Source organism: Brassica napus, chromosome C8, assembly GCF_020379485.1.
Source record: "Brassica napus cultivar Da-Ae chromosome C8, Da-Ae, whole genome shotgun sequence".
In the NCBI taxonomy this organism is placed as follows: domain Eukaryota; kingdom Viridiplantae; phylum Streptophyta; class Magnoliopsida; order Brassicales; family Brassicaceae; genus Brassica; species Brassica napus.
The window spans coordinates 14,153,104-14,225,192 of record NC_063451.1 but is presented as its reverse complement, the minus strand read 5'-3'; the positions used below and the strand labels follow the sequence as shown (position 1 = coordinate 14,225,192).

Here is a 72,089-nt window from a genome sequence, read left to right as displayed (position 1 = left end):
CCAGTAGCGGTTTTCCCTGAGCCAGTGTACGCTCTTGAGGTGTGATGCATCCATATAGACGAGCTTCTTATCAACTGCAGCATCGTCTAGTAGCACTCCGTGTGCATGAAGATCGGTGTAAGCAAACTCCCGACCGTCTCCTTCTTCGCTCCCTTAGCCTGGAACAACTTCATCTTGAGCTTGACGAGGTGCTCAGCGAAAAGGGCTCCGAGGTTGGGCCACAAGTCATCCTCGGGCTCCTCAATGTCGTCCATGTGAAGCAAGCTCCTCACCGCGTAGTAGACCAATGAGAGCTCCTGCACCCGAACCTTACTAGGTTCCATCTTGCACAACAGAGTGTGGGCAAGGACCTTCATGAAGTAGCGCAGAGTTGGGTGATAGATGGCCATCTGAAGAGCCAAGCATGAGTCGAAAATTCCAAAAGCTATGTGCTCCCAAAACTGGGATCTCCCTGCGAAACCGGGTGCTGTGGCACGCTGGAGCTCCGCGTTCTGGAACCTGTAGATGGTGCTGAGGGCCGTGAGAGGGACTCTGTAACGGATACCGTGAATGAAGAAGGTCAAGGCGCCCTCGTTTGCTCTCTTCGCCCTCTCGTTGCTGTAGTAGACCTGCACCGTGGCCATGAACTGACGAACTAGCTGAGGGTATAGGACGTGTGGGTTGGTGGCCATGTTTCCCATCCCCAGCTCTAAGAACATGTCCTCTAGGTCCTCTCTAATTCCCAGCTGTCTGATCACGTCTGGGTCAACCAAAACGTGTTGGCTCAATGGAGACTTTCAGCCACGCATTGTAGAACAGGCTGTCGTAGTCGTCCCAAGCATCTTTGATCTCTCGGTTTATGCATTCTGAGCTTTTGACCGCACTTTGAGGGTCATCAAAACGTGCGAAGAGAGGGATGGGAGCTTCCTAGTTCTCCCTTGGCCAAGGGTCACGATCGCGAACTGGCGGAGGAGGAACTGAGCTGTTGGCGTCTCTATCGAATCTCCTCTTCGTCCTCCTTTCTTTCGACTACAACCAACATCCACAAAAGAAAACAAGAAATTAGCGAATTGTGATGGTTCAGTGCTCGATATCGATCGACAGTTATGTGTCGTATCAATCGACATATCAGTGCTAAAATCGATCGATGAAAGTGTGTGTCATCGATCAATTTTTTTCATCGCGAAAACCTGCAAAACCCCAATCAATGCAAATTCGGATTGCATTGCATAATAATCATTGATAATCGATCCAGAATCCCTATTCTATCGTTCCATCAACACAAATCAATCTATATAAGCCCTGAAATCCCGGTTCTAGTTCATCTTCTAACTGAACCTTAACATGCATGAAAAGTTTAGAAAATTTCGACTTCATACCATGATAATTCGTTGATTAAGTGAATAAAACAGATGGGGAGTTGAAAATCGAGTGGATTGAGCTCAAGAATCGTCTGATTTGGCCGAGAAACGAGAGAGAAAACGAGGGATGGATTTTTCGAAGGGTTTTCGGGTTTGGTTAAATGTCGACTTAATGTTGACTCTTAAGGAGGTTCGCGTTTTCTCACTCTTCGTCGTTCGACAACAGCAAGAGTTTTTTTTTAATACTAGACTAAATCCTAGAAATTCAAAAACTAAAAATGGGTTGCCTCCCATTTAGCGCTTATTTTAAGTCTTGAGCTTGACTCAATATCCGATCCGTCTAATGATCATGAAGAAGGCCTAAGTTTAAAGGCCTGCTAATTGGCTATTTAGCCCAAAAATGTTTCACTCGTTGACCATTCACTGTAAATTCCTCTCCTTTATCGTTTATAAGTGTAATCGCTCCATAAGGTTTGACATCCATTACAGTGAAAGACTTGACCAACGAGATCAGAGTTTTCCGGGAAACAGCGTAAGCCGAGAGTTATATAACAACACTTGATCATTTGGTTCGAAGTGCCTGGAGATGATATTTTTATCGTGATATGCTTTCGTCTTCTCTTCATATATCTTTGAGCTCTCATAGGCTAAGTGTCTTATTTCATCCAGCTCGTTAAGCTGCATGAGTCTCCTTTCGGCTGCTGGTTTGATGTCGAAATTTAATAATTTTATAGCCCATTTGTTGGGGTCAAAACCGGTCACGACGGAATCAATGCTTGAAAGTTCTCAAAAAACCAACTCTCGATCGATCCATGAAAATTAGACATTCCCGGAAAATGGTTAAATCAAGTAAAGACAGTTTTTCGCGGATACGAACCGAGGAACGTTGAGAAGAGGATCAGTCTAGATGAGATCTCAATCGTAAGCAAGGACCGACCACCTCGCCCTAGGGCGACGACCGTCTCAACACGGGTCACCTTGCCCATGGGTGAGGACGACCCACACCGAGATCACCTCGCCATTAGGCGAGGACGACCCGCACCGAGGTCACCTCGCCCATGGGCGAGTACGACCCGCACCGAGGTCACCTCGCCCATGGGCGAGGGCGACTCGAACCGAGGTCACCTCGCCCATGGGGGAGGACGACCCGCACCGAGGTCACCTCGCCCATGGGCGAGGACGACCCGCGCCAAGGTCACCTCGCCCATGGGCGAGGACGACCAGCACCGAGGTCACCTCGCCCATGGGCGAGGACCGACCTCCTGTCCCGAAACCGTGCATCCTCGTCTAAGTTCCCGTAACACAATCCTCGGGCCCTTAGATGCAATACCCGTGTCTAGTCTCGCTTAGGATTATCAAAGAAAGACTTCGAGAAAAGTTATAAAAAACTTGGTCATCGAAACGGATTCCTGCCTGCCGTATAAAGCGGCTATGGTTAGCTTGAAAACCAGTTGCCTTAACTATACGGGGAATTGGAATACTTTCGGAAAAACCAACGGCTGTTTCTTAGGAAAAATCGTAAAAACATCTAAGTCCCAAAACGGCCCAAAAGGGGCCTGAACCGCGGCTAAACGGCCCACTTACGATTTTAGAACAGGATTGAGCCTAAGGCTGATATGACGGTTTATTTTTTATTCGCAGGAAAAGATAAATGTCAAGTTTCCGAAGATAATCATGAAGGGTGATGAAAAATGGAAAAGCCCATCTCGCGACGAATCCGGCCCAGGAAAAGGTGCAAACCGACCTAGAGAGAGTATATAAGGAGGGCTTAAGGCGAGGAGCAAAAGAGAGCTTTCTCAGAGCAAACTTAATACTTAGAGCAATTTAGGCATTTTTCCGTTTTTACTATTGAGCTGCGATTTGACTAGGTTAGAACTTAGGTGGCTAGACTAGCGAACGTACCGACAGCTCTCGTGGCCTAGGATCTTACCTGTTGTTCACGCTCAAACGCGAATTCGGAAATAAGACCTCTTTGTTCTCTTTTCGCTCTTTTACGATTTATTACTTTCGACTCTTTCATATTGATTGTGTTGTGTGTGGCCCAGCAAATAACCGGGACCTTCAGGGAAGGCTAGGTTAGCTTGGCTTTCCTCCGATTAACAAATCTCGACGGTGTGAATTCCGGTTCCCACAGTTTGGCGCTAGAAGGAGGGGGGGGGGGTACGGATCTATCTCTCACGCAACCGCGCATGCTTAGTCAGGTGTGACGATCGACGCTGACAAAGACAAGCAAATGCATGACGGGACTTCCATCAATGCCAACAATGAAAGAACTCCAGCTGGAAACGTATCCACGGTCACTACGAACGCCGTCATACTGGACCAGATGAAAGAAATGTTCGCCTCCGCTCAGAAAAAGTCGGACGAACAAGGAAAGCTCGTGGCCTCTCTCGCAAAACAGGTGGAAACCTTAACGGCGAAGGCCAAGAGTAAAAACCCGCGCGGGGCCACAAGAGCCCGCAGCGGCAGAAGACTCGATTTCGAGACTCCGAGCGATTGGGCCACACGGGCAGACAAGGATTCTTCAGATCAGAACCCTGACGAAACAGTCCCGCCAGGTGCACAACTGGCCGCGGAGAACCTTCCACCTCCCACCGGGAGCAACGAAGGAGGCGATATCGAGCGGATCAATCTGGACATAGGCGACCAGTCCAATCACTCAGACGGAGGTGCCGACGTCCATCCGAGAAGAACACGAAGCCAGTCTGCTCGGTAGGACGCGTCGTTCGAAAGGCCCATGACGGAGGAAGAAGAAAACCTCTATTGGGTAGAGCAGGAAGAACAGGCCGAGAATCAGGCTCGGATCCACCGCAGCCAACGCCGACAGGCGCGCAAGGCTGCTAGAAATCCTGATGAGATCCAGGATCTCCGTGAGTACATCGCAAAAACTGCGGCAGAAGTCAAGGTGGTAAAGTCGCAGATTCACCACGCGACAAGCGCTGCACCCGAGATCAGCAGACTTCTCGAGGAAGCGCGGAAAACTCCTTTCACTGCCCGGATCACGGAAACTACCATCTCAGATCCTGGGAAGATCAAAATTCCCGTCTACGTTGGCACCACCGACCCGAAGGCGCATCTACAGTATTTCCAGATCGCGATGGGAAGGTGCAAACTCAAGGAACGCGAACGAGATGCTGGCTACAGCCTCCTCTTCGTCGAAAACCTCAAAGGGGCCGCGCTCGAATGGTTTTCTCGTCTGAAACGAAACTCCATCGGAAGTTTCCGTCAGCTCGCCTCGGAGTTTCTCAAACAGTATTCCATGTTCATAGACAGGGAAACCTCAGACGTCGACCTTTGGAGTCAATCTCAAAGAGAAGACGAACCACTCCGCGAATTCATGAACAGGTTCAAGCTGGTAATGGCAAGAGTCACTGGAATCAGCAACAAAGTGCCAGTCGGAGCTATGCGGAAAACTCTCTGGTACAGGTCAAAACTCCGGCAATGGATATCCCTTGAATAACCGAGAACAATCCAGGACTCTCTTCACAAGGCAACAGACTTCATCATGATGGAAGAAGAGATGAAAGTCCTCTCCCAGAAGTACAACCCGCAGAAGACGTCCGCGAGAAGGAAAAACCCTCGTAAAGACAGGTATGTACAACACGAGGGAGAAGATCTCCAGGGTGAGCATAATTACGCTATCAACTCCGAACAGGGAAAGACTTCCGGAAATACCTGGACCGGGAACCACTATGAACTGCAAGGTTCTTGGCGCAAGGCTTGCTGCGAAGCTCCTCGCCGGCGAAATTTCGAAGGTCACAGGCATAAAAGACCTCCTCCTGGATTCCGATCGCCCTCCCAAAACTGATAAAGAGTCCCCTGAAAACGACACCCGCAAAAATCAGTCGGGCGAGAAACGCGGAAGGAGGCAGAATGACCGAGGAAATAACAGCAACCGTTGAAGGGTGAGCATGATCATCGGGGGATCGCAATTCTATCGCGATTCGATCTCGTCGATCAAAGCTTATGGACGGAAGGCTGAGATGAGTTCAAGCTCGCTGGCTCGGTACCGAACCGATGACGCCCCTAACGATACGATCGTCTTCGAAGACCGGGAAACCATCGGAATCGACAAACCTCACTGCGACCCATTGGTTATCGATCTGGTAATCTGAGACCTGGAAGTGGGAAGGATCCTTATCGACACGGGAAGCACATTCAACGTCATCTTCCGCGATACCCTCCTGAGGATGAACATTGAACTCGGAGAAGTCGTCCCAGAACCAAACCCTCTTACCAATTTCTCAGGTGCAACGTCTATGACCCTCGGATCAATCAAACTCCCAAGGATGGCTAAAGAGGTGAAGAAAATCGTCGACTTCGCGGTAGTCGATAACCCGGCCATCTACAATGTCATCATGGGAACTCCTTGGATCAATGCTATGAAAGCGGTACTATTGACTTATCACCTTGGCATCAAGTTCCCAACTCCAAACGGAACAGTGGTAATCTAGGGATGTTAGAAACAGTCTACGCTCTGCTTCTTGGCCGAGCATAAACTACGACAAACTCGGAATACCCCCGCGGTCAACCTGAAGCGGGCTAAGAAAGCTCAAAACGCTCCCGAGGGCTCAATAAAATGAGATCTAGAATCACTGTTGGGGTCGAAAACGGTTACGACGAAGTTAACGTCCAAATCCCCGCAAAATATAAGTATGTCTTTTCGCAACAAATCATGCTCGGTCAAGAGAACGTCACAACGTATGTTCCCGAGATAAAGCTTCTTTTGAATTCAATTTAGATCAAACATAAGCCATCGGAAACATACCCAGACCGGTTACGGATAGGTCCGAGTATGACGATCGGAACACGGACGAACCAAGCTCGGTCATTACACTACTACCGCACATGCATGCTGTCCGGTCGCTACGTAGCGACCGAGCGTCCATCCCGTTCGGTCGCTATGTAGCGACCGAGCTCGAGCCGAAGTTTGGTCGCTACGCTAGTGACCGAGCTCAAGCCGAAGCTCGGTCGCTAGCGTAGCGACCAAGCTCTTCCGAAACATCGATACGACAATTAGTCCATGCATTCTCGTCCACCCTTCGATGCTATCTCCCGAAGACCGAAGCGAACCCATTTCATGTTTCCCGCCATTCTAAGTTATCGATCAAACTTTACGGTAAAAACCGCGGAAAGTTCGTTCTTTATCGAAAGAAGCCGTAATAAACGCTTCGAGTCAGAAGACGGCCCAAAGGGACCTAAGACATGACTCGAGGCCCAACTTACGATTTCTTAACCAGCATCCCGTAAGCCGCATGACGGTTTACGGTTGGTTCGAAAGGAAAGATAAATGTCAAGTTTTCGCGAATAAATACGAAAATTTTGAAGATAATTACGAGGATCAGAAAAAATGGAATATCTCCATTTTTATGCTATGATGGCTTAAGGGTAGAAGAGGAAAAGCGCAAACCGACCTAGGAGCCAGTATATAAGGAGTCTTAGGCGAGAAGCTGAAGGGGGACTTTTCTCAGAGCAAACTTAGCACTTAGAGCAATTAGGCATATTTCCGTTTTTGTTATTCGAGCTGCGACTCAACTAGGTTATTTCCGTCTTAGGGTTTTAGAACTAGGAATCTCGCCGACAGCTCTCGTAGCTCAGGCTCTTACCTTGTTGTAACGCCCAAACGCGAATTCGGAATAAGATCTACTTTGCTCTCTCTTTTCGATTTCTTATATTTTATCGTTGTTATTCTTGTGTTCTGATTGCTTGGCGTGTGGTATTAGCAGATATCCGGGACCTCTGGGAAATTAGGGTTTTCCTAGTTTCCTTATTTTAACGGAAATCGACAGTGCGAATTTCGGTTCCAACAGTTTGGCACTAGAAGGAGTGGGGGTACGGATCAATCTAACTCTCAACCACATCACGCTCAACCAGACATGTCAACTGACGACGCGGATAACGTGCAGACTCCTCTTAACGGAAGCAGTGGCACTGACCTCCACACTCCCGCAGCGGACGTATCTGCGGCCAACGTACCAGCCAACGCCGCGGCACTCGAGGAGTTTAAAAAGATGTTCGCCACCTACGAAAAAATGTCGGAAGAAAAGGATAAGCTCATGAACACCTTGACCAAACAAGTTGAAACTTTAACGGCAAGGACTCGAGCAATCCGCCCCCGCGGAACCACTAAAGTCCGCGGTAAAAGACTCGACTTCGCAACCCCACTCGACAGGCCTGGAGCTGCGCAGGAACGACCTTCGGGTCAAAACCCTAGCGAGAAATCTCCCATCGAAAAGGGAAATCCTGAAAGTCCTCCGCCTCCCGCGAAGGCTTCGGAGGACAACGGAGTCGAGCACGTCGACCTGGATCCTAGCGATGTCTCCAACGATACTGATGAGGACGCCGACAGACATCCAAGGAGGACCAGAAGCCGATTTGCTCGGGAAAGCTCTCCGTTCGACAAACCAATGACAGAAGAGGATGAAATCCTCTATTGGAACGAACAAGAAGAGCTGGCTGAAAAGCAAACCGAGCTCACTTGCAGTAAACGCCGACCGGCTCGGAAATCTGCTGGCGAGATGTCGGATAACCGCGATCTTCTCGACTATATCACCAAGACTGCGGCAGAAGTAAGAGCCGTGAAATCCCAAATCCATCACCCTACCAGAGCTTCACCCGAGATCGACAGGCTGCTGAAGGGGCTCGGAAGACCCCCTTCACCACTTGCATCTCAGATATGAGGATATCCGATCCGGGAAAAATCAAAGTACCGAGGTATGATGGTACGACCCATCCGAAGGCACACCTTCAGGCTTTCCACATCAGGATGGGAAGAGCGAGGCTGAAGGACGGCGAAAAAGACGCCGGCTACTGCCGCCTGTTCGTTGAGAATCTAGAAGGGGCAGCCCTAGAATAGTTCGCACGCCTTAATCGAAACTCTATCGGAAGTTTCCGACAGCTCGCATCAGAATTTCTCAAGCAATACTCTATGTTCGTAGATAGAGAAACTTCCGATGTCGATCTCTGGAGTCTGTCCCAGAGGGAAGACGAACCCCTCCGCGAGTTCATCAGCCGATTCAAGTTAGTAATGTCCAGGGTCGGCGGGATAAGCAACAAGGTGGCCATTGATACGCTCAGAAACGCGCTCTGGTACAAGTCAAAATTCAGAAAATGGATAGCCCTCGACAAACCGTGGACGATCCAGGACGCCCTCCACAAGGCAACGGACTACATCATGATCGAGGAAGAAACGAAAGTCTTATCGCAAAAACATAAGTCGGCGAGACCATCCTCGAAAGATGTAGATCCAAAAACAAAGAAGAAGAACCCTCGTAACGACAAGTATGTCCATCACGAGGGGGAAGATCTCCAAGGAGCGCACAATTACGCGATCAGCTCGGACCAGGGCCAAACCATGGGTAATACATGGACTCGCAATCAAGGATATGATGAAAACACCTTCTGCGAGTTCCACCAGTCCCAAGGACACTCCACGACTAACTACAAAGTCTTGGGAGCAAGGCTGACCGCGAAGCTACTAGCTGGAGAGCTCTCGGAAGTGACCATCGTGAAAGATCTCATCCTCGAGACCGATCGCCCCCCGAAGCCGTAAATAAATCCTCCCGCGGAGAGATCTCCTCAAAGAAACCAATCTGGGGTTAAACGCGGCAGAAGGCCGGACGACAAGGGGAACGATAACAATCATCGCAGCGTCAACATGATCATTGGAGGATCACAATTCTGCAACGATACGGTTTCGGCCATCAAAGCTTACCAGCGGAAGGCGGAGTCGAGCGCAAACTGGCCTACATGGTCTCCTACCCGAGATGATCAGAATTGCTCAATCACCTTCACGAAGGAGGAAGCCGGTGGGATCGATCAACCTCACTGCGATCCGCTCGTCATAGATCTCGTCATATGTGATCAGGAAGTCGGAAGAGTACTCATTGACACGGGAAGCACGGTCAATGTAATCTTCTGCGACACTCTCAATCGGATGAGCAACGAACTCGGAGAAGTAACTCCAATGACAAAACCGCTCACAGGTTTTTCAGGCGAAGTATCGATGACCCTCGGCTCAATCCAGCTGCCAGTCATGGCCAAGGAGATCACGAAAATTGTCGAATTTGCGGTGGTCGATCATCCTGCCATCTACAACGTGATCATGGGAACTCCACGGCTCAACGCCATGCAAGGCGTTCCATCAACGTACCACCTGGGTGTCAAATTCCCGACCCCGAACGGAGTCGCAGCTATCTGGGGATGTCAAAAACAGTCGCGACTATGCTTCCTCGCGGAGCACAAGTTAAGGCAGATGACGACCTCTACAACGGCAAATCGCAAGCGAACGAAGATAGATAAATCTTTGGCCAAAAATGTTTCAAGAAAAGACGATTTAACATCGTCTGCTGACGCAAACGTTTCGGGTGTCGAAACTCAACACTAGTCTGAAGCCGACACTACGACTCAACCGGAACATCCGGAAGAGAACACTGACCCAGCCACGGTCATCACGATCAAGGCGGTCAGCACGGTGACAAATCGCCGAGTAAAAACGCTCGCGACATAAAATAGAACTACGAGATGGCTTGATCTTCGAAAGAGGTACGTTGGCAGCTCGTCGAAAGACGAGTTCAGCTATCCCCCTCTCTAAAAATGGGGGGGGGGGGGGGGGGAGTGGGTGCGTATACTCGTATACTCCCACATAGGAAAAGATGTGTTATTGTAATCGAGTTTTTTAGAGATTTCGAATTTTTTTACTACAATATGCGTCGCTCCTTTTTAAGACACTTGCGCTTCAATTAACGCAAAAGTTTCAGAACACGCTTAGAAAATCTACAAACGTTAAAACTCTGGTCCGCAGCCTCATACGGCCCAAAATCGCAAAACAATCCCTCTTCAGCACCGAAAATATATGTATAGTCTTCGAAATAACTGCGAGACGTCGCCAAGTTAAAAGTCGAGACGATGCGAACAAATTGTCCGAACACGACCACAGAAACCTTACACTCCGTTCGTCGATTGGCCCCGACGAACACATCAGCCGTCTTAAACAAACGCAACTTGATCACTCTTTTGATCTTCGAACGTCCAACACAAAGACGAAAGCGCACTACAAGAAAAAATCCAAAATTTTGGTCTAGCACTTCCAGTTGGCTTAAAAATTGTCTCTGGAAAGATGCTCGATTCGTACCATATAAGTCATATAAGCCGAGAACCTATCGCGGACTTTAAATCGGTAAGAATCAGTTAGAAATCGCAACAGGAAAATCGATAGCCGGCTAGTCACCGCACAAACCTTAAAACCGAGAGTAAACCTAGGTCTTGCCCTAAACCCATCGCATTGGTCTCAGACATCTCAAAGACATGATATCTAAACGATACGAGATCCTAAAACATGTCTCTCCGTTCATATCTCAACGTTCCCGAAAGTTCGTAAGAATAAATAATTTTTACGAAAACTCACGTCTCGAACAAACCAACAGATTGAACGCCTCAACAAAGTTAAATATGAGAAGACTATTCATGTTTACTTCAAACCCACTCAAAACAAAGTAATTCAAACAAACATCCGTTATATATATAAACCGCATAGCGGTGGGGGTTCAAAGCCACCGACGGCCAGTCCTGATAAAAATAAGAGCGGCCAAAACAGGCCCATACAAAGTTCGAAGGCCACACTCGGCCGAACATATAAGAACGAAGGCCACACTTGGCCGCAAAATACTAGATTAGGGATAAACTTCTTCCCGTCAAACACTCACCTCTCACAGATCAAAGTTAAAATTCTCGGACAAGGAAGCTCCGAATTCATCCGCGGGATAGTTCACTTCCTCATCGGCACCAGCAAACTCGGTCGTGGTCTCTACGGTATCAGGAGAAACCGGGATGGGATCCCAGAATCCCTGAATCCTCCCGTCGATCGGAGAAATGAGCGTCTCAGCGTGAGCATGATCCTTGATGCCGCCCTTCATTAACTCCATCTCCCTCTCGAAAACGTAGTCATCCGCCCGCGTCTTCCAAAGGCTCCCAACTGAACCGAGACACTCACGGAAGTCGCCCAGCGAGTTGAAAGCATCCTTGAGGTTCTCGTACTCGACCTGGAATTGAAAGGCGCGAGTTTTCATCACCTCGACAATCTCCCTCTTGCCCTTCCGTTCCGCCCTACGAACAGTCCTCGCATGATCACGAGCGAGTTGAGCATCTCGTGCCAACATCTCGTCTCGCATGCGAGCAAAATCCTTTTCCGCCTTCTCCGCTTTAAAGCGATAGATCATGGCTTCTCTATGGCTCGCCTCAATGGCCGATCCAAGCAAGTACAAGCCCTGCAAAACCGATTAACACGTTATAAGCAAAAAAATATATACTTGAAACGATCATCAGAATCCTTGAAGCCTATACCCCGTTGATGATACGAGAACCTTCCGCGGCGACTTTCGGCCTCCCCGACTCGTTCGTGGACGGAGGAGCATCGAAGCCCGAGGGAAGACCAGCGAAGAAATCATCAAAGTCCAGAATAGGGACCTCGCTCGTACCGCTTCCATCGCCGAAAGCAAGGTCCGGATCCCATTCTGGAAGCATGCAATCGTCCACCGAAAACTCCAGGTCACCGAGGTCAATATCTTCCCCCTTCGAAGAATTCACCCTTGTCGCAACCGCGGGAGCAGCGTCGGGACCTTGGTCATCAGGCTCGGAATCACTCCCTGTTTCCCCGCCCAAAGGAGGACTAGGATGCACAAACCTCAACGCCTTTCGAACTCTCTTTGGCGTAAAGGAAGTCCAGAAGAAAGGACCGTTCCTGAGCAGATCCCTCACCGCGATAATGTTCTCAGGAAACGGAGCAAGGGAATTGATGAAGGGACGATCGTTTGGCAACCTCCGGAACAATGGGATACAACTCTTCTCGACAGACGTAGCGTCCACACGAACGAAGAAGAAAAACTTCTTCCACGAGTTGAAGTTAGAAGTAAACCCCTTAACCACTGACATGAAGTTCCGAGGGAGCAGCCTGTACTTGTCTGTATCCTTGATGATCTGCAACCTAAGAAGCGATTCGAAATGATCGACGGTAAGAGAGAGACCATGCTCATAGCTCAGGATCAGGACTCCAATGAGGTGCAGGATGCCAAGGGGATTCAGTTGGCTTATCGCCACCCCGAAACGATCCAACACACGGACGATAATTTTGGGAATCGGGAACCAAAAATGACAGCGCACTACGAATGCTTCGTAACAAGTAAAGTAACCCTCCGGGGGACTACTAACGCGCTCTCCTTGACGAGGAACCCTGAACTCCACCGCATCCGAAATATGGTAGAACGACCGCATGACCTCGAGGAATTCGCTAGTACTCCTACTTGGTGCACCTTCCTCGACCGGGCGACGGTTCATGACCGGGAACGATTTCTCTTTGGGAGGCGTGATCAAACCATAACACGCCACCACCATGCCTCGTTCTCGGCCGGGTCTACCGAATGAGGAACGAATTCTATCTTTGGCACACAGAGCTCTTCAGAAACGTTCGCTGGCAAGGACCCTTTCTTCGAACTCCTCTTCTTACTTGACATCTCGTGTTTTTCTTTTTTTTTATTGAGAAGGAAATGATAGAGAGAAAGAAAAAGAAGAAAGAATTTTTCAAGAAACCTCTCTATGAAAATGAGTAAGTGTAAAGATTGTGAAGAAATTACCTCTCTTCTGATAGGCATGAGAAATTACTATTTACTTGCGGATTTTCGGACACGAACTTCGCCCAAATACACCAATCTCGTCCGAACTCGCCATATCGCACGTTGGGATCTCACTAGAAATCCACGATCCTAACAAGCTGGGGGCTAGCTGTTGGGGTCGAAAATGGTTACGACGAAGTTAACGTCCAAATCCCCGCAAAATACATGTTCGCAACAAATCATGCTCAGTCAAGAGAACGTCACAACGTATGTTCCCGAGAAAAAGCTTCGTTTGAATTCTATTTAGATCAAACATAAGCCATCGGAAACATACCCAGACCGGTTACAGATAGGTCCGAGTATGACGCTAATACTGCACATGCACGCTGTCCGATCGCTACATAGCGACCGAGCGTCCGTCCCGCTTGGTCGCTACGTAGCGACCGAGCTTGAGCCGAAACTCGTTCGCTATGTAGCGACCAAGCGTAGCGACCGAGCCTAAGCCGAAACTCGGTCGCTACCTAGCGACCGAGCGTCCGTTCCGCTCGATCGCTACGTAGTGACCGAGCTTTTCCGAAACATCGATACGACAATTACTCCATGCTTTCTCGTCCACCCTTTGATGCTATCTCCCGAAGACCGTAGCGAACCCATTTCATGTTTCCCGCCATTCTAAGTCATCGATCAAACTTTACGGTAAAAACCGCGGAAAGTTCGTTCTTTATCGAAAGAAGCCGTAATAAACGCTTCGAGTCAGAAGACGGCCCAAAGGGACCTAAGACATGACTCGAGGCCCAACTTACGATTTCTTAACCAGCAGCCCGTAAGCCGCATGACGGTATACGCTTGGTTCGTAAGGAAAGATAAATGTCATGTTTCCGCGGATAAATACGAAATTTTGAAGATAATTACGAGGATCGGAAAAAAATGGAATATCTCCATTTTTATGCTATGACGGCTTAAGGGCAGATGAGGAAAAGCGCAAACCGACCTAGGAGCCAGTATATAAGGAGTCCTAGGCGAGAAGCATGGAGGGGGACTTTTCTCAGAGCAAACTTAGCACTTAGAGCAATTAGGCATATTTCCGTTTTTGTTATTCGAGCTGTGACTCAACTAGGTTATTGCCGCCTTAGGGTTTTAGAACTAGGAATCTCGCCGACAGCTCTCGTAGCCCAGGCTCTTACCTTGTTGAAACGCTCAAACGCTAATTCAGAATAAGATCTACTTTGCTCTCTTTTTGATTTCTTATACTTTATCGTTGTTATTCTTGTGTTCTGATTGCTTGGCGTGTGGTATTAGCAGATATCCGGGACCTCTGGGAAATTAGGGTTTTCCTAGTTTCCTAATTTAAATGGAAATCGACAGTGCGAATTTCGGTTCCCACAATCACCCGACCAGGCAATGACTCCAGACAGCGACATAGTCCCCGAGTCCATCGCCTTGCCAGCGGACAGCCCGACCCCTGAAACGGTCATCGATCCAACTGTAGCCCCAACGGCTAAAGTAACCGGAACGATTTGCAGCAACAAGCAGAACTACGAGATGGCTTAATCCTCGAAAGAGGTACGTAGGTAGCTTGTCATATCGACAAGTTCAGCTATCCCCCTCGTTAAAGGGGGGGGGGGTGGTGTGGAGTGGGTACGTATACTCGTATACTCCCACAAAGTCCGAAATATCCATGAATGTAGTCGATATTTTCGAAACTTTTTCAATAAATTCTATCTTCTTCCGATCTTACGATTCACTTGCAATAAGTCACAGTAATCTAAGGTTGGCCTAAGAAACGCCCAAGATAAGGGCATACCGTCCAAGCAGTCCTTGGACAAAAACTAATTCCTATGTAATTCACACATACTCATGGTCAAGCAAGACCGGAAAAACGCATCCTCTATAAAAACAAAGATCGTAGCCATCTCACAGCAAAAGACATATCTTCGAGAAGGCGAGACGTCGCAAATATTTCTCGAAAGATATTATCCAAATACACAGTCCGTCCGTGACTCTAAAATACAAAATGCCCGTCGATTGGCCCCGATGGACAAGTCCAAAACGTTCTCTAAAAAAGAACATAGTCAAACCTTTCATAAAAACTAAAGGTTCTCTTACATCCGACAAGGATACCATAGTGCGCTATACAAGAAAATCCGAAATTTTGGTCAGCACACCAGACGTTCTCTGGAGAGTGCTTGATTCTTCCCACACAAGTCATATAAGCCGGAGCCCAGTCGCAGACTTTAATCTGAAAGAATCAGGTAGAAATCGCCAACGGGCAAAACGAAAGCCGATTAGTCGTCGCATAGCCTTAGAGCCGAAAGTAAACCTAGGTCTTGCCCTAAACCCAGTCCTACTGGTCCATTAACATCTCAAGGCATGATATCGAAACTGATACAAGATCTTAAAACATGTCTCATCGTCCACATCTAAAACGCTCACGAAACTTCGTAAAACTCCTAAACGTTTTCGAATACCTTCGAATGAGCAAATGAACTAAACGACAATTAAGAGTTAAAATACGAAGTGGCTACTCGTGTCTTTCCCTCGACACTTGGCAGAATTATAAACTAAACCCCATAGAATGCTAAAAGAACATTCGATATATATAAAAAGGCCGCAGAGCGGCTGGGATTCGAAGCCACCAACGGCCAGTCCCGCATCATAGTCGAATGACCTTGCAAGGCCATAGCACACTCAAATAACGATGGCCACACTCAGCCTAAAACACTACATGAAATCTTGAGATAAAGGCAAAGGGAAAACAATCCCGACGACCTTCAGAGATCAAGGTCAAGATACCCGGAAATCGAAGCTCCAAATGAGTCCGCAGGCTGATCCACTTCTCCTTGCTCGTCCGCAGCATCTGCTCCCGCTTCCGTCGTGTCCTCTGAAACCTCGATGGGTTTCCAAAGCTCTCGGATCCTCCCCTCGATTGGAGGAACCATCGACTAAGCCTGGGCGCACCCATCCATGAGGCCCGACATCTCAGCAACCTCGGAGAGAAAAGAGAAATCAGCATTCTGTGACTTCCAAAGGGACCAACCGAACCGCGGCATTCGCGGAAGTCACCCACGTAGTCTTGAGCGTCCTTGAAACTCCTGAACTCAGCATCAAACAATGTAGCTCTCCTCGCTAGCTGATATACCATGGATTTGATCCATTTTCATCCATGGTATATAAGTGTTTTACTATCTATATATTATATATTCTATCTTATTAGGTATGTTTTCAGGTTCAGCAGTATCTTGGAGTAAAGTGATGATTATGGAGCATTTAGGAGCTTAAAATAGATTTCATCCGAGCTGACCATTAGAGGTCGATACGAAGAAGAAGCAATCATTCGATGCACATCCAGTGCCGTCGATCGATACAGAAGAGAAGCCTCGACGATTGAAAATTATGATTGATCGATGTACATCCTGTACCATCGATCGATGTCGAGACGCGAGATGCGCGACTTGGTTCCAGCCGACTTTAAACCCAAGGCTTCACCAAATTACAAGATTACCCCTGACGAGTTTTTAACCTAATAGTTATATACTTGCCTAAGTGTTAGGAGGCAAAGAGAGCTTGAGCGACCATTGTATTCTTACTTTCAGCAAGAGAGAGAGAGAGTTTTAGGAGAGAAAATCATAAAGAGATTTGTGATTGGAACTCCATTGATTCATCTATTCTATTCTATGCAGTTTTTATCTTATTTTGTGTCATGAATTGCTTAGCTATGTCTAAGTAGTTTACTTGTTAGATTCAGGGTTCAAATAGGTTAGAGGGATTAGTGAGCATTATCAACCCGCGCCTAGGGCTTAGCTAGAAGCTAAAGATCGATATTGTCTTCTGACAATCGATCGATATTGCAAAAGGTGTATCGATCGATATCCATATAGGATCATCGATCGACACTTTCTTGTGATCAAAAGACGACAGTTGAGATCCAAGATCTAGTTAGTTAACCAGTGAAACATTGCCATCGCTGATCACTGTGATTAAGGAGTTGAGCTCTAATATATCATGCATGCAACCGTTAGGCATCTATAGGATTATAATCTCTAACACCTGAATAGAAACCCTGCATCTATATCTTCCTATAAGGTTACACCCCCAATCATCTTGTTAGTCGAGGAATAGACTTGCTCAATTAGGATTGCTATTTTCTTTTAAACCATAAAACAACAAACACCTAGAATTAATAATCTGGCTAGATTTAATAGGTTCCCTAGCTCCTTGTGGATTCGATCCTTAAGTACTGCAACTGAACCTCTTATTTGAGAGAGTAATTCACTCCTTAGGGTAATTTGAGTGGTATCAAATTTGGCGCCGTTGCCGGGGAGCTTTGATCGCCATTAGATTTAGTGTTATTGATTCTTATTCTTTTCTCTACCCCCATTCTGACAAAAAAAAAAATTCTTGTCTTTTCAGGTGCATGCCCAACAGTACCAGAAGCAACAAGGACAAACACCTGCTAATCTCAGAAGATCCTACTCATTTGGAACGCACGATCTGCAAAGACCAACGTTCCACATCGCTCGATGCAGAAGCTTTCACGTCGACTGATTCTCGCACCCAACCATCGACCGACATCTGAGCTTCAGCGTTGACCGATCTACATCGTTCGACATCGATCGATACTACACCGCGTACATCGATCGATCATCAGTCGCGAAACATGGTTGCGATTGTTATTCTCAGACAGGACGAGAATGGAAACCTGTATGACCAGGATGGTCATCTGCGTAATGCAACAGGTCAGAAACTAGACGCTCAGGGGAATGTAATCCCTGATACTGATACTACAGGAGCTGCTCAACCTATAGAAGAGGCTGCTCGACCAAGGGCACTGGCTAACTACAATCGTCCAGATGAGTACTACGCCAACAGATCAGCTATTCGACTTCCTGAGATTCCGAAGCAGAATTTCGAGCTGAAGACTCAGTACTACACACTCGTGTCGCAGATACCATACTCTGGGTTACCGCACGAGCATCCTATGGACCATCTAGAGAGGTTCAAGGATCTTATCGCTGCTATTCGTATGGATGGAGTCCCCGAGGACTACCTATTGTGCAAGCTCTTCAAGTATTCTCTGACTGGAGAAGCGATGCACTGGCTTAAGCAGCTACCCACAAGATTTCTAACATCCTGGGCCGACATCAAGAATGCTTTCTTGCGAAACTTCTTCGATGAGGCACACGCTGAAGACTTGAGGAGCAAAATCGCTACATTTGCGCAGGAGACTGGAGAGTCTTTCAAAGATGCGTGGATCAGATTCAAGTTGTTCCAGCGAGACTGTCCACACCACGGATTCAACGAAGTTCAACTGCTAGGCACTTTCTTCAGAGGTATCGCCTTGAGGTATTAGTTGGCTCTTGATACAGCTAGCAAGGGAAACTTCAACACCAGGAATCCGGTGGAGGCTGTGACACTGATAGAAAATCTAGCAAACATCAGCAACACCAAGAACACTGATTTTGAGAGAAAGAAGTCTGTTGCATCCCTAGGGAAGGAGCAGATGGACGAAGTTGGAGCAAAGTTAGATGTGGTTCATGAGCTTATTAGGAAGCAGTTCTGCTAAGCTGAAGGAGAAGAAGCTGTAGACATGGAAGGAGAAGAAGATGTGAACTACATTGGAGGTACTGGATTTCAGAGGTCTGGAAACCAGGGTGGAAACATAAACTTCTTTGGCAATGGTCAGAGGAGTAACCAAAGTTCACAGTTCCAGAAACCTTTCAGCAACAACAACAGAGGCTATGGAAACTCATTCTACCAGAATCCACCACCACAGACTCATGAAAGGAAGATTGAAGCGATGCTTGACAGAGTTCTGGAAGGACAACAACAATTCACTGTGGATTTCAATGAGAAGATAGATTCCGCCTACAACAGTCTGAACACAAAAATTGAAACCTTAGGGACTCAGGTGAGGAAGCTTGAAATGCAAGTAGTTCAGACTGGAGACACTGTAAAGAGGCAAGAAGCCTTGGCTAGAGAGACAACAGTTGAGAAAACAAAACACCACGTAAATGACATCATAGATGATGATTTCTAGCAAGTGGTGAAGCATGAGAAGCTTGGAGAAGGAGACTTCGAAGTTGAAAGCTCCATGAGTTTTGGTGGATCACATTGGTATCGACCGATGTCAATGGATACACATCGCTCGATAGACCATGACGAAGATAGATCGACAGATTACTCTAAACATCGATCGACGTCATCTGCTGAATCGACTGCGGAGTGTAGTGTAGTTCGAATCATGACTCATGAGGAATTCGCATAAAAACATCCTCACCCACCCACCCCTTTCTACGTCAAAATCGATCGACCGCATGAGCCAGCAGTTGACCGACAGAGAGAGACCGATATCGATCGACCCCCCCCTCACCTCCCATCGATCGACGGGCACCTCTCACCTACCGAATGCGGTTACCATCTATTGATAATTACCAAATCAACGCACTCAGACCACCACCTAAACCTTTAGCAAACCCACCAGAACCTACAACCAACCCTTCAGACACTACACCAGAGCCTATGCAAGTTGATGAGGCAACTGAAGGAAGAAGGTTAAGGAAAAGGAAGGAGAAGATTCCTAAGAACCTTAAGAGGGAAGCTAATGAGAAGGAGTTGGATGGTTTCACTAAGAGAGTCCTCAGAATCCCAGTGGAGAAACCTTTTGATGAAGTTTATTTCACACACCGGTTCTGGATGTTCTTCAGAGAGACTAAGGAGACTGAGGAGGACATTAGGAGAATGTTTCATCATGTCAGGGAAAGGATGAAACTAAGGATCACATTGAAGAAGAAGAGTGATCCTGGGAAGTTTGCAATACCATGTGTGGTGAAGGGTATTGAATTTTCCCAAGCACTTTGTGACACAGGAGCATCAGTCAGCATACTACCTAAGGTTATGGCAGACCATCTGGGTCTGAAAATAGAGGCCTCATCAGAATCGTTCACCTTCGTGGACCTTTCATAAAGAAGCTCAGGAGGCATCATAAGAGACCTTGAGGTACAGATTGGTAATGCCCTTGTCCCAGTAGATTTTCATGTCTTGGACATCAAGCTTAACTAGAACTCTTCACTTCTGCTTGGAAGAGTTTTCCTGGTTACAGTAGGAGCTGTATATGATATGAACACCAACATATTGTGTCTGACACTGATAGATCTAGACGTCCACTATGACCTAGTTCGAGTTGTGAGACAACAGGTCAACCTCGTGGAGCTTGGAAATGATCTTGGCTACATTGCAGCATGCCATTGTGGAGCAGAGTACGAAACAGACGACCGATTCCACTGCGTCATCGATCGATTCCAATGAGTCACCGACGACCGATGAACACTATCCCACGTCGCTCGACGGGAAGCATCCGGTTGACCACTTCACGCTACCAGATCAGTGTTATCCAAACTTTGCCTTTCAACAACCCAACAAAAGAGGACGTGATGACTATTCCATAGGTAGTTGGGCATACAGTGGATTCCATGAAAGTTTTGCAGTAGAGACTGTAATTCCTTCATCCAGTGAGGATCCTACTGAGGAGTATGATGAGGATTACTGGAAGGAAAGAGCTATAGAGATTGCTATGCAGGATGATAGATATTCAAGCTATTCCTTCAACAACACGTCTCCACCATCGATCGACAGAGTCTACTCAGCATCGGTCGATACCCACCTTCATCCAGCAAAACGATCTTATGCATCGATCTTATGCATCGATCGATACCAAACCTGGTACATTGATCGATATTAACCCGCGCCTAGGGCTTAGATAGAAGCTATCGATCGATATTGTCTTCTAACAATCGATCGATATTGCGCAAGGTGTATCGATCAATATCCATATAGGATCATCGATCGACACTTTCTTGTGATCAAAAGACGATAGTTGAGATCCAAGATCTAGTTAGTTAACCAGTGAAACATTGCCATCGCTGATCACTGTGATTAAGGAGTTGAGCTCTAATATATCATGCATGCAACTGTTAGGCATATATAGGATTATAGTCTCTAACACTTGAATAGAAACCCTGCATCTAATATCTTCCAATAAAGTTACACCCCCAATCATCTTGTTAGTCGAGCAATAGACTTGCTCAATTAGGATTGCTATTTACTTTTAAACCATAAAACAACAAACACCCAGAATTAATAACCTGACTAGATTTAATAAGTTCCCTAGCTCCTTGTGGATTCGATCCCTAAGTATTGCAACTGAACCTCTTATTTGAGAGAGTAATTCACTCCTTAGGGTAATTTGAGTGGTATCACTAACTCAGCAGCAATCGCTCTCCTCCCTTTCCTCTCCGCACGAATGAGAGCTCGGGAATGGGACTCAGCCTGTTTGCGCTCTCTTTCCGCAAACTCATTCTGAAAATGGATGAACTTCCTCTCGATCTCTTCGGCCTTGAAGTGCAAAAGACGCGCCTCTCTGAAACTTCCGTGAAGCGTTGAATTAAAGACCCGCATTCCCTACACGAATCAAGGGTCAAACATGGAAGCGACAAACGAAGACTCGCAAAAAAAATAATTTTTCAGAGAATAAAGCTCTTTGATCAACCGAGAACCTTCCGCGACCACTTCTCTCCTCGACGCATCATCCAGTGACGCTGGAGTAGTAAAACCGGGAGGAAGGTTGGCAAAGAAGTCGTTCGGAAGGGGAGCCTCGCTGGTTCCACTCCCATCACCCGGGGTGAAACCCGGGTTCCATCCGGGTAGCGGAAGATCTTCTGAGACAAAGTTTCTGTCTTCGAGAGCGATTCCCTTGTCCTTTCGGGGCCTAACTCTCTCCCTCTGATCGGGAACAGCGTCGGGGTGTGGCTCGTCCATATCTGACGGACGTAAAGGTCGGAAGATGCCTCGCGATCGGTAGAGCGCCACTGCATTCCGGATCCTGTCTAGGGTGAAGGAATCCGAAAAGAACGGACCGTTACGGAGAAGATCGCGCTTAGCAAACAGGTCCCTGGGGGTCGCAAGGAGGATACTATTCGCTGCAAAAAAAAAATGTGTTAGATACCTCCGAGTATCTATAAGAACCAAATTTCCAACCATCGTACCACGATGAAAGTTCCATTTGCCACGGAACAAGGGAAGACAGTTCTCCTCGACGGATGCGCCATCAATTCAAACATAGAAAAAACGCTCGAACCATCCCCTGGCATTTGAAGTATGCCCATGGATTATCGACATATGTCTCTTAGGAGCCATACGGTATGAGTAGTCAATCGAAGTCTTTCGTGTCGACCATAGCCCTTCAAAGTCATCGGGGCTGAGGTCCATTCCGAGCTCGTAGCTCAGGATCAACACACCAAGAAAATTCTGCAACACTGCAACGTTTAGCTGACTGATCGACAGCTCAAAACGGTCGAGTGCGCGGACGATGGTCTCAGGAATCGGGAACCACATGCGACAACGTGTCAGGAAAGCTTCGTAGCATGTGAAGAATCCCTCCGGGGGATCCTCTGTACTCTCCCCATGCACCGGGACTCGAAACACAACCCCGCTCGGGACTATGTAAAACTCCCGAAGGTTCTTAAGCTAGGCGGGAGAGGTCCTGCTCGGAAGGGTAAGATCAAGCTGCGTCGCAGATCTTGTGGGATAGAAGACTTCGGGCGGAGGAATTATCGAACCGCATAAAGCGTCCCAGTTTGCTTCCTTCTCTTTCTGCTCGACCTCGAATTCCTCTTTGGGAACAATCTCCTCATTGGTACAAGGATTGCCAGAAGATGATTGAGGGGAAGTCTTTTTCTTAGAGGATCTCTTTCTTGAAGTCATTTTTTTGAAAGACAAAAACTTTGACACAAAGGTAAAGAGAGAGAGGATAAGAGAAATTTCTACCTTGGAGAAATTTTCTTGTGAAGAGAAGTTAATAAAGACTTTGAAAAAACTTACTCCACCTATATATAGGAAAAAATGTTAATATTCATTCTCGGACTTTCGGCAAACGATTACGTCTAATTCCATCAAAACAAGTCATACCGCAAGCTAGGACCTCACACCTAGGCCCACGGATCCTAGCTAGCTGAGGGGCTAACTGTTGGGGTCAAAACCGGTCACGATGGAATGAATGCCTGAAAGTTCCCAGAAAACCAACTCTCGATCGATCCTTGAAAATTAGACATTCCCGGAAAACGGTTAAATCAAGTAAAAGACAGTTTTTACCGGATGCGAACCGAGGAACGTTGAGAAGAGGATCAGTCTGGATGAGGTCTCAATCGTTGTGTCTATCGATATTTTGAAAGGAGTATCGATCGATATTCTTTAAGAATTATCAGTCTTCGGAAATGTCTATACTTCTAAAGCACCTCACTTCTTCCTCCCTTTCTCTCTCTAACCCACGTTTTAGAGTGTCCTTGGTGTGTCTGAATGAGTGAAAATGAACCAGGGTAGCTGGGTATATATAGAAGTTGCTGGCCAATAAAAATGAGCCACCCGATCGCCTGTGTGTCGTCCCGCATGCTTCCGGTCGAATGCGTGGCGACACACGGGCGTCCACATGCCCTGTTGCATGCCTCCTTTACACGCTAGAAGACACCACCACGTCCACATGGCTCTCAACATGTATGGTGTTCACGTGTCGCGACACACAGGCCACTGGATGTCAGCTTGCATGCGCTGTTCGCAGATACTGCGACACCTTGTTCTTCTACTTGTCAAGTTGCATGAAACACTCCTTCCTGTGGAGACACGTCGTGCTTCGTAGACAGACAGCTTGCTAAGTGATTGACACCACGTTCTGATCCCTTGCGTTGAGACATCTCGTGCTTCTCGGTCGATTTGCGTGATTTCGACCCTTCCGACATATTTTTGGCCCGTGATCAATCCCGAATATTTTTCCGTTCCCAATCTGATGAGCTGAATATTTTTAATAAACTCCAGACTAACTTTAACCTTGAGGATAAATATTTCCCGAGCCTTCGGCTTCCCCGAGAAATTCCATAATACCGAAATAAGGGTTTTTGTCCAACTTTGGGTTTTCCCGTCGATACTATTCCGAGCTCTGTATTTTTTTTTTTTTTAAAGACGGGTATTACACGAAGCATCCTTAAAAATACACGAAATAAATCTCTGGAGGCCAACTCTTCACAAAGCATAGTGAAGAAAAACGCTTCTTCCCAGGGACTGATCTACGCGACCCCTTGGTCCTAATCTACGCGACCCCTTGGTCCTAATTCCTCTATCATAAATCAAGCTCCTTAAAATTCAAAAGTGAACACAAATTTTGGCTGCGGACATCCGTAGACAAGCCAAAATGTTTCTCCAACGCAGGGTTAAGACTAATCCTTTGCAATATCGAGAAACATCTTCAACCCCGCAAACCTTTCAAGAACGAAATGCGGCATACAAAAAAAACAATCTTCAGCATCACGAGACGTCGCAGACGCCTGAAGAACTATTTTTCGACAAAATTACCTTCCTCAATAAAGACACCTTCTTGGAAGACCAAACAGTCATACGCACTAACATCTCCTCAAGCATGTATTCTTCGCAAAGACTCGAAAAAGGTAATATCTACCATTACGTTTATTGCTGATCACAACAAACTCATAACGTCCTAAACAGACTTAGCCATCTCATAGAGATAGCTCTCAAACATCCGACACGAGGATAATAGCGCTATAAAAGAAATCCAAAATTTTGGTCAGCACTTCCTCGACTTAAAAATTGTCGTTGGAGAGGTGCTCGATTCTTACCAAACAAGTCATATAAGCCGAGAACCTATCGTGAATTTTAAATCGGTACGCATCAGTTTGAAATCGCATATGGGATACGTAATCCAAAGTAGTCATCGCACACCCTAACATAGACGGTAAACCTAGGTCTTACCCTAAACCCATCACATTGGTCTCTAACATCTCAAGGCATGGTATTTAACGATACGAGATCCCAAAAGTTGTCTCTTCGTATATTCCAACGTTTACGAATCTTCGCAAAATTAAAAAATTTGAATTTCTCCGCCTAAAATGAACAACGAAAACGGTGATCTATCAAAGAGTTAGAATATGAGATGACAACTCATAATCTTCCTTTTACATTCATACGAATACAAACATGCTCTTAAAATGAAAAACTCAATTCATTACAAAGAAGCCGCCAAGCGGCATGGATTCAAAGCCACACGCGGCTAATCCCAAAAAATAAATGCGGCCACACTAGGCCAAAGCAAACGGCCCGCAAGGCTAGTCACGAGGCCAACAAAGGTTCAATATAAAATGCATTGGCAGCAACATCCGATAATCTCTACATGACACACAACTAGACCGCAAAGGTCTTATTGGAAAACATGTTATAAGAACCTTAACTCCAAGACGAACTACGAAAGGCTTGATCCCTTCGACAAGGGTATGTAGGAAGCCTTTACAAGGCGCAGCCCCAATCTTATCGCCTTCCACTCTTAGTAGAGTGAGCAGACCATTTAATACCATTAATTCCGCCTAACTTTCCTAACTTGTCTAACCGCACGCAAGAATCGAACTCGATACTTACGTGTTGGGCGGCTAACTGTTGGGGTCAAAATCAGTAACGACAAAATCAATGTTGGAAAGTTCCCGAGAACACTTTCTAAAAAGAAAATAAAAATACGGACAGAAGATTCCCGAGCACCGAAGCAACCAAACCAGTCTTGTCTGAACCGCCATCGGGCAAGTTGGACGACACCCAACTCACCCAATGGCGACTTGGATCAGTCTTGTCCAATTCTCCATCAGGCGATTTGGATCAGTCCAACACCATGCATTCTCATCTCCGGAACTCCCTCCTTCGGATCTCGGTCAAATAGTCTCTTGTTTTGTCTCGATCGGAGTTATCGTTGAAACTTTACGATAAAAACGACGAAGACTTATTTTTTTGTATAAAGTTTGGATCGATCGTACAAAACGATAACGGTTAACTTAACACCATTGTTGTCTTGGCTATACGATTGATTTACGTTATTTCGTTAAACCGACGTCGTACTAAAGGCAATTCTTCCGAAAGAAATCGTAAAAACGTTTTAGTCGAAAACGACCCAGAGGGTCTAAAACGCGGCAAAAGCCCGCTTACATTTTTTTACGAGAATCGGTCCAAAGTCACTATGGTGGTTTATCGAATATTCGCGAAAAGAGATAAATGTCAAGTTTCAAAGGATAATCATGAAGATCGGGTAAATGGAATATTTCGGCGAGAAGATATACTCGACCCAAGGGCAGAAAAATAAAAGCCCAAATCGACCTAGGAGGAGTATATAAGGGACGCGAAGGCGAGAGGCGCAAGGACGGTTTTTTTTTAGACTCTTAGACCTCTCTGCACTTCGAAAGTTCAGGCATTATTCTCGACATGTTGTGTTTCTATGACTTGCACTCAATCACTAGACGAACTCGCACAGGCAGTTCAATCTCTTGTTCCACTCTTTCAACTGAACTACGTTCGGCTTGATCTTCGAAAGGGGTATGTAGGCAGCCTTTCATAAGGTTCAGTCCGAAAATCAACAAAACCGTTTTTCATGTCTTTTTCGTTTGTTGATATCAAGCTGCGACTCAACTAGGTTTTTAAGGCTTTAGGTGGCTAGAACTAGGTAACTCGCCGACATCTCTTGCAGCCAAAGCTTTTCTAATCTTTTATAATGATCGCAACGCTCTTAGGCGGATTCGAAATAAGATCTACTTTTTCTCTATAATTTTTTTGTTGTCTTTTCATTTTTTCTATATTTATTTGTCACTTGTCGTTGGCTCTTGCAGAGAATCCGGGACCTCAGGGAAAGTTAGGGTTTCTTGACTTTCCTCCAATCACGGAAATAGACGGTGTGAATTTCGGTTCCCACATATATAATGTTTCCTTACTAAAGTATGATTTCATAAATCTCAGACTTTTTTAACAATTGATAATTATGCTATTTCAAATTAGTATGAAAACATTTTCAGACGTTCTACAACCGACATTTTTACCTGTTTTATGAGGAGCAACCCAAACATCTTGGAGTAGAAGTATTAATAAACTTTTGGTAAACCACTGGACCAAGGGGATTCCACAAACGTCAGACTTTACCACAGCTATATTTAATTAAGAAAAAGGGAAACATCATGTATGGATATTTCAAATAATTACCATATATTTTTAATTAAACTTTAAATGAAATGGCACTATGGTAAATATTTATCAAACTAAGGAGACCTAAAAAAAAATTATTTTAATAGCATTGATCTAGTGAAATGGAGATATATAAAAAGTATGTTGCACAATTAGACTGGTCAGTAATTTACAAAGACTGCATGGATGTAATAGCGATGTTAAGAGATCCAGAGACATTGGCTGAATTTCTCAACTGAACTGGAAGAGATACAAAGACTGAAGAAAAGATTCCATGCTTCCAGGATTTGTCATATTCCAAGCTTAGGAGACAAAATAGAACTGCATATTTTTAGTTAAGATAAGTAGATTTTGTCACAGTAACCTTTGTTTTGTTGGTTGTTCTATTTTGGTCTTGTTACCCAGACAACTTCAAAGTTAAAAAATAGAATGGCTATTTGACATAAAAAAATAAAGCCGATCCTAAACTGATGTAAAAAATGATCTTATACCGAACCTTAAACAGATTAACAAAAACTAAAAACCAAAAATTAACAAAGGAAAATACTAATTATTGGAGAGCTATCAGCATCGACACGCCAAATGATCTTCACCCAGAAGAGCCAAAGTAGTTCAACGAACATTCTGGGACTTAAACCTAGGTGGCTAGGTCTTTGGTGTGTGACATATTAACTTTAACGAAAACACCAAAAGTAGTTTAATGCCCAAAATATTCTTTGGGAGCTTTTCCAACTGGGCATGCACAGAGCGAGCAAATATTCAAAGTTGAAGCTGATGAAAGTGAATGTAATCAAGATCCCACCCAAATACAACCTGTTAGATGCTTCTTTATTTAACGGTTTCAATAATGTACCTGAGCAGAAGACGTTTTACGCATCAGATGGAGAAGGCTAGCGACGACTGCTTTCTTCTTTCGATCAACTCCGCCAATTCATCTTGCATTTCCGATGCCATCGTCATATGTGCTTTGGCCTGTTCTATTTTCAAAATTTAGACAACTTGTAAATAAAAGTATATCGTCACTGCTCTCTCTCTACTTTAGAATACTCTCATATTTTCCCAATAACTAATATCTATAAAATTGACACCCATCGCATTAACACCGGTTTTCTATCAAAAACACCTCTGGCTTGTTTTCAAGTACATATATTAGAGTATAGACATTACTACAATCTTTAATACCTTATATAACCTTTTTTTTGAACGACTAATGCATTAATTTCATAAAGAGTTTTACATGCAGTTGAAGAAGTTTAGCAGAGCCTTCTTAGCAAGGTTGTCCGCTGCAACATTGTCTTTGCGAGAAATAAACGAGAAAACAGAGGTGGAGAGATAACAAGTTAAGTTGTGGATGTCCTGAAGGATTCCATAAAGTCCCTTGATTTGGTATCTTCCGTTGATTGTCCTGATTTTGCGATGTTGATATGGCCATGACCTCGAGCTTGTAAGAGTGCTTCACGGATGGCAAAGCGCCTCTGCCATGATTGGAGAGCTCACCCATTCTTCTGTTCCACTTCCTTGTCGAAACGGCTTCCCATTGACATCATAGAAGATCCAAGCAATTCCAGCCGTTTTTGTCTCCTCCTTCCAGGCTGCATCCGTGTTGATGATGATGGTTGATGTTGGTTGTATCTCCGGGTCTGTCTGAAGTTCTATTGCTCGGTGTACCTCTTGTTGTGCTTGTTGCCATTCTCTAGCGTCAGTGATTGCTTTTGTCAGTGTGGCCCTTCCATCGAATTCTCTGTTCTGGAAGATCCTCTGGTTCCTAGTTAACCATATGGTCCAAACAATCCATGGGAACAAGGAGACGAGGTGTACGCCAGTTGGAGGCAAGTTTACTAGCTTGCGCGATGCTTGCAGCGCTGATGTGAAATTTGTTGTTCCTAGAGTGGCTTGTACATTTGAAAATGGTGCAGCCTCCCAGACTGATGTCGCAAACTGACATGAGATGAATAGATGATCCACTGTTTCTTGTAGTCCGCAGAAGACACACTTCGTATATAACCTATGGTATACAAAAGAATTATAATATTGGACCTTTAAGACGAGAGAACACAATTTCATTGCTGGATCCAGTAAATGATATATTAGCCAACCCATTTCACATTCTAAGGCTCTATCCTACTGAGTAAGTTCCCCTAACACAATACAGATTTCTGTTCGGTAAATTTCTCATGTGATCTTCAAATTGACATTCTCCAGAGATCTCAATATGTATATTAAATTCTTCCTTTTCCTTTTCTTCTGCTGCTTGTTCGGTTTCGGTTTTAACAACAATAGAATGTCCAGTAGAATGTGACCTCCAAAACCGCAAATTTGGCTCTTTCATTCGCCTTTCATAGTTTTCGATATCGTCTGTTTGATCTAAATTAATACCGATAGTAGTAGTCGTAGGATGCTCCTCGTGAACGATGGTTGTCAAAGGGTCGCGGGACAAACGCTCTTCATGGCTTTCAGATGTAACTAAGTCAACTTCAGGAATAGCCGGCTGCTTTTCTTGTGAACATCAAGCTCGCATCGGTACACCGGGCAAGTCTTGTGTGACTCAAACCAAAGATCAATGCAAATTGTGTGAAAGAAGTGATTACAAGTAGAAATGAGCCTCATGGTATCATCATCCATAAAGTCTATCAAACAAATAGAACACTGATCCATCCCACGATCTTTCACCGAATATGGAAACTCAGGGAACGATTGAATGATCTTGGAGCCAAGGCCAGCATGTTCAGGGGGAATAGAAGGTTGGATTAGGTTACTGGGACGGTTTCGGTTTCTAAGGTTGTTCCAAATATTTAAGAGTTTTTTGAGAAAAGATCCACAGAAGAAGAAGGAGAAGAAACCGGTGAGAATGATGAGAAGGCCACCGGTCAAATAAATTGTGACCGGCGTTGAAACGAGATTGCGGACTGGTTTGATATTGTTTGTTTCGGTCGTGGGCATAGACATGTTGAAGACTGTGGAGTTAAAACGGTCGTATTAGAAATATTGTGATTGGTTTCGTAGATTGCTTGAGGAATAAGAAAAGGGTTCGTTCTTAGGTTGCGTGTGGGAAAGGTAATGTCAGTGGGGAAGAGAGAAACAAGGAGAAAGGTAAAGTATTTGTTGTAACTTTTGAGCGAGTCTTCGGTGAGAAATGTGTGTTTTATTTACGACCAATTAAATAAAATTTTAATTTGTAACTTTACAGAATTCTAGAAATTCGTTAAAATAGAAACTCGACATAAGAAATTTTTGGTCTGTTAACTTTTCTCTTTTATCTTTGTTTATATAGATTCCATAGATCTTGAAGATCTATTTGATAGAGTCATGAAAATTATGATTTTTGCAAATTTTACTTTTAATTTGTTAGCTTAATAAGTTGTAAGGAACATATTCACAAACTAATTATTATATTTATAAGACAAACTTTAAATTTGTTAGATGAGTAAGTTGTAGTTACATAATAATTACATAAAATCGATAGGCTCATAATCTAGTGTTATAAAGTGAACTAGGTGGTAATCCGCACCTTGTGCGGGATGAGAATATAAAAAAATGGCATTTATATTTTACTTCATTATTTCAACTTTATATGTTGGTTACATTCTTATATTAGGTTTGTATTATTTGAGTTGTGAATTTGTTATATATAACATATTATTGGGTCTTATCTAAAATAAAAATGGTGGCATTTTATATGGATATTTAAAATTTTAAAAGAAACTACGAGCTAATTAGATAATAACATTATTTGAAATATTAATTGTCCAAATTTAAGCCTTATAGTTCGTTAATGGGATAGAATATATTATTATTTTATGCACATAATCAGATCTTACCAAATTACACTCTTCTAAATACGTAAAGTTCGAAATTAACGTGCACACAAAATTTAACATTTAAATTAAATAGACCACCGTATTTAATATATTCCATATTTTAAAAATAAAAATACTATTGATTTTTTAAAGATTACCCTGAAATTCGTGAGATTTCTATCATTACAAAAAACATAATAAAAACTCGTTAAAAAGCAATCTTTTTTTTGTCAACCAAAAAACAATCTTTCTTTATACCTTTCTTTTTGCATATATTTTGATTTCTATTGTTCATTAAGAAAAACTTTACAGCTAAAGTTTATATGTTAATGGAATAGATATATAGGAGGTTAAAACACTCATTGCTATGAACTTGGTTAAGGATTCAAAATTATATAACACGAACAATTGCTCAAAATATCAGCAATATTCGAAAATATTCAATTAGACTAATGTAACAATGAACAATAATGAAGATCAGTTATATTTTCAATACATGAATCATAGTGATCATAGTTATACATCACGAACAATAGTCACAAATAAAATGAATATATACTCTTTTTCAAATATCTTAAAAATATATCTAAAATGTTTTAGTGTTATTCGCAAGTGTCTTTAACAGAGTGTGTGTAAACTCTACACAACAAAACTTGAAATGCTTATGATATGATTTAGTTAGAACACAGTAGACAATTGACCTTGATGTGTAGTTCATTAACATAAATTTTGATGGTGCATTGCGCATTATACCACATACCATCAAGGTTAATAATTTTTAGTGATTTAGTTTAGTATTATAGATAAATGAATGAACAAAAAAAATTATATTGACTAAGAAATCCATAATTGCATATAACCCTAAAATCACGCCAAAAATCCATAATTGATCGCATATTTAATCAAAATTTTGACCATAGCGATTTAACATCTTATGTTACTATCACATATGTCACGATTGATCAATCAGTGCGAAGATTATCCTCTAAAATTGGAAAGAATACAATAGACTTCCCATAATTGAAATACCACAAACACGAAAGTCAATCATTCCAAAAATATTTGATTGACAAATTTCATGACCAACTTTCATTAATCTTTTGAATTGGAGCATTCAATATTTAACATCGAGATTTACTCCATTAAGAAAATATAGCTTAATCAAGCTCCAATGACAGCGTTTTTTCCGATTCATTCAAATATATCATGGACTATATGTTTCATTTTCGAGTAATATCTTCGTATTGTATCTAAGTGTTTATAATCAGAATAAAAATACGATTATATTGTTGATGTGATCGAGTATATACAACTATTATGCTAACATATTACTAATAATATATTACTAATAATAACTAACTAATATACAACAACACAGAGACGAATCGCACAACATAGTATATCATTTTGGTTTTGGTTTATTCAGCATAGTATATTATATAACATAAATTAGAAAAATTATATAATATGATGGTCAATGACATAATATTATCTCGAGTTGATAGGGATGTTAAAAAGTATTGATATAACTTAACATGGCATATAAATTATATTATCTATAGAGTTCACATTTTATACAATAGTATCCTGACATGAATGTATAAAAAGTTTCAATATTCTAAATTTAGTGAACACGTTCATGAAGTGAGACTATATATTTTTGGCAAGATGCTTAGAATAAATGATTAGAATAAATGCTTAGAATCAAGATGCATAAAATGAAACATATATTATATGTTTTTGGTAATAGCATGACATGTAATTAGTCTAGGTCAAAAAGGGTTATTTAAAAAAAAGTTGTAAGGTGGAATGTTGTGCTGACACCTAGGAAATGACAAAGTTATGAATCATACATGGGATATAGGTTTATTTATAAAAGTGCTTCTCAAATATTAAGAAGGGGATTACATAATGAACAGAGGGTGCCTAACTCTTGCAGCTCGCAGTGGAGACTGAAGTGCTGGCTGCGGATGCGGAATAACCAGTAATAACCGCGCAAACGCAATAGTATTCATCTTCCATCGCCCTGATTTAGTTACGAAGTAAATTTTATGAACGAATCATATCGAAAAGAACCTAATATGATTTAGAGGATAGATAACTGATGTATACAAATTTTAGTGTATATAAAAAGAAAGTAATAATTGTTTTCAATATTTTTAGTTATTTGAAAAATCCGATGGAAAAAGCGTTTACAGTTTACAAGTTTATGTTTGGTTAACATGCTCAAGTTCAAACATAAACCAGTTAGATACGTTCTGGTATCAAGTACACTAAGAGGTTATGAAGGTGATTCTTGTCTTATTCAATAGAGAGGCAATGCCTTATATACAATTTACAAGTTACGTATGTCGTTAACCTAATTTACAACGACTAACAGATATATACATGGGCCATATCGGCCCAATTATCCATCCCCCTTCTCAAGGTGGAGCGTGGAGATCACAAACGCCTAGCTTGACAAAAAAAGCTTCAGACTCCTTACGTCCCAAGGATTTCGTCATGATATCCGCTAACTAAGATTTCGTAGAAACATGATGTGTAGTAATGAGACCTCGCTTAATGATGTGTCTGATATATGGTGTTTTTGACATTTTGTATATATGTCTTCTAATTGGTTTTCAAGTCTTTATCGATTCTTCCTAGTCCTTTTCGATTCATTACAGGTCTGGAGTTGTACATGAGGGAAGATAGGTCACTTGGAGCAAAAAGGACAGAAAAAGTGCAATTTGGAGGTTTTCACGCAGAGCAGTCCGATTGGTTGTTCCCGATCGAGCGGAGCAATCCGAGTGTCTGTTCCCGCGGCAGAGATTTTTATGGAAACTTCTAATATTTCAGAATTTACCCTAATCATCCCAATTTTATCTCCTGCAGCCGCCAGAGACCTGCAATATATCTTTTCTTATTTTCTATTATTTTACTACGCTGTTTCAGAGACAAGGAACCAGACTTGAGCTTTTGGGAGATTCGTGATTTGAGACTTTGTAAAGGGAGAAGGCTCCATCTCTCTCACCATAGAGAAGATTACCTGGAACCCTCTTTTTATCTCTTTTATTAACATGCAGTACTATTCAGAATTGATCTCTGTGTTTTCTCTTGTTATGACTGAGTAGTCAGTCTTGTTAGCCTAGGGTGTTAGGGTGCTAGATCGCGAGCTGAACATAAATAAGCATATATTGATTGTCTTCATTAATAAATGTCTTAATGCTTGCATTAAACTGGCCGCTTAATGTTAGATCTTAGGCTGAATCGATTCATTAACTGTGTAATAGGTTGCTAGATTTGTCATGAATGAGCATTACATCCCTAATCAGCGAAAGTAGATATTAGGGTGTCTTTTGAACAGATCGGGTCAGTTCTTAATGTTTATCATCGTATCTCAATCCAAACAAGAGTTTTGGTATTGAGATTGATGGATAAAAGGAGAAGCACCACGACAGTGGGCTGATCTTCCCTTGCTACCCGAGTTCTAGACTCGAACTGAAAGAACTTGAATAGTTATTTGGCTCGCATCCTTTGTAACCCGTCCAATCACTCTTTAGCTCGCTTATCATCTTTGAAAAACCCTTTTGTTTAATTGTTACTTGCTTTCTAAGCTTCAATCAACTTTAAAACTCATTCATTGTTTTAGCTAAATTAAGAACTGGTAAGAATAAAGTGTAAACTGGTCCTTTGGAATTGAATCTCAAATACTACATCTACACTGTTAGCTTGCAGTAGAACAAAACACAATTTTAGTGTATCAGCGTCCTAAGCAAGGAAGCAGTCCCTGAAATCACTTGAGGAAGGTATGGATTATTCTTGTCTGCGAGAAGGTCTTGGAGCAAGCACACTAGATATGTTAAACCCAACACATAAGAGTGCACTTACGACGATCTTCAAGGAGATTGGCGATGGAGCTTTGGATTGGAGAGATCGTGTGGCTTGAACCTTGAGTATATTAAACCCAACACCCAGAGCCTAACTTAGGATGCCTCTCTGATCTGCGGCTGGTCGAATGGCACCACAAGATATGATGAAGAATATCTTAATAGACCAGTTTGATCTCGGAATCCACCAAAGATCAAAATGTCCACAAGGAACAAACGAGAAGCACTCTCAAGTAAACACAAAGGTTGACAAAACAAGTCTGATTTATTTATGGCAAAATGAGGCCTTTTTATAGAGTTTAGAGACTTGGGAAATCGAAAATAAAAGAACTAAAAACCAGACATAAAACTCATAAAACAAAGACTTGACTCAATAATGAGTTTGACTAAAACAAAGACTAACTCTTGGCCTTCACACGGTTTTGACTTGATCTTGCACCCCCTTGGACTTCACTTGGTCGAAAATATCTTGAAAGAAACCTTGCTTGTTTCTTCACAAAAGCTAGAAACCTTATAAACCTCATTTCGGCCCAAAAGTAGCCAAAAACAAGTTCAATCGTCCAACAAGCCTCCTTTGGCTTTCCTGAGTGGTCTGGCCCAAGAACATGACTTAGAACTGATAATGGATGGGTTTGGGTCAGTAGAAACCAAAGAAAAACTTAGTGATCCATCGAATGGCCCTTTGTGGATGAATGGGTCGAAAATCATGAAATATCGACTATCTTTCAAGTTAGCTCGTTCCAGGCAAGATTTAGCTCGACTGATCCCTTCCTCATGACTCCTTTGATGAGTGAAGTGTCCACAGTTGGTCCAAGTGAGCTCATGAACCTTAGGAACCATTCCAAACAAAGTTTGCACCATCAAATCGCCCATATCGCCTTGATCGCTGGTTGTACCGGCAGGAAAGATGGTTGGATCGCTTGTCTCGTCCTGGTTGATGGCTGAGATGGTCTGGGTCACATCATTTAATTTCATCACGAATGAAGTGACAATCCTTCCCTACATGCTTCGTGCGTGCGTGATAGACCGGATTCACGGCAAGATTGATGGCTGAGAGACTGTCAGAATAAAGAGAAATGGGAATGCTGTTGTCAATACCAAATGCAGGCAACAAATTATGAATCCAAAATAAGTTCACTGACGGTGTCAGCCATGGTTCAATATTCGGCTTCGGCCGAAGAGCGAGATACTCGATCTTGCTTAGACGTTTTCCAGGACAAAGGAGAGCAACCCAACTGTATAAACCAACCACTGAGAGAAGGGCTTGTGATAGGACACCCCCCCCCCCCCCCCCCCCTCCAGTCAGGATTGCACCAAGCATGAAGAGTCAAAGGAGTGTTCGCACGTAATAAGATTCTTTGACCCGAACTGTTTTTCAAGTAATGAACAACTCTAAGAGCTACTACCCAGTGTTCTGATCGGATTTCCCATGAACTGAGATAGAATATGGATGGGATAAGAGAGCTCTGGTCTAGTCGTACCAAGGTAAATGAGTTTCCTAATCAGACGTCGATAAGAAGTAGCATCAAGAAGCAGTGGCCGTCAGCAAGTGCCAATTTATGGTTCTGTTCGATAGGGAAGGAGACTGGTTTGACTCCTGGCAAGCTTGTTTCCGAAATTATATAGAGTGAATATTTGGTCTAGCAGAGATACATACCAGTCGGGTTTCTTGCTACTTAAATTCCAAGGAAATATCGCAAGACACCAAGATCTTTCATATGGAAGCAAGAGCTCAAGTATGATTTGAATCCGTTAATAAGATTAGTAGAGTTTCTCGTATTGATCAAATCGTCTACATAGACAAGCACTTGAATTATCTTCAGCTCTTTTTCAATTGTGAACAAAGAGTAGTCAGAATTGTTCTGCTGGAAACCATAATCATGTAAAGCTAAAGTAAGCTTCGCGAACCAACAGCGTGGAGCCTGCTTGAGACCGTAAAGTGACTTATGAAGACGACAAACCTTGGACTTGTATTTTGTTCTAAAACCCGGAGGTAACTGCATGTAGACTTCCTCGTCAAGATCACCATGGAGGAAGGCGTTATCCACATCCATTTGGTGTACTGCCCAATCACAAGAGACCACGCGTTGAAGAAAAGCTCGTATGGTAACCATCTTGGCCACAGGAGCAAAGGTTTCGGTGTAATCTACCCCCTTTGTTTGACTATTCCCAAGGACTACTAGACGCGCTTTGTAGCGAGAAAGAGTACCATCTGCATTGAATTTAAGTTGAAAAACCCACTTACAGCCAAGAGCTGTCTTCCCCGGTGGTAACGTCTCGATTTTCCATGTTCCATTTTCTTCGTAGGCTGTGATCTCATCAGTCACAGCTAACCGCCCATTTTCATCAAGAATGTTGACTTTATGGCTTGCTGGTTCATCAGCAGACGTAATGGCAAATACATATGCTTGATAGTTCTCTGAAAACTGTGAACTTGTAATATAATTATCCGGTGGATATGGCGTCGCAGACGGAGAGGGTGCATGAAGTAACATCTTTACATAATCAGCAAGTTTAGTTGGTGGTTTCTTCTGTCTAAATCCACGACCTAACTCTACACTCTCGTTGGCAGTATCAAGACTTGCAGATGCCGTGTGGGAAGGCTGAGATGAGTCAACTATAGTCTAGTTAGTAATTTTTGTAATCCTCACGTTAGGAGATGATGTAGGAGTAGGAAAATTTTCGTCATTTATAGGAGCTGGAGAGATTTCAGGTGTAGCTGTCTGCGATAACTCTTGTTCTGTTAGTAACTCCTCATCATAAAAAAAAAAACAGATCTGGTGGAGACAGTGAGGTAGCTGGAGAAGACGATGAAGATGCAGATGAAAGCTCTTGGAATGGAAATTCGATTTCATTGAAAATCACATCCCGTGAGACAGTGACCACACCAGTTTCAAGATTATAAACTTTCCATCCCTTTTTATTAAAAGGATAGCCAACAAACACATAGCGTGTCCCTCTATTAGCAAATCTGTCTCCGCCGTGTTTCTGGTTGTGTACATAACAAAGGCAACCGAAAACACGTAGATGATTCAGTGGAGGAGGACGACCGTAGATCAGTTTGAAAGGTGTTTTCCCATTCAGTATCTTGGTAGGTGTCCTGTTTATTAAGTAGCCAGCCGCAAGTGTGCAGTAACCCCAAAATTCGATAGGAAGATGAGCTTGAAAACGCAATGCCCAAGCTATATTGAAGATGTGACAATGCTTACGTTTCACACGACCGTTTTGCTGTGGAGTACCAACACACGAAATTTCATGAACTATCCCTTGAGTCGCAAAATAATATGTCAAAGAAATTATTCAGACCCATTGTCACTTCGAATAGTTTTGATCTTTGTCATAAACTTTCTTTCGACGAGAGCAATAAAATTTTTGAGATCTGTTGGAGCTTCTTTCTTGTTCGGAAGCAAGTATATCCATACAGCCCGAGAAAAATCCTCAAGAATGGTGAGAAAGCATGTGGATCCACATAATGATTTTGTCCTATACGGACCCCAGATATCACAATGTACTAACTCAAAAGAAAATGTCCGTCTTATTAATACTTGATGAAAAAGAGTCTCGTGTTTTCTTCGCACGAATACAAATATCGCAAATCTTTGAATCAAAAGCAGAACTACTTAAATCAGAAATCGCCAGCTTCTCCAAAGTTTTAGAAGAAGGATGTCCAAGACGACGATGCCAGATCTCAGCAGGTGGATTCGCCAAGCCTTGAATCGCAGCCACGGCCTCCATTCCTCTAAAAAAGTACAGCCCATTCAGTTGTTTACCCGCTCCAATCAGCATCGACATGATGCGATCCTGAACAAGGCAAAGTTTGTCAGTAATCTGAAATAGATATTCACTGTCTCAAGTAAGCTGAGAGACTAATATAAGGTGACAATGAAGACCATCAACACAGTAAACATTTTTCAAACACACAGAAGAACCCTTCTCAGCTTCCAATTTTAAAAACTTTCACTTACTAAAAGAATTACAATATATGCCACTGATAATAGTATAACATAGTTTGTTAAAAAAAAGGGTTGAACCTAAACCCCTCTGTAACCCAGTTATCCTATCTATTCCCCCCTATGTTATTAACCTCTTTTGATAAAACCACCCAAAGATATAAATTCTCTGCATATTTTCCCCAATGTTCTTAGCTCTGCCCAGATCCCCTTCTCTAGTTCGATTATGAAATCAAAGATTGAAAATTAACTAGATTTTGACCCACGATTTTCTTGGAGTATTAACAAAATTTAATATGAATTAATATTCTGGGATTGTACATTATTATGTTACAAAGTATGTATTATATCGAAACAGAAAATTTGTTTAAAATTATATAATTTAGAAATTAGTTTATTTGAGATTTTGTATGTACATTCTAATGTAGCTCTCTCTCAAGTTTAGAAATTTTATCCGGATTCAAAAAACTCAACCGAAACCAACTTAAAATATATATGTTTGGTTCGGGTCAGAATACATGGCAAAGCACCTATTGGGTGTTTTTTGGACATTCGGGTCTCGGTTTGGGTCTAGATCCTACTGAGACCCTATCAGATATCCAATGTATGCAAAATACCTTTTGTCTATTATGTATATTTGGGTATTTTAGATATATTTTTAGTATTACATATATTCTTTTAACTTTCAAGTTAGGGTTTTCGATTATAGTTTCGAGTTTCAGGTAAAAATTAAAAATTAAAAATATATTTCAGGTATATAGATAAGTTTTGGTATTTTTTGGTTCATCGGTTTAGATTTTAAGTAAAATTATTTTTTCAGCTTTTTGAATATTTTTGAGTTTTTTTTTTTTTTTGGGGCGGGGGGGGGAGGGGGTGTTTTTGAGTTTTCTGGTACTTTGGATTTTTCAGGACCTAAATATTGGAACCGTTCTACGATACATAGCCAAAAATTACAAGTATTTTACATGTATTTAAATGATATATCCTAACTGATCCAGACACGAAAGAAACCGACTCGTACCTAACCCAAAGATCCAAATGCTCAAGCCTACTCTCTCAATATATTTTATGTGCATTTTATGAAAGTTACATTTGTTGAATTGGTTAAGCTTAGTATTTTTAGCAGATTTTTAGCTAGCTTAATAGTATAAATTTGTAGGAGTTCTAATATTTTTTAAACTATCTTAAATAATAAATTTTTAATATCAATATTTTTATAAAAAAATATTTTAACGTAATATATAGAATTTTATTTTAACAGTTGCTTTGTTAAATTTTTTTTATCAAATTTGTTTTTGTAAATATTTTGATATATGTTTGACAGTTTCAAATCACATTAAATTAAAAGTAGGATCATAAAATGTTAATGAAATGGTGCAACAACATTTTTAAGTAGATTTTTGGGAATAATTCTCTTTTGATAGTATAGATCAATTGTGTTTTGCAATTGCGAGGACAACAAAGAGGGAGACACAACAACAAAAAAAGAACAGAGAGAGAGACGAAGAAGAGGATGAAAGACACAAAGAGAGAGAGAAACAAGAGCAGAGAGTGCAGAAGAGAGAGAGAATCGAGAGCGGAGAGTGCAGAAGAGAAGAGAGAACAGAGAATCGAGAGCAGTGCAGAGGAGAGAGAGACATCGAATCTGTTACCCATGGACGAAACAAAGTCTCAAAGAAACGTTATAGACACGACAAAGAACAGAGAGTGCAGAGGACACAGAGACGACAACGAAGAAGAACAGAGAGAGTGAGTGACAAAGAACATAAGAGGGAGAGAGAGAGTCACGAAGCTTTAAGCTTGTTAAAACAACTTGTTTACCTCTTAGTTTTTATTTGGTTGTCTGAATTTGAAGTTGAAACAGAGAGACTTAGAAACACGAAAAAATGTTGAAACAAAATTGTTGACAGCTTTTGTTTCAGATTATGTCCGTAAGACTTCACAAAATGTGTTTTTGACTCATGTATGGAGTCTTTTATGCTAATGTAAGACGTTAATTACCCCAGTAAGTACTTAACAGTTGAGATGAGGACATTGTTCTATTATACTCTACAACCTCTATGGTTTATTCTAATATATCGCACTCTTAATAAATAATTAAGGTGGAAAGGAAGTACTGATTAAGTCCATTTTGCTCGCTCTTCCGACATACGTTATGTCTACTTTCCTATTCTCTTTGGAGATATGTGAAAATCTAGCCAGTGTCATCGCCCAATTCTGGTGGAGTTCTAATCCACCAAAGAGAGGAATACACTGGGCGAAATGGGAAAAAATATGCTTACCAAGAGAGGAGGGTGGGATTGGTTTCCGTATGATCCATGAGTTTAATTTGGCACTATTGGCAAAACAACTATGGAGACTAGTACAATTTCCTTATTCTTTGGTGGTCCGAGTCTTAAAGGGAATATATTATAGATTGAGCTCTCCACTAAGAGTAAACACTGCTAGCAGCCTATCTTATGTGTGGACTAGCATTTCTGCTGCAAGGAAACTGCTACTACTGGGAATCAGACAGAAGATACATTCTGGTTATGAAGTTAAGGTGTGGAAGGATCCGTGGATTTCAACAACCCATCCGCGACCAGCTGCCCCCATAGCACCAGTTATGCATCCTAATATGAGAGTCAGCAACCTCATTAATCAGGGATCGAAGGATTGGGATGTTGGTCTATTGGAAAACTATGTTAATCCTGAGGACATACCACTCATAACGAGTTTGGCCATAAGCTCAACTCATCGTCGTGATACATTCTGCTGGAACTACACAAGGAATGGCCAATACACGGTCAAATCTGGATATTGGGTGGCTCAGAATTTATTAAAGATCGCGGACAAAAAGGAAGTTTTGGAGCCAAGTATTACAAAGCTCCAAGCTTTTGCGTGGATCTTAAAGGCGCCTACGAAAATATGTCATCTTATATGGCAATTGTTAATTAGTCAAGTGGCAGTAACGAGGAACTTAACAAGGCGCAATATGAGGTGTGACAACTAATCCCCAAGATGTGGAGAAATAGAAGAGACTGTAACCCATGCCATTTTCAAATGTCCGCCATCTCTCCAAGTTTGGTCTCTATCATCAACTCCAACAAGCACATATATTTTTCCGGTATCAAGCGTCTACACAAATATGGACTATCTATTCTGGAGGAAAAACAACATTATTGTGCCAGAGCAAGATAGGGATCCTTATCCCTGGATAATATGGTATATTTGGAAGGCTAGGAATGAAAAACTTTTCAGGGGAATAGATAGAGATCCTTTGCATCTAGTTCGACATGCAAAAAGTGAATGTCAAGCCTGGTTTGATGCCAATGAAGCGGTACAACCAGTGGTACAAGAAAATAATCCTGAGGAACCCCAAGCCATAAGCTTGGGTGATATTTGCTTGCTAGATGGATCTTGGATATCATTGGCTCACTTTAGTGGATATGGATGGGTATGGATGGACAGTGCTGGGAACATTAAACTTATGGGGACAAAAAATATTCCGCGACGCAAATCAGCTTTGCATTCGGAAGTAGAAACACTGCGATGGGCGATGGAGAACATGCTTCGACATTCAACATGTCAGAGGTTCGGGACAGACTGTAAGGAACTGATTGCAATGATAAAGGACCCACAAGCTTGGCCAAACTTTGCGACGGAATTGGAGAGGATAGAAATGTTACAGATATGCTTTCCGGACTTCAAAATCATTCATGTTCCACGGGCGCGCAATCAGACTTCTGATTTTTTAGCTAATACTGCTAGATCTTTCCATTGGGAGTTGCATTTTATTGGTTGTTATATTCTGGTTTGGTTACCCAGATCACCTCAAGTTTGAGTAATAGAATAGCCTTTTGACGTAAAAAAAATAATAATAAATAATTTCTTTTCATTCATTTTAAAATCGAAAGGAGTTTAACTTCATATTCCCTTCTAAGAAAAAAATCATTCTCCTTATCCCTCATCTATTCTCACTACTCTTCTCTCCTTGTGATTCCCAAATTAACCTTCCAATTGTTTATATTAAATCTGCAACTAATTAGACCACACAATAAACTTTAGCCAATGAAAACCCTATATTATCTTTTTTCTTCAACCTGCAATCTTTCATATTTTCCTCCATTAACGTGAGGGAAGCATCATTGAACATGTAATATATGTCCATTTTTATGAAATTTATTGTGGAATATTTTTAAAATTATATGTATATCAAGAATAATTTGAATAATGTAAGAATTGCTGAGATTTTCAAGAAATTAAAAATCAGTTTTAAAACTGTGTTTTCTGAATTTCAGCTTTTTCAAATCCGTTTTTGAAGATTTCTTTCCTAGAATATCATTAAAATGAAATATACCACATGGGTAATGTAAGAATATAAGATTTGATGAGTATCTTGAGAGATTGAAAATGAATTTTAAAACTGTGTTATGGGTTAGTGGATTTATTTTTTCCGTTTTTGATGAATTTTTTGGAGTATCATTAAAACGAAATGCTAGGGTGCACAGGTACGTGTACGGTAGCCGTCTCGCATACCGGAAACATCTCTGAAACAGGAACACGTCGGAAACGTCCCGATTACGTTTCAAGCAAGAGGGAGACAGCAATCTGTTGATGGGGGCGGAAGGGTTTGGATACGCGCTTTAAATCACGTGTCCCCTAAGGCCCTAATGTTCTATATAGAAAAACCTATGGTACTGCAAATTTACAAACCAAACACAATCACTTCTTTAAACGAAGAAGACGATGATGTGTTGACCCATTATATCACTTTTAAATTTTTTTCTAGTTCCACAAAGATAGATTTTCTATATTGTTAATGTATTTTTTTTATACTTTTGAGGAATATTAATTGAGAATAATTGAATTGATTAAATTTCATTGGTGGAAAATTATTGGAAAGTGTATAATAAAGTAAAAAAAAAAATTAAATTATAAACATTTATTAAATTCTTAATAAACGTGCATACTCTAGCAAATCTTACTTTCAGGAACAGAGGGAGTATATTTTTTAACCATATTTATTTAAAAAATAATAATATCATATTTATAAAATTTAAATAGCAAAAGGGTGTGACTAACATTAAGCTAGATTGATTGATTTTATATAGAAGTTTGTAATAATATTATCTCCAATGTTTCTTTAGTTAACTATCGTTATGCTATTATCAAAACAACAATTGATTTGGTGATTAAAATTTGCTAAGTTCATAATAATAAGACAATTATTTCTATTGCAAACTAACCATAACAGACCCAACTAACTAAAACAGAGTAAACTAACCATAACAGACCATAACGGACCAAACTAACTAAAACAGAGTAAATAACTAGACCTTGTATAACTCTTGAACTTAACTTATAACTTACATATATATATATATATTACTGCCGTATCTATTCCCATACCCGTACTAAGTTTTTTTAGTTTTGCCGTTTTCCGTCCTCGTTCCCGTCCCTGTTTCCAGTCTTCGTACCCGTATCAGGGCTGCTTAGATGAAATGTATATCATGGATAATGTAATTAAAGTAAGATTTAATAGAAATTTAGAGAGATATAAATCGATTTTAAAACTGAGGTATTTTACTTCATTTTGAAGTATAGTACGATTTTAAGATGGTCATATAATATGATAGTAGTCATTCTACAAATTGACTAGGATTACTGGTTTTATTATGTTTAATAGGGTTTAGGGTTTACGTTTAGGGTTTAGAGTTAATGTTTTAGGGTTTAAATTTGAAGGTTTAGGATTTAGGGTTTTAGGGTTTAGGGTTCGAATTTCGGAAAATATAGGGTTTATGGTTTAAGACTAGGGTTTAGAATTGATGTTTCGGGGTTTAGGGTTTAGAATTGATGTTTCGGGGTTTAGGGGTTTAGTTTTGATGATTTAAAGTTTTTAGTTGATGTTTTAAGTTGAGATTAGTTAACCATAGGTTTTTTTTTTCAAAGTTAATCAAAGGGTTATAAATGTCTTTTACCCTTCATTAAAAATGAGGGTAAAAATGGTTAGTATAAACATGAAAAGTGGTATTTTGAAAGTGGTATTTTTGGCAATTTTTCAATTATATATTATCAAAAATATATATCACACAATTAATCAAATAAATTACAGATATCTTAGTGAAAAATCATTAAAAAATTGTTGAAATATTTTTTTTAAAAAAGTAATATCTTCTATAAGTTTTTTATTAATATAAATACTAAATAATATAATTCCATATTTTAATATACTAAAATTAAATTAATGTTTTTGATTTTGTAAATTAGATTTTGTTAAAACATATTTTTGGGCTTTAAAAGCGTGGATGAGAATCTAGTTAATGCAACAAAATAATCGGGATAAAACTGAATTTTTATTGACAAATTGCTTAGAATACCATATTTCCTAATACCAATTCTGAAGTTTTCCTTAACAAAATTTATCCATAATTTTTTAAAAAGGTAAATATACACTTATAACCATAGGTTAACTAATCAATACTTAGGGTTTAAATTTGATGGGTAGGGTTTTCGAATTTCAAAAGAAAGTGAATGTTTTTTTTGAAAAAAAAAGTTTCGATTCGAAGACATATAATTCAAAAACTATAAGAAATATTTATAATTTTTTTAATTTTTGTATTATTTATTTAAATAATTATTTATATTTGAATATTTTTAAACAATGATAGAAGGGCCATTCCCACTTCCATGGACAATAATATTTGTGAAAATGATTCTTTAATATAGGTAACATGAATTAGGGTACAAAAAAAATGGTGCTAAACTTAAAATTTTCCATTTTTTATTTGAAATTTTGCATTATAAATACAGAATAAGACTTGATGCAGCGCATCTATGGGCCATGGGCTTGCGACTTTATATGTTACGAGTTTAACGTGTTCGTTCAGCATTATTTAGATTCTCTTTTATTTAAAGATCCTTGTAGATTAGTACGAAGAGATACGTTCGAGATTTACATTGTATAGTATAAATAGGTTGTTTTATAGCTTTGTAAAGAACTATTGATTATTGAATATATAAAACCTGGTGGAAACCCCTTAGAGCAACATTATTGCAAACTTCTTAAATTTAGTTTCTTAGCGTATTTTATTAATATTGAGGATTAAGTGACAAAGTTAAGAGACATGTGTAAATGTGTAGATTATTGGTATAAACTTTTCTTGTCTCTTAGGAATTTTTTTTTTAAATAAGTAATAACATATAAAGATGTATTTCAAATAAAACATTTAACATTTTAATAGAAACATTATTTGTTAGACAAAGTTGAAAAAAAAATTACAATTAAAACATAAAAAAAACATAAAACATAAAACATAGAACATTATAAATAAAAGCAAACTTCAATTCATAGAAATTTAAACATTATACGTTAATTTTGATTCCCAAATTTATCTCATATATTTTCAATCAAATTGTGTTTTAGTTGTCGATGAACTTGTCTATCCCGAACTCTTGCTCGACGATCAATTGTATTGAAAAGAGTCGTAGGCATCTGGACGGAAAATGTAAGATCCACATCTTCTTCATGTTCAAACGAGGCAAGGTCATACTGAGTGTATGAATCTCGTTCATCTTCGACAATCATATTATGGAGTATGATACATGCTCTAATAATATTTGCAATTTTTTATTTATCCCATAAATTAGAAGAATTTTTAATAACGGCAAATCTAGCCTGTAGGACTCCAAAAGCAAGTTCAACATCTTTTCGATGTCTTTCTTGGGTTTTTGCAAATAATGAATCTTTTGGACTCTTTGGTAGTCGGATAGATTTAATAAAAGTCGCCCATTCCGGATAACTACCATCCGTGAGATAGTATGCGAAATTGTACTCCCTTCCGTTGACATATAAGTTGACCTCCGGAGCTATCCCGTTAATAATATCATCAAAACAGGTGATCGATCAAGAATATTAAGATCGTTCATAGTACCTGTAGCTCCAAAAAACGCGTGCCATATCCACAGGTCATATGAAGCTACCGCCTCCAAAACAATAGTTGATTTTCCAGTTCCTCGTGAATACATTCCTTTCCAAGCAGTGGGGCAATTCTTCCACTCCCAGTGCATACAGTCGATGCTTCCAATCATCCCCGGGAATCCTCGTTGTTCTCCAATATGGAGTAGTCTTTGCAGATCATCGGGTGTGGGACGTCTTAAGTATTCGTCGCCAAACAAGTGGATTATTCCAGCAGTAAAATGGTGTAAACATTTCCGAGCTGTTGTTTCACCAAGTCGGACATATTCGTCAACTGTATCAGCCCCACCACCATATGCCAATTGACGGATTGATGCGGTACATTTTTGGAGTGGAGAAAAACCTGACAGTCCCACTGCATCTTGGGTTGGTCGAAAATACTCTACTTCTGTAGAGAGACGATGCACAATACGCAAGAATAATGCTTTGTTCATTTGAAACCGTTGGTGGAATAAATTGTGCGGATATGTTGGAGTGTCGCTAAAATAATCATTCCACAGGATCTTGTGGCCTTCTTCTCGGTTTCTCTCAATAAAAATACGTTTTTTCGCTCTTTTGGTTCTGGAATAAGATCCTCGCTTTCAAAAGAATCATCAAATACGGTATCTAAATCATCTTCGTCATCTTTGTGGTAATGATAATGGGAAGAAGATGCCATTGAAATTTTTTTTTAAAAAAAGTTTTGCAAATGACTAGAAGAGGGTTGCTCTGCATGTGTAATGAGAGAAGATGTCTAATATTTATAGAAGAAGAAGTATATGTTAAGCTATTATGTTGACATCTCGTGAATACCAAATACTGTCTCAAGTTTTGTTCTCCTGATAGTTGGTTGTTTTCAATTTGAAGAAACGAAGAAAACATGTGATATATAGTACATCTTGTGATTGTAGGTTTGTTTTTAAGTCTCCTGATAAGATGTTCTCTTTAGTCTCGTGATAGTATAAAAAGTAACAAGTATGATCTCTTTTGTCTCTTTAGCCTCATGATAGTCAGAACCATTAATATCAATACAACACAGATTTCATTACAAAGAGTTCATACGTCAACACCCATTGAAGAACAGCCATGATCAGTTACTTAAACATAAGGAACATACCAATTAAAACTAACACAATCACCATTAGGCCAACAAAGTATTCAAAGCCATTGCTAAACCTTGAATTCTTCTTAGCTAATTCACACACTAACTTTTCTAGCCTAACCAGATTCTACTCAGTGTCATTATAGAGATGCTTAAGCTGGTTAAGGTCTGTGTCATTGTCACTGAAAAGGGTTAGATAATCTACCTTTTCAGCCAATTGAAGTATGTGTGTATCCCTCGCTCTCATCTCCTCCATTACCGCGTCATCCCACCATTTCCAGACATGGCACTCTCCATCATCAACATTCGCACACGTGTAGTATCTTCTACCAGGGTCATTCTTAGTGTTAGATGTTGCTATCAGAGGTTGAGCACCACAGTAGCATGTCTGCGGGAATCTAAACTCAACCTCTGGCTGCGGAGGGTACTGAACCGGCACACGATTATTGTAGCTTACCTCAGCTTGGTCCTGACGAATGAGAGCTTTGGTTTTGCTGTAGCCACTGTCGAATGTGTTCCCACCATTTTCCTCTGATTCAGAAGGCTGGGTGTAACTGTAATCAAGTTCCATGATTCACTTAACCTGAAAAAAAAAAAACGAGAAAGCACCATTAACATGAAGCCGAGAAGCAACATTAACATAAGCTAAAACATTAACTGATTCATAAAGGTAGAAAGCAACATTAACATAAGCTAAAACATAAACTGATTCATAAAGATAGAAAGCAACATTAACATGAACTGATTCATAAAGACAGAAGGCAGCTAAAACATGAACTGATTCATTTATAAAAGAGCTAGCAGCAATAACATAAACTGATTAATTTATAAAGAAAGACATTCAAGGAAACATGTGCAAACATAATACAGAAGATACTACAAGGGACTTAAAACAGAATTTTACAGACATAGTTAAGCTTATTCTCAGAAATACTCGGCCAAGGGCTTATTCTTCACGACTTCTTCAGCATCACTGAGTGGTACTTTTTTGGCAAGAAGCGTGTCTAGTATGGCAAGCTTAGACAGTTTCTCCTTCATTGCCAAATCCTCCTTCTTCATTTCCCAAATGGTCGTATACTCATCAAGAGACTTCCCTTTACCATTATTCCTTTTAGCCTTTGCAGCCTTGACACCTTCAGGCCGGATCTCTTGCTCACCAACATTGGTGCTTGAAGCTTGGGAACATGTCTCACCCGTTTTTCTCTTTGAACTACCAGTCGCTTTAGGTGTGTTGAGGTTAATCCATTTCTGTTCAAACCTCAACACACACCACGCATGCTCAAGGATAAATTTAGTCTTGTGATCAGCGTATAAGATGTCATGAGCGAGCTTGAGAACATCATTCTCATTCTGACCACTGCTAATTTGTCTCTCGGCAGCCGCAAATGCCCCACAGAATTTGTTAGTCAGATCATTGATCTTGTGCCACCTTTGCTTAACATGGAGATGCCCTCTCTTGTCACCACCCTCTATAGCATGATGACTTGTTATATAATAATGGCCTACTCGTTGCCAGAAGATGAGGGACCTTTGATCATTTCCAACAATTGAATCCTTAGATGTGTTAAGCCACCCACTGATTACAACCTCATCATCTGATTTTGTCCATTTCCTCCTCTCCTTCTTGTCCACTGGTGTGTCTTCAGGGTTAGCTGGTGAAAGGAGGGATCTCTGTTGGTTCAAAGTTAACACTAGAATGAAAACTCTCGTAAGGAAAGTGTCCATGGAGACCAGTTTCTTGTTGAATGTTTAGAAGACCTACATAACTAGAAGACTGACTATATGGATACCTTGGATCCATATTAGCAAGAGCAGAGAAGTGATTTATAGAAGAGAAAGCTGAGGAAAGACTTTACTTAGCAAAGAAGAGAGAAAGAAGATGATGGAAATTATATGAAAGATGGTTGGGGTTTAATAGCCGAAACTTGTAAGAGTAATAACTTCGAAATAATAATGACTAACCAATAGCTACCAAGGTCTTATCAGAAGCTATTACACATTACACAACTAAAACCATTCAAGTATACTTATCACACATTTTTGGCTTGGTTTCAAACAGACTACACTTCCATCAAATACCATCCGTCTAACTAACCCAACACTCAAGTTAATAATCACCATCAAATACCATCAGAAATAATAATGACAAACCAAACACAAATAGGAACACTTGTTATAATGAATCGGAATTTTTTTTTTTTTGGCATTCAACTGAAACCACAACACTTGTTCTACAAACCAACAACAAATTACTCAATTAAGCATAAACCAAAGGATGATTCAAGTAACACAACCAGAAGAGTCAGATTGAAATAATTATGAATCGCAATTTTTTTTTTAGGGCATTCAACACAAACAGCAACACTTGTTATACAAACAACTATATATTACTCAACTAAGCATAAAAGAACTGTCCAATTCAAGTATCACAACCACAAGAGTCAGATTGAAGTAATTATGATTCTCAAATTATTATTTTTTTGGGCATTCAACAGAAACAGCAACACTTGTTATACAAACAACTACATATTACTCAATTAAGCATAAAAGAATTGTCCAATTCAAGTATCACAACCACAAGAGTCAGATTGAAGTAATTATGATTCTCAATTTTTTTTTTTTTGGGCATTCAACAGAAACAGCAACACTTGTTATACAAACAACTACATATTATTCAATTAAGCATAAAAGAATTGTCGAATTCAAGAATCACAACCACAAAAGTCAGATTGAAGTAATTATGATTCTCAAATTTTTTTTTTTTTTGGGCATTCAACTAAAACCGCAACACTTGTTATACAAACCAACTATATATTACTCAATTACACATAAACTTATTAAGAATCCATTTTTTTTTTGGGCATTCACAATCGGCAATCTAAATCTCGTTTTATTTACTCTAACCAAGCATGCAATCACAATCGCCAATCATTTCATCACAAAAAATAGCAACCAAACCCAGATATGTTCGAGATAGATCGACAATGACGATTTACTCTTAACGGAGGAAAGAGGAAGAACACATACCTGGTTTGGTAATGAATCGGCGGAGAAGCTTGGATGACAGGAAAGAACGGTGTGGAGTGAGCGAGAACAGATCGGTATGCGGTCTTGGTTCAAATCGCCGAGAGATCGCCGTGAAGAGAGAATAGGGAAACGATGAATTTTTTTTCGAGACCGACGCGTGAGTTACCCGACCCCTTCCCTCTTTCTATTGCTGGATGACACGTGCCCTTAAGGACGCGGTATGAAAACTTCTTAATTAACAAACTTCATCCGCGTTTTTAAGCTATTTAGATTTATTATTTGGGTTATTAATGCTAAGAAACATGCTAAGAGTTAGCGATAATGTTGCTCTTAGTCCAGTGGTTTGACTAAGGGTTACAAGAATTCTTCAGCAAGGTGCAAGAGCCTATCATGAATATGGATCTCATAGGACGGCTCAGAGCGATTCAGTCAGACGTGCATTCTCATATGATGGTAGAATTGTTGGCTGTAGAATCTTTGTACCACGCAATGAGGCTAAAGAATCTTGTCTGAGAAATACGGTAATTTTATGTTCCCAAGCAAACTCTTGCCTTTCTTATCATCACACAGGTGTGTTGTTGGCATGCCGTAACGCTTCTATTTTGTCGCCTCCATCAAAATCTCAGCTACCTTCTCTCGTCTTTGTTAAAATGAGAGGTCTGATTGCTTTTCTTCATGAAAAGCATGGTCAAAACAGTGTATTGCTCCTTAAAAGATATACATGTGAGAGCCTTTGGCTACATATAGTATCAGTTCTATTGCTTCATCGGCTTGATCTAAAGGCTCTAGTTGGTTCTTTCAGCAAAGTACTTGTACTTGGTGCACAAATCTCACATCACCAGCAAGTATTTACTTTCTTCGGTCTCGACTCTGTTACTCTACCAAAACAAAAGTGTGAGTTCGACGTCTCTATGGTTTTCTTATCGTTAGTGAGGCTGTCCAGGAACTGTTTGTGCTCAGTATCATTGACAGTGATGGACATTCAATGTTTTCATTGTGTTGGGGGTTGTTTTAGGCATCATTTTGGAGTCCTTATAAACTTTGCCTTCCATGAAAAAGGGAAGAGAGCGATTATGTGGCCGCCATGGGTTGCTAAGTTGCATGCCTTGGTGGGAAACGAGAGAGGTACGTGGTCAACAATTGAGATTCAACTACACACTGACGACGTTTATATGTTTGAGCGACGTTGTTTGCAGCGCAAGAAAGCTGTTGTGGGTTAAAATTTCGATGCTCATATGTGGAGTGTAGTATGTTGGGAGCAGAAGTATCTGATGAGGAAGTTCGTAGAGTATTATTTGAGATGCCAAGCAACAAGTCTCCTGGGCCAGACGGATTTCCAAGTGAATTTTTTAAAACTACTTGGTCTGTGATTGCCAAAGACTTCACTGTGGCAGTACAGTCCATATTCCGGTTTGGGTTCCTGCCAAAGGGAGTAAACTCTACTATTCTAGCTTTGATTCCGAAGAAGGTGGATTCTCTAGAGATGAAGGATTATCGTTCGATAGCGTGCTGCAATGTTTTATACAAAGTGGTATCAAAAATTTTGGCTAATCGGTTGAAGAAGCTACTACCAAATATTATTACAGAGAATCAATCTGCATTTGTGCAAGGAAGATTGCTCATGGAGAATGTGTTGTTGGCTTCTGAGTTGGTCAAAGATAATCACAGAGACTCGATTACCCCTAGATGTGTGATGAAGATCGACATATCAAAGGCGTTCGACTCTGTTCAATGGATGTTTGTTTTGAAAAGCTTACGAGTTCTTGGTTTTCCTGAGAAGTATATACACTAGATCAAGCTGTGTATCACTAGTCCTTCCTTTTCTGTTCAAGTGAATGGGGATCTAGCGGGGTATTTTCAGAGTTCGCGTGGGCTTCGTCAGGGGTGCTCTTTGTCTCCGTACCTTTTCGTGATGTGTATGAATGTTCTTTCTCTTATGATGGATAAGGCTGTGGGGGAGAGGAAGTTCAGTTTTCATCCGCGATGTAAATCTATCTCACTTACACATCTATGCTTTGCGGATGATTTGATGGTCTTTGTGGAAGGTTCGAAGGAGTCTATTGAAGGCACTCTCTCAGTTTTTGATGAGTTTGAGGTGTGGTCGGGCCTTCGCATCAGTTTGGAAAAATCCACCATTTATATGGCAGGAATTTCAGAGCCAGTGAAGAGTGCTATTCTAACCAACTTTCCATTTGCTGAAGGAGACTTACCGGTTAGATACCTTGGCTTACCTTTAATGTCTCAAGCCATGAGGAAGCACGACTATCTCCCTTTGGTGGAAAAGATCAGAAACAAGATTAGTTCATGGACGTGCAGATTCCTATCATATGCTGGACGTCTTCAACTTATAAAAGCTGTATTGATGAGTATCGTGAACTTCTGGGCAGCGGTATTTCGTCTTCCAAGCAAATGTATCAAGGAAGTGGAACAACTCTGCTCTGCATTTTTATGGACAGGTCCTGTGCTTTAAGTCAACTAATGCTAAAGTTACGTGGAAGGATGTTTGTCGGTTAAAGAATGAGGGAGGTCTTGGGTTAAGAGATCTTAAGGAAGTAAATAAGGTGTATGGGCTTAAACTCATCTGGAGAATGCTGTCTGGAGAGTCTCTTTGGAGAAAATGGATCAGAAACAACTTACTTAAGGGGAATAGCTTTTGGGAAGTGAAATCAAAAACTCAAATGGGGTCTTGGATGTGGAGGAAAATGTTAAAATTGAGAGAAGTAGCCAAGTCTTTCTACAGAAAAGAGTTGGGGAATGGTCGGCATACGTCATTTTGGTATGACAGCTGGCTGGATAGAGGTGTGCTTGTTGATCTGTTGGGAGCAAGAGGAATAATAGATATGGGAGTTCACAGGGTAGCAACTGTAGAGGAAGCTATTCTGACTAGTCGACGAAGGAGAAGGCACCGTTTGGGATTATTAAATGATATTGAAGCTGAGTTGATCATCATCGCAGAGAAGTTGAGTCCAGAAAAGGAAGATGTGAGTCTATGGAGGGGAAGGCTGGGATTTAAGCAGAAGTTCTCAACACATGAGACATGGGGGTTGCTGCGCAATTCCAACATTTCGTGTAGTTGGGCCAGAGGTATTTGGTTTGCTCATGCGACGCCGAAGTTTGCTTTCATGGCCTGGTTATCAATGCTGGATAGAATGTCTACATTGGATAGAATTGCCAAGTGGAATCAGGGGATTAACACTACTTGTGCTCTATGTAAGAGTGCTCCAGAGACAAGAAACCATTTGTTCTTTATGTGTGCTTACACTTCTCAGATTTGGGAACATATTGCAAGGGGTGTTCTCTGTAGTTCTTACACTAATGTATGGTCTGAGATAGTAAGCATTATTGGAGACGAAACCATGGAAAGGAAGCGGCTGTTCTGTGTGAGATATGCTTTTCAAGCGGTTCTATATGCGGTTTGGAGGGAGCGTAACAAGATCATTCATGGTGAAAAGTTGTTACCTCTGTCTACATTGAAGAGTATGATTGATAAAGGGATACATAACAAGATCACTTTGATGAGGAACCATGGAGCGAAAGGAATGGGGGAGCTTATGCAATTCTGGTTTCTTACTAGAGTGTGATTATTTTTTAGAAAGTTGATGCATAGTATGAAAGTTATCTCATTAGACTATGGTCACACTTGATGTATACAGGCTTTTTTGATGAATAAGAATTTAACATTCATTCAAAAAAAAAAAAAAAAGCTGTTGTGGCCAACCTCTCATCTCCATTGTCTTTGTGATCCATCTTTGTTCTCGCCACCATCACGGCGTCAGTTACGTCTTTTGTTAGGGTTCGTATCAGAAGACATTAATTATTGGCGAGACACACAATACGAACAGAAGGTGTGGTTCCTTCCACATACGACACCTGTTGGTCACCAGCGTAATGTCCATGCGATATTGGGTTTATTTCATTGGGAATGCATTGTAGAAGCAATAATGGTTGTCTCAGATTTTTGGCACCTTCACATACTTCATATCTTCCGGTGCAAGAATCCCTTAGTGATCGGCGTGGAGTGGGATTTGATCCTAGACGGAAAACAAGAGGTCATACGTCATGAGTTAGAGATCACACTTCCATATCTAATTGGTGGTAATCTCTTACGTTGGGTTGCAATATGGGGTCATGCAAAGTTTCTCAATATGCATACTTCTTACAGGATTTTGGACATCAGCTTGTGTCAAGTTGTTTGTGGTAAGGTGGTTTGTTTCTCCGTGCGTTTGTCTACTAGGACATATAGGACTATTTTCAATGGTCGAACCGTGAACCTTGCTGAATATCTTCAATGTCATGATAAAGAGAACTTAGGAGCTTCTACTGTCAGGTTCCAGAACAAGGATGTGGCTGATGTTCAATACAATAAGGTTCTTTTGAGCCTGGGGATTTACCGTTGGTTTCTGTAAAGAATGATCGTGTGCCTCAGTTGTCGATATCCAAAGTTTCCTACTTGTGGATGTCACAGTGACTGGTCATGCGTACAAAATGTTGAAGTCGCGGAAGAGTGACCAATGGATATATTGGGTCATATCAATTCATATGTTTATCGAGTGTAACCACAACCAGATGCGGATCTGTTTAGTGGTGATTACCACATGTTGGATTCGTGGGCGAATCCTTTCCCACCCAGAGAGACTGATGCAGCGCATCTATGGGCCATGGGCTTGCGACTTTATATGTTACGAGTTTAACGTGTTCGTTCAGCATTATTTAGATTCTCTTTTATTTAAAGATCCTTGTAGATTAGTACGAAGAGATAAGTTCGAGATATACATTGTATAGTATAAATAGGTTGTTTTTTTTTTTTTGAAAAAGGGCAAGTATAAATAGGTTGTTTTATAGCTTTGTAAAGAACTTTTGATTATTGAATATATAAAACCCTAGAACTTTCAGTTCTTCTTACCTTGTTTTCGGTATTCTTTGGAATCAACGATTACTAAGAACTTTCGTTTGAACGGCCATTCTTCGGAATCAACGATCATCGAGTCCTCGTCGAACGGCTATTCCTCTTGGAATCAACGATCTTCGAGCTTAGAGCATGTTCAACGCAGGAGCTCCGGCACGGAATTATAGGTAATTTTTTTTTTTTTGATTTTTTTTTGTTTGATGAAAAAATAATAATAATTAAAAAGAGAACCAATCGCGGACCGTCACGTGTTAGTGGGACCCGCGAACAATGCAAGAAACGAAGAAATATCGGTCCTTATATACGACCCGTAAGATCCGTTTCTAAAAAAAACAATGGGACCCACTGATTTTTTAAATATTTTTTTGATAGGAACCCAAAGCTAAGAACCTGCGTTGAACATGGCTTTATTAAGCTTGATCCTGCGCCAGTACTGTTTGTGAAAACAAAAATATTCTAAAATAACATTTTTGCAAAACATAGAGTATTGACATTTTGTTTGACAGAATCAAGGATGTCACTGAAATCATGTTTTTCTCGAATAGCCGAGAATCACACCTCCTAGCTGTTTAAAAACCTGCATAAAGATGAAAGTTCCCCCATGCTACGCTGACAAAGTACTTTAATACTCGATTTTCTTGTCAACTTATATGATCCAAGCAAAAAAAACGACGTCCGCTTGTTTTTTTTTTTTTACAATCTTATATATTAAAACAGAAGTTACAACCTTGATTCATGTGTGATTTTTAAAAAATAGACTCTCAGTAGAAATCAATTATCATTCATTTATTACTAATAATATGGATTAATAATATATCATTCCTAATATAATATTGACTCCTAAAAACCCGGATTAGTTAACAAACTCACCTTGATTCATGTGTGATATTTTTATTTGGATCATCATTTAAATTTTTTATTAAATGTATTTCCTTAATGCTAATATATAATCTTTTAACTACTTAAATCATAATATAATTTGATATCTTTTAATTTAAAATATAATATATATATATATATATATATATATATATATATATATATAATTTTCTTAACAAATGTGTTGAAAAAATTATAACAATATCTTAATTATCAGAAATTGTATATAAATATTTTCACTCATTTTGTAATTAGTAATGAAATTAATGTTATTATACATTAATATATATATATATATATATATATATATATATATATATATATATATATACTCAGTTATCTTTTATAAATGAAAAAAATTTATATCAAATTTTACTATTTTATAGTTATATCTATCATTTTAAAATAAAACATTGTATTTAACTAAATATGATAAAAATATTTTAAACTGATAAATTAATATATTTATTTTCCTAAACATTAAAAATTTATGCTAGAAATATAATATGTTGGTAGAACGAGTTAACATTAGTAAATTAGATAATTCATGTATAAAATTAAATTATCTTAAACTTTTATATATATATATATATATATATTGTTATTATCTTAAATGACTAAACATAAAAAATACCAAATATATGTGACGATTTAAAATAATCAATTAACTTACAGTATGAAAACTATCAAATTGTTTTCTTTAAAATAATTAAATATAAACATTTAAATATATAAGTAACTTAAAAATTTTATTCTAATTATATAAAATATATATAAACATGAAAATTAAAACCGCACGATTGTGCGGATCCAAATCTAGTTGAAAATTTAAAACCCAGTCAAGATATGATTTTTCTATTCATAGTAATAATACTAGTCAGCACTACAGTTACTTCTTTAGTTAATATTGAAAATCGTATATTGATAGTTAAATCTGGGACGATACCACCAATCATTTCAAGTTAAAAATCATGACAACCGTACAGTTAAATATTTGTTTAAATCAAACCTACAAGCTGTTTAGAATATAAACAAGGTAAATTTGTCAAAATAAAACAAAACAACAATCTCTTTGTGCCTTTAGTATGAAACCAACCTAAATTAGTCCCTTTAATATAATATTTTTTAAAATCCCTAATCTTACTCTTACTTTATCAATTAACAATTTAAAAGCTCACTTTTATATATCAATTAAAAAGAAAAACGAATTTTGACCCAAAAAGAAAAAGAAAACACAAAAATTGAATCAAAATCAAATTAAAACAAAATCTAAAAAGAAACAAAGAAAAAAGAAATAAAAAATCCCCAAATCAATTTAATATATGAATTCTGTTTAGTTTTATTTTTTGATAACTATAAAATTTTATATCATTTTTTTTAATTTTATAAAATTTGATTTAATATATCTTAATCAAAAGAAATAAATTAAAATATGTCTAAGATTATAATTTTAAATATCTACATATATTATTAAATACAATTTAAAATAAGTCAACTTTTTGAAAATCAATTTTTAGAAAATAAATCAAAATAAATAAATGAAAATTCTTTTCAGTTTTTATTTTTTGGGAAGAAAAATAGCTAAAACACGTTTTAAGAAAATAAAAAGATTTCCAAATATTCTCAGAATATATTGTAGTTACACTTGCCATATTTTCGAAAATATTGTTATTCTTATTCGTAGAATGTACCTTATACACTGTGCGCGTGAAAGCAAGACGAAAAATTCATAAGCAGATTCTATCACATGTAGCCGTCTGAATTGTGTCTAGATTTGGCATTCATGAAATTTTAGAATATCTCATAAAAGTAGAAACTGCATTCAGAAAAAATGTAGATATCTTTACAATTGGTAGAATTTGCATTCCACATATTTTGAAATTTTATTAAAAAATTAGCTATTTTTACAACTGGATTCACAAAAATGTAGTTATCTTTACAACTAGTAGAGTACGCATTCCTCATATTTTGAAATTTAATTAAAAGTAGATATATTGTACGTTCTAAAAAATATAGAGGAATTTGTTTAAACTGAAATTCAATTTCTACTAACCAATTTTTCGTAGAAGATAAAATCTACTTTTCGTAGAACATAATTTAACATTTAATTTATCAAGTTTTTCAACTAAAAAAATATTAGTTTGTGTATATGAGTGTTTCATCAATTATTTCAATTTTTTATAATTTTTTGAGTCATAAAACTATTTATTTCATTGAATTTTAAAAATGAAAAGAGTAAAAGGAAAAAAAAATGGACAAAAAAAAGTTTATACCAAAAAGAAAAAAGAGACTGAATTTAAATTCCGTTCTCACAAATTTCCCAAAAAAGCGAAAATTGTTTTTTTAGGCAAAAAAATAATAATAACTATGTCCTATTAGGCTAATCTCATATACTTTATGTCCTATTAGTCTAAATATTTTCAAAATGACAATATTGTCCTTAATTTCAATTAAAAATTCGAAATTACAATTAATAAAAAATGTTAAATATTAAAATATAATATTTAACTAAAATAATTTTTAAAAATATTAAAAATCCCAAAAAAGGAAAACCGCCACAAATACCACTTTCCTAGTATCGTTTTTCATGTTTACACTAACTACTTTTACCCTCACTTTTAATGAATGGTAAAAGACACTTATATCCCAAGGGTTATTAATCTAGACTTAGAGTTTAGAGTTGAGTGGTGGATTAAAATTTTTGGAATGTGGAATTTAGGATTCTAAAAAATATATAAATAAATACTTAAAAAATATATAAAACAATTTTGAAAAAAAAAATTTTAATTTTTTTTTTATAAAAAAGTTCGAATTTGAAAAAGTATAATTCGAAAAAAAAATTTTAAAAATATATTTTTTTAATTTAAATAGTGATTTATTATATATATAGAGAACAAGGGTATAAAAGTCTTTTGTCTGTTCAGATCAGGATCGACCGGTTCAGATCAATCGGTTTCCAAATCGATGTTTTAATTTTTTTAATTTAAAAAATGATTTTATAAATCACGATTTTCTTTTAAAAAAAAATTGATTTAATAAATATAAGGAAACTGAATGTTTCCAAATATTCTCTTCCCATATTTTTGGAACTAATTATCTTTATCCGTAGAATCTGTATTCTACTATATGTAGAACACATTAAACATGTTTGAAACCGATTTCTACTAGTTTTAGATTTATAGTAATGTGTAGATTTTGATTTCTACATGTTTTAGATTTATAGTAATGTGTAGATTCCAGATTCTACAGATTTGTTTAAAATCTGTTTAAACATGTTTATAGAAACATGTTTAAAATCTGTAGAATCTGGAATCTACACATTTTAGAACGATAGGTTAAGCGCGAAATGTGTTTTCCAAATATTTTTATATTACTATTATTTACGTAGATCACATATTCTAAACATATTAGATTCAATGCAAAAAATGGATTACATTTTTTATCGTGTAGAATGTCAATTCTACTTTTTGTAGAATAAAATATGAAATTACGATTTAAACATTTTTATAATTATAAAAAAAATACCAATAAGTTGATATAGGTATTTCATCGGTAGTTACTATTGTTTGAATTCTTTTTTTGTTTGTAAAACTGTTTATTTGATTTATTTTTGAAAATACTAAAGGGTATTAGAAGAAAAAATGGTACAAAAAAGAAATTAGCCTAATAAGACATAGTTATCATTTTTTTTTTTCCTAAAAAAACAATTTTCTCAAAAAACAATAACATCATTGAGATCACTTTCCACGTCCTTGATAGCTAATCTGCCAAAATACTTAAGTACTCTTAAATTAAAATACATGCGTCAGCAGGTTTAAGATTTCTTAATTGCAGTACTCTTTAAAAGCCCGCTACGAAGCCCTTTGCACAAAATAATTAACCTTTCTCCTCTCCTTCATTTTACATCACAATCCTCATTCAAAGAATATCCTAAATATGAATTCAACACAAATTCCCCCAGATGAAGATGAAGAAGATATGTTACTAGCCATGCAACTAATCGGTCTTCGAATCGTCCCTTACGCTATAAAAACTGCAATAGAACTGGATTTATTGGAGATTATTGCCAAGGCCGGACCTTTGGGAACTCATCTCTCACCCTTGGATTTAGCTTCCAAAGTCGCTGCAAGAAATCCTGATGCTCCAATGATGATTGATCGATTACTACGTCTTCTTTCTGCTTATTCGGTATGTACTTGTAAATTGGTGAATGACAAAGAAGGAAAAGAATTTAGAATTTACGGACTGGGAAAAGCCGGAAGGAAACTTATTAAGGATGAAGATAGATTTTCTTTGGCGTCTACTCTGCGTTTTACCAACCCCAAATTTGAAGGCGATATGTGGTATGAGTAAATTAAATAAACTCTTATATATGGTTTTCTTTTGTCACAGATGCGAATTACAAAATTTCTTTTAAAGGAAAGCACAAATCACCCTGGATTTAAAAAAAAAAACAAATCTCATTAAAAAAAGATATGGGTGGTTTATCCTTTGCTATAAGCAACGTAGGTGTTAGAATACACAGTTTAATAGGATTCAAGGCGCATAGTGAATTTATATGAACATTATTGAAGAAATATCGTATGGAAAAATTAAATTTATATTTCTGATCAAATTAATATTTTTGGCTCTTAAACAATTTTTAAATTTTTTTTTGTTAATTACATAATTTGTTTACAGATGAGCTAAACCTATTTTTAAAAATATTTTAAGTAAAAAAATCACTTATCGCATAAGAACCTAACGTTTAGGCCGAAGAATTTCAGGCCTACTATTTGGTTACAATGAAACTATGCCAGCTCGGTTTTATATCACGATTTACAATTTTAAAAGTTAATTATGGTTATGAGAAATTTACGTTCACGTGCCAATCCTATATCTATCTTCAATATTTTTCTCATTTTTGTGTCGTTTTTTTTCATTTTGTTTATTGCTCGATATAAATATTGATTTTTGAGTTTATTCTCATTTCGTTATTTTGTTTTGGCCTGAGATTTAAAAAATGTTTAAGATTTAAAATTATTAAAGAGATACATACTTAGGTTAAGATCTGCACCTTGTGCAGAATAAAAATTTATATTTATTACTTATTTAAGTTTTTCTGCATATTCTGAAATAATAAAATAATAATTATATATTAAATGACTAAGAAATTAGTTACTCTTATTTAATAAATTGGAGTGCACATATAAATCAAACGACCGCTCTTGTTTATTCACAATCATTTTAGAGTAAATAAATCAAAACATTCAATCTTATCTATCGTATAAGATATATAATTAAATTTAAATGATATTAACATAGATATATATATATATATATAGTATGCTTTTAATATGAATATTTATTAAATGAAGTTTCTACTCATATGATTTTATAATTATTTGCATATTTGTGTAACAAAATTTTACACCAACGATTTTTGTAATAATGTTTAGTGGTTCAATAATTTATAATTATTAAAAAAAACAATGAAGATTTCAAAATTAAAATATTTACTTTTCAATATATGTTCAACGCAATCAAAATATAAGTATGTATTTTCATATGATGTATAGTTTAATTTAAACGATATGATATATATATATATATATATATATTAACATAAACACCTAATAAAGTAAAATTATTTATTCATATGATTTTATAATCATTGTATTTTTTTTTTTTGATGAAATGTTAAATTTATTGATCAGAATAGAAATAGTAGAGTATTACAAGCTTTAGTGCAAACTATAGCTAAATGATTTACAGATCTAGAAGAAAATCAACTAGGCCGTAACTTCAAACCAACGACGCATTAAACCTTCTAACTTATGGCCCGCCTTGTATCGGAGCGAAGTAATCCTGTTCCGTACTGTTTTATCAATGATCCTGATCAGTTGATATACTGTTCGCAAACATGTGTGATGCCTCCTCCCATTTCTTTCCTTCCACAATAAATAGACGCATGTCTGGAACGCCATTTTTAGCAAAATCCTGTCAAATAGGGGAAGTGAGTTGTCGCTGACGTGCCGTAGCGTGCCCATCCAGTCTGGATCTGTGCCATTTCCAGTCAACCTGTTCACCAGCTTGTCCCACACTGTGAAAGAATAAGGACATGCGAAGAAAAGATGATCACGGGTTTCATCCCTCTCACCACATAATACACATCCTTGTTGGATGCCCCAAACTCTCATTCTATCACCCGTGGACAATCTATTCTTTACCGCAAGCCACAATATAAATGAGAAGCGTGGAACTCCCTGTGTAAACCATACAACTTTGCTCCAAAAGACAACGGGTTTTTTGTCTCTTACCTGCTCCCAAGTGCTTAATGATGAGAAGTAAGGCTTATAATTATCATCGGAGTGCTTCCACAGCGCGACGTCGTGTCCGAGAGTTTCATGAGGTAGTTGTACAGTACGGATGCGATCAATAAGTTCTTGAAAGTAGCGACTCCTGTGGCCACGGATGTTCCAACTTGAATTCCCGGCTGCATCCCGCACCCTTGCATGGCGATCAATTCTCAAATGGCATGTGCCAATTGGGCCAGTGATATCTATTAACTTCCCTACTTGTAGCCAATCATTGTATTTTATTATAGAAAAAAATTTAAACTTTGATCAAAAAAGTTTATTTGAGACTTTTAACAGTTCTAGTACTTTATACTCGTTTTGAAAAATTTAAAATACAACATATACAAAAAAAATCTAAATTTTTATTATATGATTAATGTAATTGTGTAATTTATTTTAATAATAAATAATTAAACAAAAATGATAGAAAGTATACAGATTGTTAGCAAATTTTTATTATTTAAAATCATTAATTGCCAAATATATTTTAATTACATTAGGTACTTCCGTAGGTTTTATTTAATGAAAGAATATATAATAATTTCAATTTGATAAATGAATGGTCCATAATGAACATACTATATAATATAACATTCTCTAGCAATTTAATTTTGGACAAACAAAATTCTCAATTGATTCTCAAACAGTCACATAAGCAAAATTATCATTCCAATTACGTGACAACTCAGAGCATTTTTTAATTAATACAACTTAGAGGTTATAACTTTTTAGATGTTTCTCTATTAATATATAGGGGATTTTGGCAAGAATATTTAACTCTTACTGAAATTTTATGTTACATATTCGAATTAAAAAAATTCTAAACTACCATGGGTTTATATTTTCTACACAAAACTTGCCTTACTCTTGAGAGAAATATCTTAAAATTCCAAGAAAACTTCTTTCACATATGGACGAACATCCAAAATTATATTTGCTTGAATAATTTCCAACATCGTAAAAGTATTGTCGGTCCATATAAAACATATTTCTGTTTTTGAAAGGCTCTTTTCCGAAATTGCAAGTGGTGGTTTTAGGTGAGAAATTGCTTAGGAGTATTAAGCACCGGTTAGTCGAGTTTTTGTCCCTACGTCCTCATTATTGTGTTTATTTGGATAAATGGAAAATTTCTTCTATCTGTCAAATCGTTGTTTTTTTATCTCTTTAAAATAGATACTAACAATAATATGAAAAATTTATTCAACCTACCATTTGATATTTTTTTTTAATCAAATAACCTACCATTTGATATTATTTTCACTTGTTAAAGGTAGAAAAAACTACTTTTTGATTATAGACAAATTCATGAAGCTGAAGAAAGAATTAGACACGTAATATCTTATTTAACAAGTATTATACACATTTAAATTTTACTTACCAAAGTTGATTAATATCTCTCTGGTTCTGGTCCTTGTGGATTTCGATTTAAGTTATAAGTTTCTATAGTATTTGAGAAAACAATATTCAGTTAAAGATAATAAATATCAATATTTATACAAAGATAGAATGGAAATAATTAATTACGTATACAATTTTTTCTTCATTTAGTTGCCAGTGACATGGAAATAATTAATTACCCATGCAGACATATTCAGCGCAACAAACATGTCTGCATGCATTCTATCGAAATTTAGTTGCCAGTGACATGTTCCCAACTTTTAAATTCGGCTTTGTACTGGTTAAAGAAGCCCACACTGTGACATGTTCTTCTCACCAAACTTATTATACATACGTATGGTAAGAGGCAAAAAGAAAAATCTGGTAAACTTACTAGTAATTTTCTTGGTTATTTTTTTGGCGAGAAAAGCTCTCAACTCACGGCGTCAATACTGGAGGGTGGAGCACGGGCGTACGAGAGAGTATATGGGGATTTGATCTTTAAGGATATGGAGAAGAATGAAAATATACGAGCTGAGTTTAACGAGGCAATGCTTAACCACACATCAATAGTAATGAAGAAGATACTAAAGACTTACAACGGGTTCAATAGTCTTAGTGGTGGAGTTTTGGTAGATGTTGGAGGTGGCTTAGGTGCAAATCTTGCTTTAATTCTCTCCAGGCTCCCAAAACTTAAAGGTGTTAACTTTGACTTGCCACATGTCGTTTCAGAAGCTCCCAAAATCAAAGGTAACTATTTTCTATAATTATAAGTATTAGGAAAGTGTATCTTAGATAAGGTTTATCTTACTAAACCGTCTTACCCTTATGTTATGTTTCCTATTTTCTCTAGGGTTACGTCTTGAAGTTGGCTTATGCCTTTGTATATATACTCACGTTAATGGTCAATACAAAACACAAGTTTAGAGTTTACAATATCATCTCAAGTTTACATGGTATCAGAGCGATAAAGTTATGTGACCCGAGTTGTTTTTTTTTTCGTCGTTCGTAGTCTTTGTTCTTGGTAAAAACAACAGTCTGAAGTTATGGTCGACGGTGACATGTCTTCCGCTACCAAAAGTTAGTCTGCTCAAGTTGAGCAAGGTCAAGGTGGTGCCGTCAACATACCTACTCCATATTCTCTATTTGCATCCGACAACCCAGGAGCGTTGATAACATCGGTGATGTTTACAGGTGACAAATACAATGAGTGGTCCACAGAGCTAGTTAATGCACTTAGAGCTAAACGGAAGTTAGGATTTATCGATGGAACAATACCAAAACCTACTATTGATGATCCTAAATTCGAGCTCTGGTCGTCTTTCAATTCCTTAATTGTTGGCTGCATTCGTTCGTCCATCGAAGCCAGGGTACGATCAACAGTTACGTTTATCTCCGACTCTCACAAGTTATGGGAAAACTTGAAGAAACGTTTCTCTGTGGGAAACAAAGTTCGTATCCATCATCTTAAAGAACAGTTGGCGTCTTGCAAACAAGATGGACAGTCAGTAATGGATTACTTTGGTCGTCTTACTAAGATGTGGGAAGAGCTGGACACATACAAACCTCTCCCACCTTGTACTTGCAGTGCAGTAACTGTCTACGAGAAAGAAAGAGAAGAAGAGAAGGTCCATCAGTTCCTTATGGGCTTGGACGAGTCGCGGTTTGGTGTTGTGTGTCAAGGAATTCTTGCAACAGACGCCTCTATTGATTTAGGTGATGCGTATGCCAGAGTCGTTCGCGAGGAGCAGCGTCTTGCCTCTTCAAAGGAACGTGAAATCCAGCAGAGTGCAGTCGGTTTTATGGCTAAGAAAGAAGCATCTGAGACACAAAATTCTGGCCAAACAAGACGAGTAGTTCGTTGCTCTCATTGTGGACGTCGTGGTCACGAGAAGGCTAATTGTTGGCAGCGGGTAGGTTTCCCCGACTGGTGGGAAGAGACACCACAAACCCGAGGTGATACTAGAGGAGGAAGAGGCGGTCGTGGTCGTGGAGGTTACAGCTCAGACCGCAACAAGACTAACGGCACAAAAGTCCACAATGCTCATGCTACCTCTTCGAACTCATCATCGTTTGCAGTGTTCACTGAGGAACAGTTGAAAGCGCTCACTCAGATGATTAATGAGAAAAACAAATCGACTGAGAGGCTGACTGGTAAGCTTTATGGTGATCTCATTCTAGACACAGGTGCCTCTCATCACATGACAGGAGAGCTCTCGTTTCTAGAAAACATCACAAGTATTCCCTCTTGCCCAGTTAGGTTTGCAGACGGGAATAAAACTTATGCGACACATACCGGTGTCTTTCACTTTTCCCATAGCATCACATTACTGAATGTGTTGTTTGTGCCGAATTTAAACTGCTCCCTTATCTCAGTGTCTAAGCTACTGCGACAGACGAATTGCTTTGCTATTCTAACCGACACTATTTGTGTTTTATAGGATCGTTTCACGAGGACGCTGACTGGAGCAGGTGAAGAGAGAGATGGGGTTTACTATTTTAAAGATGTTATGGCTGCACGTGTTGAAGTTTCTGACAAGTCTACTCGCTCAGTTGATCAGTTTCGTTGGCATCAAAGGCTTGGACATCCTTCGTTTTCAGTGTTATCTTATTTACCGTTTGTGTTAGATTCTAATAAAGCTTCCAGTCCTTGTGACACTTGTTTTGAAGCTAAGCAAACTAGAGAAGTTTTCTATGAAAGTTTAAATAAAACAACAGAATGTTTTGAGCTTATTCATTGCGATGTATGGGGTCCTTATAGAGTTTGAACTTCATATGGTGCTGTGTAATTTCTCACAGTGGTTGATGACTTCTCACGAGCAGTCTGGACTTATTTACTTCTTGAAAAGTCAGAAGTTCAAACCGTCCTTAAGAACTTTTGCAAGATGGCTGAGAAACAATTTTCCAAAGAGGTTAAGATTGTTCGCAGTGATAACGGAACCGAGTTTATGTGTATGTCTCGTTTCTTTCGTGAGAATGGGATCATCCATCAAACCTCTTGTGTGGCTACTCCTCAACAGAATGGACGAGTAGAAAGAAAGCATCGTCACATTCTTAATATTGCACGTGCTTTGCTATTTCAGAGTAACTTGCCGGTCAAGTTTTGGGGGGAGGCAATTTTGACTGCAGCCTACCTGATTAATAGAACGCCTTTAGCTGTGCTTGGTCATCGCTCACAATACGAGCTTCTGTATAATGAGAAACCAAGTTACTCACAACTCCGTGTCTTCGGGAGCCTCTGCTTTGTTCATCATCGGTCGCGTGATAAAGATAAATTTGGGAAACGAAGTCGTCGGTGTATTTTTGTTGGCTATCCTTATGCACAAAAAGGATGGAAGGTGTATGATCTTGATAAACACAAGTTCTTCATCTCACGTGACGTTGTGTTCCAGGAATCAGAATTTCCCTTCTCAGCACCAACACTCGCTTCTCTTAACAAATAACCCCTATTTTCAAATGCAGAACCAGACAGTGATTGGGAAAACACTAATATACCTACCTTAGAAGACAGGGGGAGTTCGTCAGTCTCAGCAACACCTCCTATGGCCACGGTCGTTGAGCAAATAAGGACATCGTCCTCTCCTACGACTGATGTTGTTGGGACAGTCGATATTGAACAATCTCCACTGAATGTTGTTGTTCCTTCATCACCTGCTGTTAACACACCAGTTGTACAAGCTGAAGAAGAAGTCTTAGGTCGAGGACAACGACCTCGTGTTCCGTCTGTTAAGCTCAAGGATTACGTTATGTACAATGCCATACATCTTGAAAACCCATCTCTCACACCCGCTGTTCTTCATCACATCCTCATGAGACAGTCCAAGGTAACTCACTATATCCTTTAACTGATTACATTACTGACAAGAATTTTTCACTAGCACATCGAGCATTTCTTGCTGCTGTTACTGCTGGAGTAGAACCACAATCAAACTCTCAGGCAGTCAAGGATAAGATTTGGCATGGTGCAATGAAACAAGAAGTGATAGTTCATGAAGAAAGCGGCACTTGGGATATTGTTTCTCTTCCGAAAGACAAGAAAGCAATTGGTTGTCAATGGATTTATAAACTAAATTTTAATGCCGATGGTACAGTTGAACGTCCTAAGACGCGTCTGGTTGCTTGTGGAAATAATCAAGTCCAAGGTGATGATTTCTCTGAAACATTCGCTCCAGTTGTTAAAATGGGCACAATTCGCAGTCTACTTGCCGTTGTTGCAGCAAAAGGATGGGAGGTCCATCAGATGAACGTCCACAATGCGTTTCTTCATGGTGATTTAAATTAAGTGGTTTACATGCGGTTGCCACCGGGTTTCACTCACTCTGACCCAACTAAAGTCTGTTTGCTCCGCAAGTCCTTATATGGACTCCATCAAGCTCTGCGTTGTTGGTTTGAAAAGCTCACAAACTCGCTGTTAGAGTACGGGTTTCTCCAGTCATATTCAGATGCTTCTATGTTCACATAAAAAAAAGACTCTAAGGAGATTCGTGTGCTTATTTATGTCGATGATCTTGTTCTTGCGAGTACTGACCTTGAGCTTCTCGTCAAGTTCAAGACTTACTTATGTGAGTGTTTTAAAATGAAAGAATTGGGAAAGCTCAAATACTTTATTGGCATCGAAGTTGCAAGGTCCAAAGAAGGTATCTTTATATCTCAACGGAAATACTCGTTAGACATTATTGAAGACACAGGTCTTCTCGGCTGTAAACCGGTCTCTATTCCCATGGAACAATATCATCAACTAACAGAAGAGGACACTCCACTTCTTGCTGATCCTAAGAAGTATCGCCGCTTGGTTGGTCGGCTAGTCTATTTGATGATCACTCGACCGGAGTTATGCTACACAATTCATCTTTTGTCTCAGTTTATGCAACAACCACGTGAAGCTCATTGGAATGCGGCTCTGCGTGTTGTTCGTTTTCTCAAAGGTTGTCCAGGACAGGGTATTCTTCTGCGTGCTGATAATAACCTTGAACTCTCAGTCTATGTCGATGCTGATTGGAGTTCGTGTCCAGATAGTCGTCGTTTGTTGAGTGCGTACGTGGCGTTTCTTGGTGATTCACCTATTGATTGGAAGACTAAGAGGCAAGACACCTTGTCTATGTCATCTGCCGAGGCGGAATATAGGGCCATGGCCACGGCTGTTAAAGAAGTAAAATGGATTGTTCCTTTAGTGGAGGATCTCGGAGTCAAGATTGTTAAACCGGTTCGTTTTTATTATGACAGTAAAGCAGCCATTCATATTGCTGCTAACCCTGTTTTTCACGAACGTATGAAGCATCTTGAACGCGATTGTCACAGTGTACGCGATGCGGTTAAAGCATGTCTTATTTCAACCATTCATGTCAAGTCAGAAGGATCAAATTGCAGACCTTTTAACCAAAGCTTTGAGACGTCCTCAATTTGAAGCATTGTCGTCCAAGTTGGGTGTTCAAGACCTTCACTCTCCAACTAGAAGGGGAGTATTAGGAAAGTGTATTTTAGATAAGGTTTATCTTACTAAACCGTCTTACCCTTATGTTATGTTTCCTATTTTCTCTAGGGTTACGTCTTGAAGTCGGCTTATGCCTTTGTATATATACTCACGTTAATGGTCAATACAAAACACAAGTTTAGAGTTTACAATATCATCTCAAGTTTACAATAAGCCACGAATTTAGTTATTTTTATTTATTATTAACTCATTGTTACCATACCGATATATAATTTAATGACTGTGTATTAATTTTTTTAATAAGATATATAACAGTAAATTAATATTAAAAGAGAAAAACAATTGGGCAATCCTCTCAAATAGCATTTTTAAGTTTTTATCAAAAAAATAACATTCAAAGAGGAAAATGACTAAAATAGCCAATTTTTATTTTTATTTTTATTTTTTCTAAATTTGAAACATTTTGCTCAAAATCTGATTCATTAATTTTAAACCCTAAATCTAGATTAGTTAACCCTAGGGTATAAATGTCAACCATTTAATAAAAAAAAATTGGTCAAGAACTATTTTTCTGAAAATAAACTAAAAAGAGCTACATGGGAATTTCTCAAAACAATTTGTGTAAATCATTAGGTAAACAAATAAGGCACTTTAATTATTCAATAAAGTATCAATTTTAAAAAGATTACGTAGAATAAAACTAAAATAAATACCACATAGACAATTTGACTAGATAATTTGAAGTAAAAGTATTTATATAGTTCACAACCAATTAAACAACAACTTACCGACCTTTTTGATTCTAAAAACGATCGCTGGAATTTAAGAAGGCTATGTTGAATCCCCATGGTGACAAAGTCAACTACTTGCAGGTGTAGAACACGTTGGTGGTGACATGTTTGATGCAATTCCACGGGGTCAAGCCATATTCATGAAGGTAAAACCTAACTATTTCACAATAAATACGTTTAAAGCTCTTCGATAACAAAATCAGAAGAAAACAAAACATAGAATAAATTATCAATAATTGAAATATGACACTACTAATCAAAGTATTTTTATTATGCATGATTAAGTGGATACTTCACGATTGGAACGATGACCAATGTGTGGCGATATTAAAAAACTGTAAGAAAGCATTACCAAAAAATGGCAAAGTCATTATAATTGAATATATAATGCCGCGAGAAATATATGAAACCGATCTAGCAACCAAAAATTCACTGTTCTACGACGTGGGAATAATGTGTGCAACACAGGGAGGCAAAGAGAGAACCAAAGAAGAATTCGAAGTTTTGGCTATGAAAGCAGGTTTTAACCTCCCAAATATCATTTACGGCGCTTACTCTTTTTGGATCCTTGAATTATATGCAGATTGAAATGGAATTTCTATTTGAAAGATACTCTTCGTTTTTCAAGCTATTTAAAAGAAAAAAAAAATGTGGTTGTACGTGGTCGGGTTTGTGTTCCTTGAATATTTATATATATTTGAATATGATTATTAAGTTGCTGTCAAATTTTCTATTTTTCCTTAAAGTTGCTGTCAAACTGACTATTTTAGTAGAAAAAAAAATCCATGGTCTCATATTCTCATTAATCAAAACAAATGCTCAAAGGTGGATGATTATATTAGCTTTATTAAACTAAATCATATAGGTAACTTTTCTTTTTTTGACAACAAAAGGCTATTCTATTACTCAAACTTGATGTGTGTTGAATAACCAGACTAGAATAGAATAACTAATAAAACATAGCTCTCTTTATGAAAACACTTTGTAATCTTAGCTAAAGAATTAGAAATTTTATTTTGCGCTTTTGGGATGTGGGAGATCTTAAAATCCGGAAAACATAGCTGAATAGTCTTTATTACGGCCTCCAATTCTGTTGCGAACTTGGCTAATCAGAAATTTCATTTGCATTGAAACAAATGTGACATTCGCTTTCCGCATAGCTGACTAGTTCTGTAGGATCCCTGTCTATGCCTAATGAAAACCCTCCCGGGAATCAGCACTTGAAGATTGGTAAATGGATAGACTTTGAATCGAATACTCGATCAAAGGAAGGTGGAACGAAGGGTCACACTAAGGTTGTAGAAGACCTTTGATTTACCCACTCCGAAGCCCGAGGATATGACGCACCAAGACGACCTAGGAGGATTTGTTGTTCGGGTTCACACACCTCGCAACAGAAATATGATATTCATACTAACAAAGGATTCAACAAGATAAAAGATGATTTTATTTAAAATGGTTGAATGATCTGAAATGAAACATACAATGGATTTAAATAGGAAACAAACAAGGCTTGCATGTCTATCTTGGAAACGACACAAGGCTTGCATGACATCCTTGGAAATAGATAAAAGCATAAAAGAAAAGACTAAATTGAAGTAGGTGGTGGTTGAGACAATGGTGGTTGCAGCCTTCTCTTCATGAATTTTGACCAGGCTTCTTCTTTACTCTTCCTAGCCCATTGTCTTGAT

At 39.1% G+C, this 72,089-nt stretch overlaps 3 protein-coding genes, 1 non-coding gene and 1 pseudogene across 4 annotated transcripts; 1 reads left to right on the top strand and 4 right to left on the bottom strand.

Moving 5' to 3' along the window:
* Positions 1-18,133: 18,133 nt before the first annotated feature.
* Positions 18,134-18,241, bottom strand: LOC125592175. Its single transcript, XR_007328022.1, has one exon. It is a non-coding gene; the product is annotated as a small nucleolar RNA R71 (small nucleolar RNA).
* Positions 18,242-28,450: 10,209 nt separating this feature from the next.
* On the bottom strand, positions 28,451-29,059 carry LOC106447725. The gene has a single exon (XM_013889705.1). It carries the CDS (start codon positions 29,057-29,059, stop codon positions 28,451-28,453), a length of 609 nt encoding a protein of 202 aa, XP_013745159.1.
* On the bottom strand, positions 28,629-31,274 carry LOC106447727 (annotated as a pseudogene).
* Positions 31,275-48,573: 17,299 nt separating this feature from the next.
* LOC106447728 (glutathione S-transferase T3-like) lies at positions 48,574-49,374 on the bottom strand. Its single transcript, XM_013889706.1, has one exon. The coding sequence runs from the start codon at positions 49,372-49,374 to the stop codon at positions 48,574-48,576; it is 801 nt and encodes a 266-aa protein (XP_013745160.1).
* Positions 49,375-60,168: 10,794 nt separating this feature from the next.
* Positions 60,169-71,210, top strand: LOC106449042 (caffeic acid 3-O-methyltransferase-like). Its single transcript, XM_013890852.3, has 4 exons — positions 60,169-60,804; positions 64,607-64,926; positions 70,480-70,544; positions 70,684-71,210. Exons 1-4 carry the CDS (start codon positions 60,398-60,400, stop codon positions 70,984-70,986), a joined length of 1,095 nt encoding a protein of 364 aa, XP_013746306.1. The 5' UTR covers positions 60,169-60,397; the 3' UTR covers positions 70,987-71,210.
* The last annotated feature ends 879 nt before the right edge of the window (positions 71,211-72,089 follow it).

Coding starts and splice junctions, on each gene's coding strand:
- LOC106447725 (XM_013889705.1), bottom strand. CDS start 29,059: ATGAAATTGTGTTCTCTCGTCTTAAAGGTCCAATATTATAATTCTTTT.
- LOC106447728 (XM_013889706.1), bottom strand. CDS start 49,374: ATGGACACTTTCCTTACGAGAGTTTTCATTCTAGTGTTAACTTTGAAC.
- LOC106449042 (XM_013890852.3), top strand. CDS start 60,398: ATGAATTCAACACAAATTCCCCCAGATGAAGATGAAGAAGATATGTTA. Junction 60,805..64,606: donor AAATTTGAAGGCGATATGTG/GTATGAGTAAAT, acceptor TGGCGAGAAAAG/CTCTCAACTCACGGCGTCAA. Junction 64,927..70,479: donor AGAAGCTCCCAAAATCAAAG/GTAACTATTTTC, acceptor AACTACTTGCAG/GTGTAGAACACGTTGGTGGT.